The 72,089-nt window shown below is 39.9% G+C and overlaps 1 protein-coding gene and 1 non-coding gene across 2 annotated transcripts; one reads left to right on the top strand and one right to left on the bottom strand.

Annotated features, from left to right (window-relative positions):
* Positions 1-13,523: 13,523 nt before the first annotated feature.
* LOC130934020 (uncharacterized) lies at positions 13,524-14,975 on the bottom strand. The gene is made up of 2 exons (XM_057863608.1): positions 14,239-14,975; positions 13,524-14,187 (listed from the first exon to the last, which is right to left on the bottom strand). Exons 1-2 carry the CDS (start codon positions 14,973-14,975, stop codon positions 13,524-13,526), a joined length of 1,401 nt encoding a protein of 466 aa, XP_057719591.1.
* A 31,735-nt stretch (positions 14,976-46,710) lies between these two features.
* LOC130937172 (small nucleolar RNA R71) lies at positions 46,711-46,818 on the top strand. Its single transcript, XR_009068402.1, has one exon. It is a non-coding gene; the product is annotated as a small nucleolar RNA R71 (small nucleolar RNA).
* The last annotated feature ends 25,271 nt before the right edge of the window (positions 46,819-72,089 follow it).

Here is a 72,089-nt window from a genome sequence, read left to right as displayed (position 1 = left end):
CTACTTTTAGTATGTTTTTATTAGTTTTTATGCAAAATTCACATTTCTGGACTTTACTATGAGTTTTTGTGTTTTTCTATGATTTCAGGTGTTTTCTGACTGAAATTGAGGGACCTGAGCAAAAATCTGATAGGAGGCTGAAAAAGGACTACAGATGCTGTTGGATTCTGACCTCCTTGCACTCGAAATGGATTTTCTGGAGCTACAGAAATCCGAATGGCGCGTTCTTAATTGCGTTAGAAAGTAGACATCTAGGGCTTTCCAGCAATATATAATAGTTCATACTTCTTTCAAGTTTAGATGACACAAACTGGCGTTCAACACCAGCTCCATGCTGCATTTTGGAGTAAAACGCCAGAAACACGTCACAAACTAGAGTTAAACGCCAAAAACACGTTACAACTTGGCGTTTAACCCCAAGAGAAGCCTCTACACGTGTAAAGTTCAAGCTCAGCCCAAGCACACACCAAAGTAGGCCCCGGAATTGAATTTCTGCAATTAGACTTATTTTTGTAAACCCTAGTAACTAGTTGAGTAAAAATAGAATTTTTTACTATTGTACTGGGGTCTTTTTCCCTATTTTTCGAATTCATATGTCATTTGGGGAGGCTGGCCATTTGGCCATGCCTAGACCTTGTTCTTATGTATTTTCAACCGTGGAGTTTCTACACACCATAGATTAAGGGTGTGGAGCTCTGCTGTTCCTCGAGTATTAATGCAATTACTACTGGTTTCTATTTAATTCATGCTTATTCTTATTCTAAGATATTCTTTTGCACTTCAACCTGATGAATGTGATGATCCGTGACACTCATCACTATTCTTACTTATGAATGTGTGCCTGACAGATACTTCCGTTCTACCTGCGAAAGCTAGGGTGTGTATCTCTTAGATTCCTTAATCAGAATCTTCGTGGTATAAGCTAGAATCCATTGGCAACATTCTTGAGAATCCGGAAAGTCTAAACCTTGTCTGTGGTATTCCGAGTAGGATTCAGGGATTGAATGACTGTGACGAGCTTCAAACTCGTGACTGTAGGGCGTGGTGACATACGCAAAAGGATCAATGGGTCCTATTCCTGCATGATCGAGAACCGACAGATGATTAGCCGTGCGGTGACAGCGCACCTGGACCATTTTCACTGAGAGGACGGACGGTAGCCATTAACAACGGTGATCCCCCAACATACAACTTGCCATGGAAAGGAGTAAGAATGATTGGATGAAAGCAATAGGAAAGCAGAGATTCAGATGGAACACAGTATCTTTATGCGATTATCTGAAATTCCCACCAATGAATTAGATAAGTATTTCTATCTTTATTTTATGCTTTATTTATCTTTATATTCGAAAACCATTATAACCATTAGAATCCGCCTGACTGAGATTTACAAGATGACCATAGCTTGCTTCATACCAACAATCTCCGTGGGAAGGTTTATTACTTGGACGACCTAGTGCACTTGCTGGTTAGTTGTGCGAAGTTGTGAAGATAGTGCTGAGATTATAAACGCGTATACCAAGTTGAGCGCCATTGTCAGAGATCACAATTTCGTGCACCAGTTATCATTGGTTGTGGCCACACCAAACTTAATCTCTGGGCTTACTCTTCAAAATCAAACTTGTTAATTGTTTGTAAGCCTAGATTAAGTGGGTGAGAGGCCACACCAAACTTAGCACTTTAGCTAGTTCTCGGCGCATTCACTTATCATTAGTTATGCATTCATCAAGTTGTAAATCCCAAATAAAATGAAATAAAAGAGTGTAAAAAAGATCTAACTATCAAAGCTAACATCAAACTTCCTAATCTACAATTGTAAACTAATCCTAATTACTGAAAATTAAGCTATCTAATTCACAGAATTTAAACTACATCTAAGAAAAGCAATTAAATCAAAAAGGATAAAGTGTTGGGGTGCCTCCCAACTAGCGCTTCTTTATTGTCATTAGCTTGACATTCCTTCATCTTTAGCTGAGCTTGTAGCTCACTATCTGCTCCTCCAAGGAGCCTCCCAAGTAGTGTTTGAGTCTATGGCCATTGACAAAAAAAGTTTTATGAGTCTTGTCTTCCATGAGCTCCACATGACCATAGGAAAATACTTTGAGTATGGTGAAAGGTCCTGACCATCGAGACTTAAGGTTTCCAGGGAAGAACTTGAGTCTCGAGTTGTAGAGTAACACCTTCTGCCCTTCAGTGAACTCTCTCCTTGCTATCTTTTGGTCATGCCACCGTTTTGTATTTTCTTTGTAGATTTTTGCATTCTCATATGCTTGATTTCTAAACTCTTCTAGTTCATTGAGTTGCATTAATCTCTTTTCTCCAGCAGCTTGCTCATCAAAATTCAGTAGTTTTAGGGCCCAGAAGGCTCTGTGCTCCAGTTCAACTGGTAAGTGGCAAGCCTTGCTAAATACTAGTTGGTATGGTGACATCCCAATGGGAGTCTTGAAGGCTGTCCTATAGGCCCATAGAGCATCGTCTAGCTTCCTAGATCAGTCCTTTGCTGAACTTCCAAAAGATTTTTCAAGTATTCATTTCAGCTCTCTGTTAGAGATCTTGGCTTGCCCATTGATCTGTGGGTGGTATGAAGTTGCCATTTTGTGTTTGACTCCATATCTGAGAAGGAGTGCTTCCAATTGTTTGTTGCAGAAGTGTGACCCTCCATCACTAATGAGAGCTCTAGGAACTCCAAATCTGCTGAAGATATTCCTTCTCAAGAAGCTTATCACAACCTTGTTGTCATTTGTTGTAGTAGCTATGGCCTCTACCCATCTTGAAACATAATCAACAGCTACTAATATGTATCTATTTGAGTAGGAGGTTGGGAAGGGTCCCGTGAAATCTATTCCCATACATCAAATAGTTCCAGCTCTAGTATGTATTGTTGTGGCATCTCATTCCTCTTAGTTAGATTACCAGCCCTTTGACATTCATCACACCTTGACACCATTTCCTTGGCATCCTTAAAAACTGTTGGCCAGTAAAATCCGGATTGGAGCACTTTTGTTGCTGTCCTTTCTCCACTGAAGTGACCTCCATATGCTGATGCATGGCACTGCCATAATACTTCCTGCCCTTCTTCATGGGATATACAACTTCTTAGGACACCATCATTACACTTTTTGAACAAATAGGGGTCATCCCAGATGTAGTGTTTGGCATCCTTGATTAGCTTCCTCCTTATGTGCTTATTGATGTTAGTTGATAGCTCCCCAATAGCCTTGAAGTTAGCTATGTCTGCGAACCAAGGGGCTAGTCAAATCATCATCAATTGTTCATCAGGGAAGCTTTCATTTACTGCTACCTGCTGCATTTCTTCTTGTTGTGGAATCCTTGAGAGGTGGTCAACTACTTTATTCTCTGCTCCGCTCCTATCTTTAATCTCAATATCAAATTCTTGGAGCAGCAAGATCCACCTTATTAGTCTAGGCTTAGATTCTTGTTTGGTAAGCAAGTACTTGAGTGCTGCATGATCAGTGAGCACAATTACTTTTGAGCCAATGAGATATGATCTAAACTTATCAAAAGCAAAAACTATGGCTAAAAGTTCTTTCTCTGTGGTGGTATAGTTCCTTTGATTCTCATTAAGGACCTTGCTAGCATAGTAGATTACATGTACTAGCTTGTCTTTCCTCTGTCCTAGGACAGCACAACAGCAAAATTAGATGCATCACACATTAGTTCAAAGGGGAGATCCCAACTTGGTGGTGCTATAATAGGTGCAGAGGACAATCTCTTTTTGAGTTCACTAAAGGCTACCATGCATTCTCTATCAAAAACAAAAGGAGTATTTGAGACAAGTAGGTTGCTAAGGGGTTTTGCAATCTTTGAAAAATTTTTAATAAAACTCCTACAGAACCCAGCATGTCCTAAAAAGCTTCTGATTGCTTTGACATTGCAAGGTGGAGGTAGTTTTTCAATTACTTCCACTTTTGCTCTGTCTACTTCTATGCCATCTTTTGAAATCTTGTGACCAAGAACCACCCCTTCAGTCACCATAAAATGGCACTTCTCCCAGTTTAAAACCAGGTTGGTTTATTGACACCTTTTTAGCACAATAGAAAGATGGTATAGGTAATCAGAATATGAGACCCCAAACACAGAGAAGTCATCCATAAATACTTCTATGAACTTCTCAATCATATCCAAAAAAATAGAGAGCATGCACGTTTGGAATGTTCCAGGTGCATTGCACAATCCAAAGGGCATTCTCCTATAAGCAAATACACCATATGGACAAGTAAATGAAGTTTTTTCCTGATCCTTGGGATCTACAACAATTTGGTTGTAGCCCGAGTATCCATCTAGGAAACAATAATACTCATGTCCTGCCAGTCTTTCAAGCATTTGGTCCATGAATGGTGGAGTTTGTGTGTTTTTCTGTGATTTCAGGTATTTTCCGGCTGAAATTGAGGGACTTGAGCAAAAATCTGATTCAGAGGCTGACAAAAGACTGCAGATGCTGTTGGATTCTGACCTCCCTGCACTCGAAGTGGATTTTCTGGAGCTACAGAACTTTAAATGGTGCGCTCTCAAGTTTAGCTCGAGTTTTGACGACGTGAACTGGCGTTCAAATGCCCCTTCTCTGCCCTATTCTGAAGTCAAAACACTAGAACTGGCATAAAAGTTGGAGTTAAATGCCCAAACTGGCACCAAAGCTGGCATTTAACTCCAAGAGAGGTCTCTACATGTGTAAAGCTCAATGCTCAGCCCAAGCACACACCAAGTGGGCCCGGAAGTGGATTTCTGCATTATTTACCTATTTCTGTAAACCCTAGTAGCTAGTTTCATTATAAATAGGTCCTTTTACTATTGTATTTTCATCTTTTGATCATCTTTTGATGTCTTGATCACATTTTGGGGTCTGGCCCAATGGCCATGCCTGAACCTTGTTCTTATGTATTTTCAAAGGTGGAGTTTCTACACACCATAGATTAAGGTGTGGAGCTCTGCTGTTCCTCGAGTATTAATGCAATTACTATTGTTCTTCTATTCAATTCAGCTTATTCTTGTTCTAAGATATTCACTCGCACTTCATCTTGATGAATGTGATGATCCGTGACACTCATCATCATTTTCACCTATGAACGCGTGCCTGACAACCACTTCCGTTCTACTTAAGATTGAACGTATATCTCTTGGATTCCTGGTCCACGACGCATGGTTGCCTGGCCTGACAACCGAGCCTTCCATTCCGTTAGATCAGAGTCTTCGTGGTATAAGCTAGAATTATTGGCAGCCATTCCTAAGATCCGGAAAGTCTAAACCTTGTCTGTGGTATTCTGAGTAGGATCTGAGATGGGATGACTCTGACGTGCTTCAAACTCGCGACTATAGGGCATAGTGACAGACGCAAAAGGATAGTAAATCCTATTCCTACATGATCGAGAACCAACAGCTGATTAGCCATGCGGGAAACCGTAGAGGAACTTTTTCACCAAGAGGATGGGAGGTAGCCATTGATGCCGGTGAAACCCAACATACAGCTTGCCATGGAAAGGAGTATGAAGGATTGTATGAAGGCAGTAGGAAAGCAAAGATTCAAGAGGGATGAAGCATCTCCATACGCTTATCTGAAATTCCCACCAATGAATTGCATAAGTATCTCTATCTTTATCTTTATGTTTTATTTATCTTTTAATTATGAAAACTCCATAACCCATTTAAATCCGCCTGACTGAGATTTACAGGGTGACCATAGCTTGCTTCAAGCCGACAATCTCCTTGGGATCGACCCTTACTCACGTAAGGTATTACTTGGACGACCCAGTGCACTTGCTGGTTAGTTGTGCGAAGTCGTGACAAAGTGTGATTCACGTTTGAGAGCTCCAAGTCTATTGGCGCCATTGTTGATGATCACAATTTCGTGCACCAAGTTTTTAGTGCCGTTGCCGAGGATTGTTCGAGTTTGGACAACTGACGGTTCATCTTGTTGCTCAAATTAGGTAATTTTTATTTTCTTTTCAAAAAAAAAAGTTTTCAAAATTTTTTCTTCTTTTTCGTTTTTCAAAAACAATTTTTGAAAAACCAAAAAAAATTCCTAAAATCATAAAAACCCAAAAATATTTCATGATTCTTGTATGAATCTAGTGCCAAATTTTACGTTTGGTGTTAATTGCATGATTTTAATTGTCTTGCAATTTTTGAAACACATGCATTGTGTTTTTGATGATCTTCAATTAGTTCTTGATGAATTGCCTTGTTTGATCTTCATGATTTATTGATTTGCACTGCATGATGTTCTACATATGCATTCGTGTATTCATATGGCCTAAACATGATAAAGTTCTAAGTTTGGTGTCCTTCATGTTTTCTTTCATTAAGAAAACCGAGTTCTTGATGTTCATCTTGATCTTCGAGATTTTTCCTGGTGTTCATCTTGACATTCATTATGTTTTTGAATATATCTTGTGTTTTGATCCAATAATTATATGTTTTGACTTATTTTGTTGTTTTTCAAAATTGAAAATATATCTTCTTAAATAAAGGATTTAGCAAAATAAAGATCCAAGAACATAAAGCAGAGGAATTACAGAGAAAAAAATTGGGCATTCAAAATGCCCAGTGAAGAAGGAAAACTGGCGTTTAAACGCCAACCAGGGTACCTGGCTCAGCGTTTAGACGCTCAAACCATGCAGCAATTGGGCGTTAAACGCCCAAAACATGCAGCTCATGGGCGTTTAACGCCAGGATGACACAAGGGGAGGAATTTTGTTTTCAAATCAAATCTTTTTCAAATCTTCATAATTTTAAAAATAAAATCTTTTTTAAATCAAATATTTTCAATCATATCCTTTTTAAAATCATATCTTATCAAACATATCTTTTTCAAACAAAAATCAAATCTTTTTAATTTCCTTTTCAAATCTTTTTCAAAATAAATTTCAATCATATCTTTTCAAACATATCTTTTTCAAAATTAATTTCAAAATCGTTTCTAACTTCTTATCTTTTCAAAATTGATTTTCGAATCTTTTTCAACTAACTAATTGACTTTTTGTTTGTTTTACTATTTCTTCTTTTTCAAAACCACAACCAATTTTTCAAAAAATTATTTTAAATTTTATTCTTTTTATTTTCGAAAATTCTTCCCCCTCTCTTATCTTTTTCTATTTTAACACTAACATTCCTCCTCTATTGTCAATTCGAACTCCATCTCTCTTGTGTGTTCGAATTCTTAGCTCCATCTCTCTATACTGTGACATAGAGGATTCTATATTTTCTTTGTTTTCTTCTCTTTCATATGAGCAGGAACAAAGAAAAAAGGCATACTTGTTGAAACTGATCCTAAACCTGAAAGGACTCTGACGAGGAAGTTAAGAGCAGCTAAAGCACAAAACTCTGAAGAGGACCTCACTGAAATTTTTGAAAAGGAGGTAGCAAAAGAAACAATTATGGCCGAACCAAACAACAATGCAAGGAAGATGCTTGGTGATTTTACTACACCAACTTCCAGCTTTTATGGAAGAAGCATCTCAATCCCTGCCATAGGAGCAAACAATTTTGAGCTAAAGCCTCAATTAGTTTTTCTACTGCAACAAAACTGCAAGTTTCATGGACTTCCATCAGAAGACCCCTATCAGTTTTTAACTGAGTTCTTACAGATCTATGATACTGTTAAGACCAATGGAGTTGATCCTGAAGTCTACAAGCTTATGCTTTTCCCTTTTGCTGTAAGAGACAGAGCTAGAACATGGTTAGTCTCACAACACAGAGATAGCCTGGACTCTTGGGATAAGCTGGTCACGGCTTTCTTAGCCAAGTTCGTTCCTCCTCAAAAGCTGAGAAAGCTTAGAGTGGATGTTCAAACCTTCAGACAAAAAGAAGGTGAATCCCTATATGAAGCTTGCGAAAGATCCAAGCAACTGACCAAAAAGTGTCCTTCTGACATGCTTTCTGAATGGACCACATTAGATATATTCTATGATGGTCTGTCTGAATTTTCAAAGATGTCACTGGACTACTCTGCAGGTGGATCCATTCACCTAAAGAAAACAGCTGCAGAAGCTCCGGAACTTATTGAAATGGTTATAAATAACTAGTTTATGTATACCTCTGAGAGGAATCCTGTGAGGAATGGGACGCCTCAAAAGAGAGGAGTTATTGAAATTGATGCTCTGAATGCCATATTGGCTCAGAACAAAATATTGAACCAACAAGTCAATATGATCTCTCAGAGTCTGAATAGATTGAAAAATGCATCCAACAGAGCTAAAAAAGCATCTTCTGAAGAAAGAGCTTATGATCCTGAGAATCTTGTAATGGCAGAGTTGAATTACATTGGTGAAGTCTTTATCAACACCTATAATCCTTCATGGAAAAATCATCCAAAATTTTCATGGAAGGATCAACAGAAGCAAGGCTTCAATAATAACAATGGTGGAAGAAACAGGTTTAGCAATAGGAAACCTTTCCCATCATCATCTCAACAACAGACAGAGCATTCTGAGCAGAATCGTTCTAGCTTAGCAAACATAGTCTCTAATCTATCTAAGGCCACTCTTAGTTTCATGACTGAAACAAGATCCTCCATTAGAAACTTGGAGGCACAAGTGGGAAGCTGAGTAAAAGGGTTCCTGAAACTCCTCCTAGCACTCTCCCAAGTAATACAGAAGAGAATTCCAAAGGAGAATGCAAGGCCATTGATGTAATCAAAATGGCCAAACCTGAGAAGGAGGAGAAGGACGTGAATCCCATTGAGGAAGACCTCAGGGAACATCCAATGGTCAGTAAGGAATACCCTAATGAGGAACCAAAGGAATCTGAGGCTCGTACAGAAACCATAGAGATTCCCTTGGATCTCCTTTTACCATTCATGAGCTCTGATGATTATTCATCTTCTGAAGAAGATGAAGACATTGTTGAAGTACAAGTTACCCAATATTTAGGAGCAATCATGAAGCTGAATGCCAAGCTATTTGGTAATGAGACTTGGGAGGAAAAGCCTCCCTTGCTCACCAATGAACTGAATACATTAGTTCAGCAAAATTTACCTCAAAAGAAATAGGATCCTGGTAAATTCTTAATACCCTGTACCATAGGCACCATGACCTTTGAGAAAGCTCTGTGCGACTTGGGGTCAGGGATAAACATGATGCCACTCTCTGTAATGGAGAAACTGGGAATCTTTGAGGGACAAGCTGCTAAATTCTCAATAGAAATGGCAGATAAGTGTATGAAAATGGCTTATGGACTAGTAGAGGACATGCTAGTGAAGGTTGAAGGCCTTTACTTCCCTGCTGATTTCATAATCCTATACACTAGGAGGGATGAGGATGAATCCATCATTCTTGGAAGACCCTTCCTAGCCACAACAAGAGCTGTGATTGATGTTGACAGAGGAGAGTTGATCCTTTATGTGAATGAAGAATACCTTGTAGTAAAGACTCAAGGTTCTCCATCTTTAACCATGGAGAGTAAGCATGAAGAGCTTCTCCCAATACAGAGTCAAACAGAGCCCCCACATTCAAACTCTAAGTTTGGTGTTAGGAGGCCACAACCAAACTCTAAGTTTGGTGTTGAGAGATCTCAACCATACTCTGATCATCCGTGAGGCTCCATGAGAGCTCACTGTTAAGCTATTGACATTAAAGAAGCGCTTATTGGGAGGCAACCCAGTTTTATTTTAATTTTATCTATATTATTTTGTTTTCTTTTAGGTTGATGATCATATGAAATCACGAAGACAATTACAAAAATAAAGAAAAAAATCAAAAACAGCATTGAAAATAGCACACCCTGGAGGAAGGACTTACTAGTGTTTAAACGCCAGTAAGCGTAGCAAAATGGCTGGCACCTTTCTGGGCATTTAAACACAAGAATAGGGCACCAGACTGGCGTTTACATGCCAAATCAGGGCAGCAAACTGGCATTTAGACGTCAGAACAGGAAGGAAAGCTGGCGTTTAAATGCCAAAATAGGGCAGCAGACTGGTGTTCAAATGCCAGAATTGCACTCCAAGGCATTGTGAACGCCCGATTGGAGCAGGGATGAAGAATTCCTTAACCCTTCAGGATCTGTGGACCCAACAGGATCCCCACCAACCTCAACTCACTTTCTTTCCTCTTTACACCTTTCTACAACAATCTTCCCCAAATACCCTTCACCAATCACCTCCATATCTCTCCCTATAAAAACCGAACCCCATACACCCTCCATCTCCTCCATTTACTTCTTTTTCTACAACTTTCCTTCTTCTTTTGCTCGAGGACGAGCAAACATTTTAAGTTTGGTGTGGTAAAAGCACTGCTTTTTGTTTTTCCATAACCATTTATGGCACCTAAGGCCGGAGAAACCTCTAGAAAGAGGAAATAGAAGACAAAAGCTTCTCCCTCCGAGTCATGGGAGATGGAGAGATTCATCTCAAGGGTCCATAGCTCAGTAGTAGAGCATTTGAATGCACAACAAGAGAGCCCATTCATGGCACTCAACAAGAGCATGAGGAAGTCCCTCATCAAGAAATCCCTGAGATACCTCAAGGGATACATTTTCCTCCACACAACTATTGGGAGCAACTAAAGATAGGAGCACCAAAATCACTAGCGATGGAGCAACAAAGGCAAGGAAGAGACATAGAGGAGCTCAAGAGCACCATTGGATCTTCAAGAGGAAGACGCCACCCACACTAAGGTGGACTCATTCCTTAATCTCCTTGTCTATTTATTTTCTATTTTCGGTTTTTGATGCTTTATGTGCTATCCATGTTTTGTGTCTTCACTACATAATCATTAGTGTCTAGTGTCTATGTCTTAAAGCTATGAATAACTCCATGAATCCTTCACACCTCTTACATGAAAAATGTGGTTAAATACAAAAGAACAAGAAGTACTTGGATTTCAAATGTTATCTTGAAACTAGTTTAATTATTTTGATGTGGTGGCAATACTTGTTGTTCTCTGAATGAATGCTTGAACAGTGCATATTTTTGATCTTGTTGTTTATGAATGTTAAAATTGTTGGCTCTTGAAAGAATGATGAACAAGGAGAAATGTTATTGATAATCTGAAAAATCATGAAAGTTGTTCTTGATGCAAGAAAAAGCAGTGAAAAAAATAGTGAAAAAAAAGAGAGAAAGAAAGAAAAAGAAACAGCAAGCAGAATAAGCCAATAGCCCTTAAAACCAAAAGGCAAGGGTAAAAAGGATCCAAGGCTTTGAGCATCATGGGATAGGAGGGCCTAAAGGAATAAAATCCAGGCCTAAGCGGCTAAATCAAGCTGTCCCTAACCATGTGCTTGTGGCATGCAGGTCCAAGTGAAAAGCTTGAGACTGAGTGGTTAAGGTCATGATCTAAAGCAAAAAGAGTGTGCTTAAGAACTCTAAGCACCTCTAACTGGGGACTTTAGCAAAGCTGAGTCACAATCTGAAAAGGTTCACCCAGTTATGTGTCTGTGGCATTTATGTATCCGGTGGTAATACTGAAAAATAAAGTGCTTAGGGCCACGGCCAAGACTCATAAAGTAACTGTGTTCAAGAATCAACGTATTGAACTAGGAGAATCAATAACACTATCTAAAATTCTAAGTTCCTATAGATGCCAATCATTCTGAATTTCAAAGGAAAAAGTGAGATGCCAAAACTGTTTAGAAGCAAAAAGCTATAAGCCCCGCTCAACTAATTAGGACTAAGTTTCATTGATACTGTGGGATTCATTGTATATTCTCTTCTTTTTATCCTATTTTGTTTTCTGTTGCTTGGGGACAAGTAACAATTTAAGTTTGGTGTTGTGATGAGCGGATAATTTATACACTTTTTGGCATTGTTTTTAGGTAGTTTTTAGTAAGATCTAGCTACTTTTTGGGATTTTTTATTAGTTTTTATGCAAAATTCATATTTCTAGACTTTACTATGAGTTTGTGTGTTTTTCTGTGATTTCAGGTATTTTCTGGCTGAAATTGAGGGACCTAAGCAAAAATCTGATTCAGAGGCTAATAAAGGACTGCAGATACTATTGGATTCTGACCTCCCTGCACTCGAAGTAGATTTCCTAGAGCTACAGAACTCCAAATGGCGCGATCTCAATTGCGTTGGAAAGTAGACATCTAGAGCTTTCCAGAAATATATAATAGTCCATACTTTGCTCGAGTTTTGATGACATAAACTGGCATTCCAATGCCCCTTTTCTGCCCTATTTTGAAGTCAAAACGCAGAACTGGCATAAAAGTTGGAGTTAAACGCCCAAACTGGCACCAAAGCAGGCGTTTAACTCCAAGAGAGGTCTCTACACGTGTAAAGCTCAATGCTCAGCCCAAGAACACACCAAGTGGGCCCAGAAGTGGATTTCTGCATCATTTACCTATTTCTGTAAACCCTAGTAGCTAGTTTCATTATTAATAGGACCTTTTACTATTGTATTTTCATCTTTTGATCATCTTTTGATCACTTGATCACATTTTGGGTGCTGGCCCCATGGCCATGCCTGAACCTTGTTTTTATGTATTTCCAACGGTGGAGTTTCTACACACCATAGATTAAGGTGTGGAGCTCTGCTGTTCCTCGAGTATTAATGCAATTACTATTGTTCTTCTATTCAATTCAGCTTATTCTTGTTCTAAGATATTCACTCGCACTTCAACCTGATGACTGTGATGATCCGTGACACTCATCATCATTCTCACCTATGAATGCGTGCCTGACAACCACTTCCGTTCTACTTAAGATTGAGCTTATATCTCTTGGATTCCTGGTCCACGACGCATGGTTGCCTCGCCAGACAACCGAGCCTTCCATTCCATGAGATCAGAGTCTTCGTGGTATAAGCTAGAATTATTGGCGGCCATTCTTAAGATCCGAAAAGTCTAAACCTTGTCTGTGGTATTCCGAGTAGGATCTAAGATGGGATGAATGTGATGAGCTTCAAACTCACGACTGTAGGGCGTAGTGACAGACGCAAAAGGATAGTAAATCCTATTCCTACATGATCAAGAACCAACAGCTGATTAGCCATGCGGGAAATCGTAGAGGACCTTTTTCACTGAGAGGACGGGAGGTAGCTATTGACGCCGGTGAAACCCAACATACAGCTTGCCATGGAAAGAAGAATGAAGGATTGGATGAAGGCAGTAAGAAAGCAAAGATTCAAGAGGGATGAAGCATCTCCATACGCTTATCTGAAATTCCAACCAATGAATTGCATAAGTATCTTTATCTTTATCTTTATGTTTTATTTATCTTTTAATTATGAAAACTCCATAACCTATTTGAATCCGCCTGACTAAGATTTACAGGGTGACCATAGCTTGCTTCAAGCCGACAATCTCCGTGGGATCGACCCTTACTCACATAAGGTATTACTTGGACGACCCAGTGCACTTGCTGGTTAGTTGTGCGAAATCGTGACAAAGTGTGATTCACGTTTGAGAGCTCCAAGTCTATTGGCGCCATTGTTGATGATCACAATTTTGTGCACCACTTGCCACAACTTCAACACTTCTTTCTGAACCACTTCATTCATAGTTGGGTTCAGCCTCTTTTGTTGCTGGCTTGAGGGTTTGGCATCCTCTTCAAGTAAGATTTTATGCATGCACATTTAAGGACTGATCCCCTTTAAATATGAAAGTGTCCAGCGTATGGCATCCTTGTGTTGTCTCAGCACTTGGATAAGTTCCTCTTCTTGTTCTTTACTCGGACTTGAATTTATTATTACTGGGTAAGTGTTGTTAGCACCCAGATATGCATAATTCAAGTTGGGTGGTAAGGCTTTCAGATCTAGTTTTGGTGACTCTGCATCTTTGTTGTCTGTGGTAGTTGGCATGATTGAGTTCCTCATGGTTGCTTGTGGTAGTTTTCCATCTGATGCTTGCTCCAGCTCAATATTTTCTTCGCATTGGTCTTCTTCCATAACTTCTTGAACTATCTGTTCCATGGTGTCTACCAGCATGCATTCTCCTATGGGTTCCTTGGGGTAACTCATTGCTTTGGAGACGTTGAAGACCATTTTCTCTTTATGCAATCTCAAGACTAATTCCCCTTTATGCACATCAATGATGGCTCCAACAGTAGCTAGAAATGGTCTTCCTAGGATAATTGATGTGTTGGCTTCTTCTTCCATGTCCAGCACAACAAAATCAGCAGGGAAAATGAACTCTCCCACTTTCACTAGCAAGTCTTCCACCACCCCATGTGGAAACTTAAATGTTCTATCAGCCAAATGGAGTGTCATTCTTGTTGGCTTGGCTTCCTCAATCTTCATCCTTCTCGTCATGGTTAGGGACATAAGATTTATGCTAGCTCCCAAATCACACAAAGCTTTCTCAATAGTGATGTCCCCTATGATGCAGGGGATTTGAAAACTCCCTGTGTCTTTCAGTTTTTGAGGCAACTTCTTCTGTATGATGGTGCTGCACTCCTCAATCAATACTATGGTTTCTTTTGCCTCCCAGTTCCTCTTTTTGGTTATAAGCTCCTTCAAGAACTTGGCATAGAGTGGCATTTGTTCTAATGCTTCAGCAAATGATATGTTGATTTGGAGCCTCTTGAAGAACTCTAGGAACTTAGAAAACTGACCATCCTTCCCATCTTTTCTCAATCTTTGTGGGTATGGTGCCTTTGGCACATAAGGCTTCAAAACTGGTTTTGGTGGAGGTGAAATTGGGGTCTCTCCTTCATCCTCGTTTCCATGTTTTGGTGCAACCTCTTCATGATTATCTTTGCTTGGGGCTTCTTCCTCTACAACCTTCCAACTTCTCAGAGTTATGGCTTTGCATTGTCCTATTGGGTTAGCCATGGTATTACTGGGAAATTTGTGTGTGGAAAGTGGAATTTGCTTCGACAAAATTTCCACTTGTGCTTCCAACTTTGGGATTGCTGCACCTTGATTTTTCAGATTTGACCTGTATTCCTCTTGATTAGCATCTATCCTTCTGCCAGTTTGTGTTTGTCTGTCCATGAGGGAGGAGACTACCCCTGAAATCTGGGATGATAGTTGTGCTATTGTAGCCTCCATCCTCTCAAAGTTGCTCTTGATTTCAAATGGTTGCATAGTTGAGGATGGTGCATCTTGATTGAGGTTGTTGTGTATGGGTTGGTTATTACGGTAGGCTGTGTTTTGTGAGTTATGGTAGGGTCTATGGTTCCCTGTTTGATGGTTGGGGTTGTAGTTTTGTTGATTTGATGGATAAGGCTTGTTGTGGTCCTTGTTGTGGTTTTGTTGATTTCCCCACCCAAAGTTTGGGTGTTTCTTCCAACCTGGGTTGTATGTCTTAGAGTGTGGGTCATATGGTATTCTAGATGAATTGTGCACATAATTGACTTGTTCCCAGTCACCTTTAGATTCTGATGCATTTCCTTCTTATTGAGGAGTTTGATCTTGAATAACTGAGGCTTGGTTGGCCTCCATCCTCTTGGTTAAGGCTGCTATTTGTGCTGTAATTGCCTTGTTCTGAGCCAACAAAGCATCTACAGAGTTGAGTTCTAGCACTCCCTTCGTCTGGGTCCTTTCTGAGGCATAGAAATACTCATTTTCAGCTACAGTTTCAATGACGTCTATGGCCTCTTCAATGGTTTTCTTTTTATTGAGTGAGCCTCCTGAAGAGTGATCCACTGCCTTCTTTGCATCATAGGATAGTCCCTCATAAAAGATTTATAGCTGTACCCACTCATTGAACATTTTCGGTGGGCATCTTCTTGTTAGATATTTGAATCTCTCCCAGGCCTCATATAGTGTTTCTCCATCTTGTTGTCTGAAAATTTGCACCTCAGCTCTCAGCCTATTGATTCTTTGTGGAGGGTAAAATCTTGCAAGGAATCTATTCATGACCTCCTCCTATGTAGTTAGGCTATCCTTGGGGAATGATTCCAACCACTTTGCTGCCTTATCTCTGAGTGAGAAAGGGAACAAGAATAGTTTGTAGATATCACGGTGTACCCCGTTGGACTTTATAGTATCACATATCCTCAAGAATGTGCTGAGATATTGATTAGGATCTTCTTGGGCACTTCCTCCATATGAGCAATTATTCTGAACAAGTGTGATGAGCTGAGGCTTCAGCACAAAATTGTTGGCATGAATTGTTGGCTTTAGGATGTTGCTGCCACAATTTCCAGGGTTTGGGTTGATGTAGGAGCCTAAGACTCTCCTTTCTTGCCCATCATGATTGACTGGGCCTCCCCTGGCATGGTTATGAACTTCTTCCTCATGATGATTTTCCATATTCTCGTCCATGTTTGTTTCAAAATACTATTCCTCTTCCTTAGCACCAACGACTCTCTTCCCTCTTGCTTCCTTCCTTAATCTAAAGAAGGTTCTCTCAGGTTCAGAATCAAAGGAAGTTGAAGCTCCACTTCTCCTACCTATCATACAACCAATCAAGACAAAAATCAAGAAAGAAAGTGGGTGAATGAATTACTTTGTTAGAGTGATTGTTAATGTGAGTGGTGCAATTGATCAAACAGTTATAATGGTGGAAATGTGGATAATCAAAGAAGAAACAAAATAGAGATCAAAATAAAATTAAAAAATGCTAAATAAAAGAAATTAAAATAACAAGGAAATTAATTTGCTTAATCTAGCTCCCCAATCAATTTAATTACTGTCAAATTTAAGCCAATCCCCGACAATGACGCCATAAAGCTTGATGAGTTTCTAATTCACACCCCATTCAAAAATTTAGTGAATCAGTTCTTTTGGCAAGCGCACCAAAATTATCTCCATGTAATAACCCACAGTAGAGTAGGATCGTATCCACAGAGATTGGCAAATCTAAGCAGTTTTAATTGATTGATGAATTAGTCAAGTGGATCAATAAGATTGTGAAGTGCAGAATTGTAAATGGCATAAATGTAAATGACTAGAATATAAAGAAAAGCAATAAAGTGCAGAATTAGAAATTGTAGAATGTAAAGTGCTGAATCATAAATGACTTGAATGTAAATGGGAATGGGGAATTGCTGAATGTAAAATTAAGCTATAAAGAAATGGATAGATATGAATGGGGGAATTCATTGAGATTAGGAGATGTTGTCTATTTGGATCAAATCTAGCTTATATCTTCTTCAATCATGCAACTCATTGACCTCTTGGCAATCTTGATTGATTGAGCCCCAATCCCTTGGTGACTCAATCTCTCATATCTTGATCAATAGCCAATTCCTTGGTCTAATTGCTCATGAAGAGAGATATGCTTGGTCCCTAATTATACCACACACCCTTGTAGGTCCAGGTAGAGGGGAGATTATATGTCACATATCCCATCACCAAATCCCAGAATCTACTCAAGTGTGAGAAGGGATTTCAAGCATGGTTTCATGTTTCCTTTCCCAAGGTTCCCATGAAACCTAGTTGCATTCAATCTATTTCCCAAGATAATTGAACACTAAGCATAAAGAACGAAATTCTTTCTAGCAAATCAAAAGAAGATGAAGAGAAGAAGAATTTCACTATTATCAATCCATCAGATACAACAGAGCTCCCTCTCTCAATGAGAGGGAAGTTAGCTACTCATAGCTTGAAAAGTACTCAAAAGTGGAGTGTAAAAGTGGATCTAGAACTAACTGCATGACCCCTCTTCAATACTCTTTGGGGGTATTTATACTACTCCTAGTGAAAATAAAGAAATTACAAAAGTGAAAAAGGGAAAATTATATTTTGGAGGGAAAGAAAACACTCAATAAACGTGACTCCTTAGCTGGCGTGTGGCTAGCGCTTCATTGGTGTGTCGCGTGCCCTTCAAAATGGCTTGGCATGCCACGCTCAATCCTTCAAGTGGCACGCTCGTCCCTTGTCAACCTTGGCGTGCCATGCCTTCAAACTCAAGTGGCACGCCATAGTGACATTCTTGTGTTGGCGTGCCACGCCTTCGAGCTCAAGTGGCACGCCCTTTGATTTTTCCACTTCGTTTGCATCTGGAAACTTGAACTAGCGTGGCACGCACAGGGTCTGGCATGCCACGACCTTGTTATGTGCTTGGCTAAGCTTCTCTGGAAAGTTACACTAGCGTGGCAGGCCCAGGGTTTGGCGTGCCACACCCCTTTGTGAGTGAGTGGGTCCTCTGTTTGGCATGCCACGCCACGAACACAAGTGGCACGCCCCAATGATGCTTTGGCCTTTGAATGACGCTGGCGTGCCACACCTGGTTGCTCAAGTGGCACGCCTAAGTGAAGAATAGTGATTGGCGTGCCATGCCTTTGTTACCAAGTGGCACGCCCCACATAATTGGCCTCTTCCACCCTCTCTGGAAACTTATACCAGCGTGCCACGCCCATGATCTTCTCTCGCTCCAGTAAGTGGCGTGCCACGCCTTGGCCTTCAAGTGGCACGCCAAAGTTACTTTTTAGAACTGGCGTGCCACGCCTTTGACACCAAGTGGCACGCCCAGTCTTCAATTGCCTTCAGCCCCTTCTCTGGATCATTGTACCAGCGTGCTACGCCATGCTGCTCAAGTGGCATGCCCATGTATTTGTGCACTCTTCAAGCTTGGCGTGACACGCCTGGGTCTTCAAGTGGCACGCTAATGTGACTTTTTGGAGCTGGCGTGCCATGCCTTCGACACCAAGTGGCACGCCGTAGTGGAGGTTCTTCTTGAGGTAGTGAGTTGGCGTGCCATGCCTTCGACTTCAAGTGGCACGCCCACAGTAATTGATGGGTCAGGCGTGCCATGCCCAACCTGTCGTGCCACTCCCTTTTTGTTTCCTCTATTTTGCTCTCTGAAATTTTGTTCTAGCGTGCCACGCCTAGTCCCTGGCGTGCCACGCCCACATGCATGCTTGGATCTCCCTTCTGAAATTTAGTACTGGCGTGCCACGCTTAGCTCCTGGCGTGCCACGCCAGTGTATTTTTGTGGCATTTGCCCCCAAGTGACACGCCAGTCTCACACGCCCAGCTTCTTGTTTGTTTTCTTCCCATTTTTGATACCTTTTTCACCTGTAATTCAGCACAACTCATCTCAAAGTAGTGTACCATAATATTCATCAATTAATGCATGAATTATATTGATCAAATGAGATTTGTGCTCTTTTATGGTCTTCTTTATGCAAGAAAGAAGGGTAGATGATGCAAGTCATCATTTACCTAACTACTTTAACTTTCTAACTCAAGGCTTGGTAAATGTTTTTCCTAATTAACATGAATTCCACTTATCATGTGTTTTGGATTATAATTTTTATTTTCAGACTTTTTCACTCGAATACAATCCAAAATGCACATATATTTAACTCATTTCATTCTTCTCTTGCTCTTTTGCCACTCTGTGCTTATACTGCTATTATTCTATTTGCCTACTTATTTTCCTATTTTTGTTCCTCAATTATATCCTAGAATTTCTGCTTTTCAAGATGTCTAACCCTCGAAGCAAAGGAAACGGCAAAGCAACCACTAGCAAAAGGAAAAGAGGCAAATCCTCTATGACCATCCTTGACATTTTGCATGATGATTCCTGGCGGGAGAAGAAGTTTACCCCGCAGGAAAAGGCTGATCAGTTGGTACCTGTAGCTGACCCGGTAAAATTTGCAAACAAATACTGTGAGCTGAAGTACCCAGTTTTTGCCACATCCAGGAACCTATACCTAGAAAGGACACTCAAAATTCCAGAAAAACTCAAGCAGTACATGTCAGACCAAATTAAACAAAGAGGCTGGTTCTTCCTGGAGAGAAACTTGACTGAAATCAACTCATCCTGGGTCAGAGAATTCTACTGTAACTACTTTAAAACATCCCTGGATGCAGTACAGCTAAGAGGCAAACAAATTCTAGTTACTGAGGAATCCATAGAAGACATCCTCCAGCTCCCACCTAAATCCGATGAGCCAGACTGTTACCAAAGGGCTGAAGAGGATATGAGATTCATGAGATTTGACTGGGATGCAGTAAAACGGACTATAACTCTTGATCCTACTGTCTCATGGGTCATGGAAAAGAGCACAGTGGTACGTAAGGGAATCATGCTGATGTATCTAAATGATGAGGCTCAACTTTGGCAGCAAATTCTGAGTAACTACGTAATGCCGAGCACTCATGAGACAGAGGTGCCAGCTGCTATGGTTACCCTCATCTGGTGTGTGATGGAGGGTAAGGACCTATATTTGCCCCGCTTCATCCGGTATTACATGGCCAGGGTCCATGTCAGAGGCACCCTCCCGTTTCCATTCCTGATTACTCAGTTGGGTCACCAAGCTGAGGTGCCCTGGGAAATTGTTGATGAAAAGCCATCTGCAGCGGACTGCAGAAAGATCATCCCTCATAGTGGGAAGTTTCAGGCTCTAGGCTATTGACCTCATTTTCTCACTGATTCTGCTGAGGCAGCTACATTGTCAGTTGCCCCCTCAGCATCCACTGCCTTTGCTCCATCCACTGCACCTCCACCTGCTCATGAGCCCGTTTATCTTCTGGTGCACCGACTCTTTGACCGCCTGGATCAGATGGAGCGCCACCAGCAGCAGCAACATGAGAAGTCTGAGCATCGCAATAGGCAATGTTATGAGAGGTCTGAACGTTGCCACAAGCGACGCTATGAACACCTCAAGTTGATGATCCAATCCGGTGGCGACATCCCCTCCGAGCCCCGAAGAAACCAACCGCCAATACAGCGTGCCAAGAGCCGACGGCCAAGCCCCTCTGCAAGAAGAGTAAGGGCCCCTCCAACATTGATGTTTTAGAGAAGGACAACCCTCTAAAGGATTCAAACAAGTTCCCTAACCGCTACTGTGAAATTGTTTACCCAGGGATGACTGAGCGAAACTATCACTCGGAGCCCCTTCTAGTCCTACCAGCTCACATCGCTCCGATGGTGATGCCCCGCATTGAGCGGAGGCAATGGGGGTTCCTCATGAGGCAACCAAACGAGGCCAACTTATTATGGGTGGTAGAGTTTTACTCCAACTACCACTCACCCCTTCTCACATCGATTTTTGTGCACCAAAAACAAGTACCGGTCACGGTGGAAGCCATCAAAGGTGTACTTAAGATCGGGTCATTACCAGATGGGCATGACTCCTATCAAGAAGTTTTGTCGGCATGCTGCGAACGTGGTTTCGATTGGAACGCGGTTCTCCGAGTAATAGCTTTACCCGAAGCCTCTTGGATTTGAGGGACTATAAAGCGACGGCCAAAGGGTTTAGATGCACGTTTCCTCACTCAAGAATCCATGGCATGGGCCCAAATCCTAGCTCACTACGTGTTCCCAAGCACCCATGGGTCATCCATTACCACCGAGCTTGCCTTATTGGTTTGGTGCATCCTAACCGAGAAACCGGTCGACATCCCGCATGCCATCCGACAATCCATGGGGTGTATTCATGTTAAGAGAAACTTGCCCTTCCCCGCCATGGTAACCGAATTAGTCGCGGCGACCAGTGTTCCCCGCAAGACCAAGGACCGGAGGACCTTAATTCCGGTCGAAGGTGATTTTGTTCCGACCAAAAGGTGCCTCAAACCCCCGGAAGTTACCAAGAACCTTGGCATGGCCATTCCCACTTGCAACCCTACCACCTCATCTGCACCACCAAAATCATCCGCCCAACGTCTTGAAGACCTTCACAAGAAGTTAGACCGTTATGAGCGACGCATCCAACGCCGATATGCTCACGTGAAGAAGCTTCTAAGCTTTGTCACCCCACCTATGGAGGAACCGGATATCTCTACATCCACCGCAACATCGAGTGGACATAGCGCTGACAAGGGAGATGAAGGACATTCCGGACCCGGCTACCCATTGCGCATCACTTATAGCACGGAGGACCGTGCTAAGTTTTAAGTGTGGGGAGGTCGGCCGACCGATCTCCGTAGGTAACACCTGAATAAACTTTTGAATCCCTTTGTAGTTAGGATAGTTTGCATGATTAGGTTTTCTTTGATACCATTTGCATGATAAGTCTACTTGGTTGGAGTAATGAATTCTCTCCTAGGAAACTAAGATTTTAGGGCAACCTTACCAATTGTGATGCTAAGCTTGCTTGGAGATTGTACTTGGGAACATGGATTTTGAGTTAAGAACACAAGCAAGGGAGCTTTGAACCTTATTTCGTGGCTACATCTTATAGTCACTTACCTTCCTTCTTGTGTGCATTGTTCTCTCTCTATGATTGTGATCCTTACTTTGTTTGAATCTATATGTCCATTGTTGTATGTGTGAATGCATGTATATGACTGAGGCCATCAATTCACTTAGCCACTACCCAAATAGCCTTACCATACGAACAACCCTTGCAACCAACTTTGAGCCTATGCTTAACCCACTCATTCTTCATTCTAGCACATTACAAGCCAAGAAGCGAAAAACCATGAATGTCCCTATGTGGATCTTTGATTGGCTTAGGCTAGTGTGTGTGTGTCATTCAAGTATGGGGAAACAGGGTGGGACATTGGTTGAGGTAAAAGGATGTTTTTGCTTTATATTTTTATATTTGAGAATTGGGTACATACTCATGTGTTAATTAAATATAAAACCTTATGCATTGATATTCTTGAAAGAAAAAAAAGAGGAAAACAAAGAAAAAGAGAAAGAAAAATAAAACAAATGTGAAAAAAAAGGGTACAAAATGCCCCAAAGTAAAGTTCAATAAAAGTCAATGCATATGTGTTGTAAAGCAAAAGAAAATGCATGAGTATGTGGAAAAAGTGAGTAATGGGTAGTTAGACTAGTATATAATTATATAGGATGTTATATAGGTTGGGTGGGAAGTTTAGGGTAATCAAAAAATCCAATTTTTAGCCCACTTAGCCAAATATATAACCCCACCTTGACCCTAGCCCCATTACAACCTAGGAAAGACCTCATGATACATGTGCGCATGCATGTAACAATTGTCGATTGTTAGAGGAAGAACAAATTTTAGAAAAGCATGAAATAGTGGAGAACTGAGTGATCATCCCGATACACCGAGCGGATAGAGTGCAAACACTTCCGGTGAGGGTTCGAAGATCCAACCCTTGTTCCCGGCTCTCACGAGCGTTCTTCATGCAAGTTGCACATATATCACTTTGATGATTAAAATTGGAAAGTTTCATGCATTGCTTACCATCTTGCCCTATGTGCTTAAATGTATCTTAGGAAGATCGATTTGCTCTTAACCAAGTGGATAGTAGCACCAGTCTTAGTTGCATTCATATAAGTAGACTACACCTCATGAATCTCATACCTTTGTGATCCTTTGGTCTTTTGCTTTTCTCTAAGCACGAGGACATGCTATAATCTAAGTGTGGGGAGGTTAATAAGTCCCATTTTTAGGGTTTGTCTTGTACTGATTTCGAGGGTTTTATCAATGATTCTACACACTTTTCGTATGAAAATACATGACTTTGTGTTCCTTTCCTAATTTTTCCTCATGGATGAAAACATGCTTATTTTGCACTAAATTAGATATATTTCTAATCTTCCCTTGGTGCCATTCGATGCCATGACCTGTGTGTTAAGTGGTTTCAGAATATAGGGCATGGATGACCCGGAGGAGAGAAGGGAAGTATGTACAAAGGAAGGAGCATGAGAAAATAAGCTTTGGAAACTTCAGCGTTGACGCGTACGCGCACATGGCGCACCCGCGTGGAGTTGCACCATCAAGAGTCAACGCTATGAGCCAAGTTATGAGCCGGCGCATGTAGCGGCTAAGTCATGATCCTCATGGATGCGTCTGCGTAGGTTACGCCTGCGTGCAAATTGCAATTGCCCCAAGGACGCGTGTGCGTGCTGTGCGCGTACGCGCCGATGGTCTCATATGATTTTTTAAGAGAGCACGTGACCAGAGCGTGGAGACAGTTAGAGATCCTATTTTGGGGAAGTGCTTTGGCGGGAAAAAAAGCTTAAGAAGACCAAGGATTGAAGGGTTAAGGGACTTTTGGCTCATTTTACATTTCCTTAGATATTTTCTTAGAGTTAGTTACACTTTGGGTAAAGAGAGAATCTCTCTAGGATTTCATTCTCCTCAATCTCCATTACAATTCTCCTTAGATTTTCGTTGGTGAGATCTATTGTAATACACTTTTACCTTGATGCAATTAGTAGATCTACTCTTCTCATATTCTTAATTAGTTTTCTTGGATCCTTTCACTTTGGATCTAGCTTTGCTTTTGTTACTTGGATTTGGAACTAGTGAATTGAGGTAACTTCATATCCATTACTTGTGATTGTTCCATTGCAAACAATTGTGTGATTTAGATCTCTTCATTTCAATTCTCCATTCTAATTTCTTAATGGCTCTTATGAATGCTCATCAATTGTTTGATAAAATGCCAACACTAGTTATGGAGTAAAAGTTTCTCACTTGGCTTATGGTTTGGACCATTAGGAGAAGTTGAATAGTGGATGTCCATTGTTGATTGAGAATTAAGGATTGCTAATTGGTTTGGGATGCACTAAAATTAGATTCCCTTAGGTGAAGCTAAGACTTGTGATTTAAGCTAATTACTTTCACTTGACTTTCCTCTATACTTAGAGGTCAACTAAGTGGAGTAAGGCTTAATTGTTATCATCATTGAAGGAAACTATAGTGATAGAATTTCTAATACCATCCCTAGCCCAAGTCCTTTAATATTGATTGTTTGTCATCTACTCTTGCTATTAATACACCGACCTTCAAAAGATTCATAACAAAGGCTTCCTAATCAATAACATGCATTCTCTAGCAATTCCAAGGGAGGACGACTCGGGAGACTAGTACTCTCGATTATAGATTGTAGAATTGTTTGATGCGAGGTTTGAATGTCAATTGGACTATACTCACGATTATATTCACTATTGAATTCTATATCGACATGTTAAATTTCGTTTATCACTTGACACACCATCAGAGACATCTGAGGAGGAGGCGAGCAATCATGATGAAGTGGCACATACCCAGGCTGCGCAGGCAGCACCTGAGCAGGCTGCACCACGCCATGGGGAGCCCCATCCGATACAGCCACCTGACCCTGAGATCCCTCTACAGACTGAGCCTCCCCTTCAGCAGACAGACCCTCTTCCACTCACAGAGACACCGGCAGCCCATCCTTTCGGAGATGACACTTCTTCACACCCAGTTTGAGTGAGCATCGAGGACGATGCTATTATTTAAGTGTGGGGAGGTTGCCATCTCTAGCATATTTTTTTCTGGTGAACCACTATAGATTCTGCTATCTTATTTTGTTCATTTTATGTATTTTATTTTATCTTTTTTGTACTTGCACACTTTTTTTTTGCTTTAGCTATATTTTTATTTTATTTTTGCATTTTGCGCTTTGGGCTGTATATATCTTTGATATTTAGCTTAATCTGTACTTTTAGCTTACTAGTTATATATTAAGTGGATTAATTAGTATAGTTTACCCTTTTAGCATATGATAAATTGGTTTAATTGAAAATAAAATAGTAAACTAGAAACTTTAGTGTAACAGAATAAAAACAATCCACACACCTTGTATATATATACCAACAAATGTGAGTTAGTTAACAATATTTCATCAAGGAAGAACACTAAAATTTTAAGGGCCACCTTAAGATTTACATTGAGTTGAATGAAAACTCTTGATTTCTACTTGCATGACATATATAACTGATGTATGATTTCTGAGCTAGAGAACACACAACCTGAGTTTTGAGCTTAATTGTATGGTTACATCAAACCATAAATTTCATTCCTATGTGTTTTGCACTTCTTTCCTATGCTTGTAATCTTTATTTTGTTTTAATCTATATATCCAATATAGAATATAGATACATACCAAGAGATGATTGAGGCCATTAATTGTTTTTACTCACTTATCCCAAATAGCCTACCCTTTCAATCACCCTTGTTAACCCCCTTGAGCTTTTTGACCCCATCTTCTGTTTTACAACCACATTACTAGCCTTAAGCAGAAAAAAAAAACAAAAATCCCAAGTTGAATCCTTGGTTATCTTAAGATAGATATTATGTATAATTTAAGTGTGGGGAATTTTATGGGAACATGGGATGATAGGAAAAAGTGGAGAATTAAATTGAATAAGTTAATTCAAAATTTGGGAAGCATGCTCATGTGAAATCAAAACAATTAAATTACCATGTGCATTAAAAAAAAATTAGTATTTAAATAAGGGGATACAAAAATTACCCCAATGCAATTATAAAGAATCAATGCACATGGGACAAAAGTCAAAAATAAATTTGGTGCATGAGCATGTAACACAAAAAGTGGAAAAATTTGGGTAACTAGGTGAAGAACTTTGAAATTATATAGAGTATGTATGTTAGGTGAGATCTTAGATTAATCAAGGATTCACTTTATTAGCTCACTTAGCCATATCTATACACCATTACCCTTATCTCAGCCCTATTACAACCTGGGAAAAGACCTCATGATTTTTGTATGTCTATATTCAATATTTGTTGATTGGTTAGATGAAAAACAAAGTTTTAGAAAGCATGACTAGAAAAGAAGAGAGTGATTAACCCCAACACTGAGTGATTAGAGAGTAAAACACAAAATCCAGTGAGGGTTCAATAGCTCATTCTCATATATCTATGTTTAGTTTATTAATTGTCTTGCAAGTTTGTGACCTAACTTAACCCAACTCAATTGTAATTGTGCTTTAATATAATTTGGCCTTAATTGTACATATATGATTCCTTGAAGATATGAAGCAAATTAACCACATTTAAGCTCTATATATATTGGTGAATAATAACTAGAATTGCACGATTCATGTAGGTAGCTTGCATTTAGAATAGATTGTATTGCATAAGATTCCACCATTTTACCTTTACTCTTTTCTCTTGGATTTAGAATGAGGACATGCTAATGTTTAAGTGTGGGGAGGTTGATAAACCACTATTTTATGATTTATCTTGTGCTCAATTGAATGACTTTATCAATTCTTCACCCACTTATTCATATGAATTTGCATGGTTTTACAATTCCTTCCTTATGATATGACATATGTGAAAACATATTTCCTATGCTTTAGAAATATTAAATTTAATTATCCTTTATTACCGTTCGATGCCGTGATCTGTGTGTTGAGTACTTTCAGGATTTATAGGGCAGGAATGGCTTAAAGGATGGAAAGAAAACATACAAAAATGGAAGGAAAGCACAAAATGGAGTTTTTGAAGAAACTAGCAGTGACGCGAACGCGTGGACGACGCGAACATGTGCTTTGTGTAAACTGGAATCTATGCGAACGCGTGCATGACGCGAACGCGTGACTCGTGCGAAACACAACTGATGCAGACGCGTGACTGATGCGGCCAGGTGTAAAAGCAAACTCCAGATGACGCGACCCCGTGACCCACACAGACGCGTGACGTGCGTGATCTGCAGAATTTACAAAAGTCGCCCCAGCAATTTCTGGACCTCTTTTGGCCCAGACCCAAGTCCAGAAGCACAAATTAGAGGCTATAAATTGGGGAATTCATCCATTCATCAAGGAGACTTGATACAACTTCTCATATACACAATTTTAGTTTTTAGATATAGTTTTTAGAGAGAGAGGTTCTCTCCTCTCTCTTAGGATTAGGATTTTTATTAGAATTAGGATTTCATCTTCTTCAATCATAGGTTCAATATTTCCTTTATTTATTCTCTCAATTTTGTTTATGAACTCTTTATGTTTAGATTGATTTTCTTAATTAATACACCTTGAGGTATTTCAGACTTATGATTACTTTCTTTAATTTATGTTATTTTCATTCGAGTAGATTTTCTTCCCTTTTGGCTTTGGTTAATTAATTGGTAACACTTGAGCTATCAAACTCAGCAGTGGTTGAAATTGGCAATTGCTAATTGATTTAGATCGCTCTAAAAGTTGATTAGGACTTGAGGATCAATTTAATTAGTCCACTTGACTTTCCTTTATTTAATAAGGGATAACTAAGTGGAATTAAAACCCAATTCTCATCACACCTGATAAGGATAACTAGGATAGGAATTCTAGTTCTGATATCTTGCCAAGAGATATTTATTAATTATTAATTTATTTTCTTGTCAATTAAATTACTTGTTCAACCCTTTTGAAAACCCCAAATTATGCCTTTGCATAACTAATAATAAGAACACCTTTCTGTAATTCCATGAGAAGACAACCCGAGGTTTGAATACTTTGGTTATTTATTTTTATTGGGTTTGCTTAAGTGACAAACAAAACTTTTGTACGAAAGGATTTTCTGTTGGTTTAGAAACTATACTTACAACGCGATTATATATTTAAATTTCATTACCGATAGAAAATCCGATCGTCACACCTATAATCTGTCATGGAGGAATCATCTAAATTTCACATGGAAGGATTAACAAAAGCCTCAACAAGGCTTTAACAATAATAATGGTGGAAGAAACAGGTGTAGCAATGGTAAGCCTTTTCCATCATCCTCTCAGCAACAGACAGAGAATTCTGAGCAGAACCCATCTAGCTTAGCAAATATAGTCTCTAATCTATCTAAGGTCACTCTCAGTTTCATGAATGAAACAAGGTCCTCCATCAGAAACTTGGAGGCACAAGTGGGTCAGCTGAGTAAAAGAGTTACTGAAACTCCTCCTAGCACTCTCCCAATCAATATAGAAGAGAATCCCAAAAGAGAGTGCAAGGCCATAATTGGTGGACGAAATTGTGATCTATTGTCTTTGTACTTGTATGAAATTTAATAATTGGCTCTATTTGAATTCACAACTCCGTTCAACAAACCAGCAAGTGTACTGGGTCGTCCAAGTAATAAAACTTACGCGAGTAAGGGTCGATCCCACAGAGATTGTTGGTATGAAGCAAGCTATGGTCACCTTGTAAATCTCAGTTAGGCAGATTAAATAGTTTTGGTTTTCGAAAATTAATAGTAAAAAGAAAATAAAAGGGATAGAAATACTTATGTAAATCAATAGTGGGAATTTCAGATAAGCGTATGGAGATGCTGTGCTCCTCTTGAAACTCTGCTTCACTATTCGCTCTTCCAATCCTTCTTACTCCTTTCCATGGCAAGCTGTATGTAGGGCATCACTATCATCAATGGCTACTTTTAATCCTCTCGGGATAATGGTCCTATGCGCTGTCACTGCACGGCTAATCGTCTGGAGGCATCACCCTTGGTTGATAGCTACATCCCATCCTCTCAGTGAAAATGGTCCAAATGCTCTGTCACAGCACGGCTAATCATCTGTCAGTTCTCAATCAGGTTGGAATAGAATCTATTGATTCTTTTGCGTCTGTCACTAACGCCCAGCCTTCAGGAGTTTGAAGCTCGTCACAGTCATTCAATACCGGAATCCTACTCGGAATACCACAGACAAGGTTAGACTTTCCGGATTCCCAGGATCCTACTCGGAATACCACAGACAAGGTTAGACTTTTCGGATCCCCATGAATTCCGCCATCTATCTAGCTTATACCACGAAGATTCTGTTGGGGAATCTAAGAGATATGCGCCCGGCCTAAGGTAGAACGGAAGTGGTTGTCAATCACGCGCGTTCATAAATGAGAATGATGATGAGTGTCACGGATCATCACATTCATCAAAGTGTTGTGCAACGTATATCTTGGAATAAGAATAAAAGAGAATTGAATAGAAAGTAATAGTAATTGTATTGAAACTTGAGGTACAGCAGAGCTCCACACCCTTAATCTATGGTGTGCAGAAACTCCACTGTTGAAAATACATAAGTAAAAGGTTCAGGCATGGCCGAATGGCCATCCCCCCAAAACGTGATCAATAGTCTCCTAAGATGAAGAATAAAACAAAACTGAGACCAAAGATGTCTAATACAATAGTAAGAGGTCCTATATATACTAGACTAGCTACTAGGGTTTACATGAGTAAGTAATTGATGCATAAATCCACTTTCGGGGCCCACTTGGTGTATGTTTGGGCTGAGCTTGATCTATCCACGAGCTGAGGCTTCTCTTGGAGTTGAACTCCAATTTATGACGTGTTTTGGGCGTTCAACTCCGGATCATGACGTTTTTCTGGCGTTTAACTCCAGATAGCAGCATGTACTTGGCGTTCAACGCCAAGTTACGTCATTAATTTCCGAATAAAGTATGGACTATTATATATTGCTGGAAAGCTCTATATGTCTACTTTCTAACTCCGTTGAGAGCGCGCCAATTGGAGTTCTGTAGCTCCAGAAAATCCATTTTGAGTGCAGGGAGGTCAGATTCCAACAGCATCAGCAGTCCTTTTGTCAGCCTTTTTCAGAGTTTTGCTCAAGTCCCTCAATTTCAGCCAGAAATTACCTGAAATCACAGAAAAACACACAAATTCATAGTAAAGTCCAGAAATGTGAATTTAACATAAAAACTAATGGAAACATCCCTAAAAGTAGCTTGAACTTACTAAAAACTACCTAAAAACAATGCCAAAAAGCGTATAAATTATCCGCTCATCACAACACCAAACTTAAATTGTTGCTTGTCCCCAAGCAACTGAAAATCAATTAGGATAAAAAGAAGAGAATATACTATAAATTCCGGAATATCAATGAATATTAATTATAATTAGATGAGCGGGACTTGTAGCTTTTTGCTTCTGAACAGTTTTGGCATCTCATTTTTTCCTTTGAAGTTCTGAATGATTGGCTTCTCTAGGAACTTAGAATTTTGGATAGTGTTATTGATTCTCCTAGTTAAGTATGTTGATTCTTGAACACAGCTACTTTTGAGTCTTGGCCGTGGCCCTAAGCACTTTGTTTTCCAGTATTACCACCGGATACATAAATGCCACAGACACATAACTGGGTGAACCTTTTCAGATTGTGACTCAGCTTTGCTAGAGTCCCCAGTTAGTGGTGTCCAGAGCTCTTAAGCACACTCTTTTTGCTTTGGATCACGACTTTAACCACTCAGTCTCAAGCTTTTCACTTGGACCTTCATGACACAAGCACATGGTTAGGGACAGCTTGATTTAGCCGCTTAGGCTTGGATTTTGTTTCCTTGGGCCCTCCTATCCATTGATGCTCAAAGCCTTGGATCCTTTTTACCCTTGCCTTTTGGTTTTAAGGGCTATTGGCTTTTTCTGCTTGCTTTTTCTTTTTCTTTCTATTTTTTTTTCGCCATATTTTTTTTCTTTCGCAAGCTTTTGCTATTCACTGCTTTTTCTTGCTTCAAGAATCGATTTCATGATTTTTCAGATTGTCAATAACATTTCTCCTTGTTCATCATTCTTTCAAGAGCCAACAATTTTAACATTCATAAACAACAAGATCAAAAGACATATGCACTGTTCAAGCATTCATTCAGAAAACAAAAAGTATTGTCACCACATCAATATAATTAAATTAAATTCAAGGATAAATTCGAAATTCATGTACTTCTTGTTCTTTTGAATTAAAACATTTTTCATTTAAGAGAGGTGAAGGACTAATGGAATTTATTCATAACTTTAAGGCATAGTTACTACATACTAATGATCATGAAGTAAAGACACAAAACATAGATAAACACAACATTAAAAACTGAAAAGCAGAAAGAAATAAGAACAAGGAATGAATCCACCTGAGTGAGAGTGGCGCCTTCTTGAAGGTCCAATGGTGCTCTTTGAGCTCCTCTATGTCTCTTCCTTGCTTCTGTTGAATGATTCCTAGTAATTTTGGTGTTCCTACCCTTAGTTGCTTCCAATATTTGTGTGGAGGACAATTTATCCCCTGAGGTATCTCAGGGATCTCTTGATTTGCAGCCACATGTTCTACCACTGAGCTATAAACCCTTTACATGAGTCTTTCCATCTCTCATGACTCAAAGGTGGAAGCTTTTGTCTTTCCTTTTTTTTTGATGTCTCTGGCCTTAGGTGCCATTAATGGTTATGGAAAAGCAAAAAGCTATGCTTTTACCACACCAAACTTAGAAAATTGCTCGCCCTCGAGCAAGAGAAGAAAGAAGAGATGAAGAAGAAGAAGAAGATATGGAGGAGATGGAGGCACGTGTGTAGTCGGCTATATGGGTGGGAAAGAGTTTTGAATTTTGAGGGTGGGTGGGGTTTATGGGGAAGAGTGGATAGAGGTGAGTGGTGAATGAAAAACAGAAGGGATGACCATGAATGGAGAGAGAGAGGGCGAGGTAGGTGGATCCTGTGAGGTCCACAGATCCTGAGGTGTCAAGAAATTCCATCCCTACACCAAATAGGCATGTAAAATGCCTTTACACACCATTCTAGCGTTTAAACACCCATTGGTGCACATTCTGGGCGTTCAACGCCCATGTAAAGCATGTTTCTGGCGTTGAACGCCAGTTTTATGCTTGTTACTGGCGTTCAGCGCCAGCTTTTCTTCTCCAGGCACATTCCTGGCATTCAGCGCCAGAATGTTGCTTGTTTCTGGTGTTCAGCGCCAGAATGGTGCTCTGTTCTGGCATTGAACGCCGGCCAGATGCATCTTACTGGCGTTGAACGCCAGCCTGTGCGTCCTCCAGGGTGTGATTTTTTTCTTCTGCTATTTTTGATTCTGTTTTTAATTTTTATGATTTTTTCGTGACTCCTCATGATCATGTACCTAATAAAACCCAGCCTCCCAACAAGCGCTTCTTTAATGTCAATAGCTTGACAATGGCTCTCATGGAGCCACAAGGTGATCAGGTCAATGTTGTATAGTCCCAACACCAAACTTAGAGTTTGGATATGGGATCTTAACACCAAACTTAGAGTTTGGTTGTGGCCTCACAACACCAAACTTAGAGTTTCACTATGGGGGCTCTTCTTGACTCTGAACTGAGAGAAGCTCTTCATGCTTACTCTCTTTTGTCACAGAGGGATTGCCATGTGCCTTAAACACAAGGTAGTCCCCATTCAATTGAATGACTAATTCACCTCTGTTGACATCTATCACAGCTTCTGCTGTGGCTAGGAAAGGTCTTCCAAGGATGATGCATTCATCTTCTTCCCTCCTAGTATCTAAGATTATGAAATCAGCAGGGATGTAAAGGCCTTCAACCTTTACTAACACGTCCTCTGCTATTCCATAAGCTTGTCTCAATGACTTGTCTGCCAATTGTAATGAGAACAAGGCAGGCTGTACCTCAATGATCCCCAGCTTCTCTATTACAGAGAGTGGCATAAGATTTATCCCTGACCCCAGATCACATAGAGCTTTTTCAAAGGTCATGGTGCCTATGGTACAAGGTATTAGGAACTTGCCAGGATCTTGTTTCTTTTGAGGTAGAGTTTTCTGAATCCAGGTATCCAGTTCACTAATGAGCAAGGGATGTTCACTTTCCCAAGTCTCATTACCAAACAACTTGGCATTCAGCTTCATGATAGCTCCTAAATATTGAGCAACTTGCTCTCCAGTCACATCTTCATCCTCTTCAGAGGAAGAATAGTCTTCAGAGCTCATGAATGGCAGAAGGAGATTTAATGGAATCTCTATGGTCTCTATATGAGCCTCAGATTCCTTTGGATCCTTAATAGGAAACTCCTTCTTGCTTGAGGGACGTCCCAGGAGGTCTTCCTCACTAGGCTTTTCGTCCTCTTCCTTCCTTGTGCATTCGGCCACATTGATCACATCAATGGCCTTGCACTCTCCTTTTGGATTCTCTTCTGTATTACTTGGGAGAATACTGGGAGGAGTTTCAATGACTTTCTTACTCAGCTGGCCCACTTGTGCCTCCATATTTCTAATGGAGGATCTTGTTTCATTCATGAAACTGAAAGTGGCCTTTGACAGATCAGATACTATATTGGCTAAATTAGAAGTGTTTTGTTCAGAATTCTCTGTCTGTTGTTGAGAAGATGATGGATATGGCTTGCTATTGCCCAGCCTATTGCGTCCACCATTGTTAAAGCCTTGTTGAGGTTTTTGTTGATCCTTCCATGAGAAATTTGGATGATTTCTCCATGATGAGTTATAGGTGTTTCCATAAGGTTCACCCATGTAATTAACCTCTGCCATGGCAGGGTTCTCAGGATCATAAGCTTCTTCAGAAGCTGCCTCTCTAGTACTGTTGGATGCATGTTGCCATCCATTCAGATTTTGAGAGATCATGTTGACCTGTTGAGTCAACACTTTGTTCTGAGCCAATATGGCATTCAGAGCATCAATTTCAAGAACTCCTTTCTTCTGAGGTATCCCATTATTCACGGAATTCCTCTCAGAAGTGTACATGAATTGGTTGTTTGCAACCATGTCAATGAGTTCTTGAGCCTCTTCAGGCGTTTTCTTTAGGTGAATAGATCCACCTGCAGAATGGTCCAATGACATTTTCGAAAATTCAGATAGACCATAATAGAATATATCTAATATGGTCCATTCTGAAAACATGTCAGATGGACATCTTTTGGTCAGCTGCTTGTATCTTTCCCAAGCTTCATAGAGGGATTCACCATCTTTTTATTTGAAGGTTTGAACATCCACTCTCAGCTTGCTCAGCTTTTGAGGAGGAAAGAATTTATCCAAGAAGGCTGTGACCAGCTTATCCCAGGAGTCCAGGCTATCCTTAGGTTGTGAATCCAACCATATTCTAGCTCTGTCTCTTACAGCAAAAGGGAAAAGCATGAGTCTGTAGACTTCAAGATCAACTCCATTCGTCTTTACAGTCTCACAGATCTGCAAGAACTCAGTTAAAAACTGATAAGGATCTTCAGATGAAAGTCCATAAAACTTGCAGTTTTGTTGCATTAAGGCAACTAGCTGAGGCTTAAGCTCAAAGTTGTTGGCTCCAATGGCAGGAATGGAGATGCTTCTTCCATCAAACTTGGACGTTGGCTTTGTGAAGTCACCAAGCATTCTCCTTGCATTTTTATTATTTTCGGCTGCCATCTCCTTTTCTTGTTCGAAAATTTCTGAAAGGTTGTTTCTGGATTGTTGTAATTTAGTTTCTCTTAATTTTCTCTTCAGAGTCCTTTCAGGTTCTGGATCAATTTCAACAAGAGTGCCTTTTTCCCTGTTCCTGCTCATATGAAAGAGAAGAAAACAAGAAAAGAAAGAGGAATCCTCTATGTCACAGTATAGAGATTCCTTTATGTTAGTAGTAGAAGAAAGGGGGGAAGGAGTGAAGAAGAATGGTTCGGATTTTTAGATGAAGAGAGGTGAAGAGAAGTGTTAGTAAATAAATAATAAAATAGAAGAAGAAAAGAGAAAGAGAATTTCGAAAATAATTTTAAAAAGGGGTTAGTGATTTTCGAAAATTAGAGATAAATTGTAATTAAAATTAAAACATGAAACATTTAGTTAATTAAAAAGAATTTTTGAAAAAGAGAGAGATATTTTCGAAAATTGAAGAGGGAAAAGTAGTTAGGTGGTTTTGAAAAAGATAAGAAACAAACAAAAAGTTAGTTAGTTGATTGAAAAAGATTTGAAATCAAATTTTAAAAAGACAAGAAGATAAGAAGTTAGATAAGATATTTTGAAATCAAATTTTGAAAAAGATAAAATTTTGAGAAGAAGATAAAATAAGAGATAAAAAGATTTAATTCAAAAATTTTGAAATTATTTACTTTACTAACAAGAAACTACAAGATAAGATTCTAGAACTTAAAGATTGAACCTTTTTTAACAAGAAAGTAACAAACTTCAAATTTTTGAACCAATCACATTAATTGTTAGCATATTTTCGAAAATTTGATATAAAGATAAGAAAAAGATTTTGAAAATATTTTGAAAAAGATTTTTGAAATTTTCGAAAAATAGAAAAAATGAAAAAGATATGATTTTTGAAAAAGATTTTGAAAAGATAAGATTTTTAAAATTTGAAATTTTGACTTGACTTGTAAGAAACAACTAATTTTTTTTTAAAAATTTTTGACCAAGTCAACCCAAAATTTCGAAAATTTGGAGGGAAATAAGGAAAAGATATTTTTTTTATTTTTGAATTTTTAATTATGAGAGAGAAAAACAACAAAAATACTCAATGCATGAAATTTTTAGATCAAAACAATGAATGCATGTAAGAATGCTATGAATGTCAAGATGAACACCAAGAACACTTTGAAGATCATGATGAACATCAAGAACATAATTTTGAAAAATTTTTTATGCAAAGAAAACATGCAAGACACCAAACTTAGAAATCTTTAATGCATGGACTCTAACAAACAAAACATGCATATGAAAAACAACTAAAGACACAAAACAAGAAATCATCAAGATCAAACAAGAGGACTTATCAAGAACAACTTGAAGATCATGAAGAACACTATGAATGCATGGATTTTTCGAAAAATGCAAGAAAAGATTTTTAAAGCATGCAATTGACACCAAACATAAAAATTGACTCAAGACTCAAACAAGAAACACAAAATATTTTTTGGTTTTTATGATTTTCTAATTTTTTTTTTGGATTTTTATTAATTTTTTTTTTCGAAAATATTTTTGGAAAAACGAAAAATAAAAGAAAAATTTTGAAAAAGATTTTTGAAAAGAAAATTACCTAATCTGAGCAACAAGATGAAACGTCAGTTGTCCAAACTCAACAATCCCCGGCAACGGCGCCAAAAACTTGGTGGATGAAATTGTGATCTATTGTCTTTGTACTTGTATGAAATTTAATAATTGGCTCTATTTGAATTCACAACTCCGTTCAACTAACCAGCAAGTGTACTGGGTCGTCCAAGTAATAAACCTTACGCGAGTAAGGGTCGATCCCACAGAGGTTGCTGGTATGAAGCAAGCTATGGTCACCTTGTAAATCTCAGTTAGGCAGATTAAATAGTTTTGGTTTTCGAAAATTAATAGTAACAAGAAAATAAAAGGAATAGAAATACTTATGTAAATCAATAGTGGGAATTTCAGATAAGCGTATGGAGATGCTGTGCTCCTCTTGAAACTCTGCTTCACTATTCGCTCTTCCAATCCTTCTTACTCCTTTCCATGGCAAGCTGTATGTAGGGCATCACTATCATCAATGGCTACTTTTAATCCTCTCGGGAAAATGGTCCTACGCGCTGTCACTGCACGGCTAATCGTCTGGAGGCATCACCCTTGGTTGATAGCTACATCCCATCCTCTCAGTGAAAATAGTCCAAATGCTCTGTCACAGCACGGCTAATCATCTGTCGGTTCTCAATCAGGTTGGAGTAGAATCTATTGATTCTTTTGCGTCTGTCACTAACGCCCAGCCTTCAGGAGTTTGAAGCTCGTCACAGTCATTCAATACCGGAATCCTACTCGGAATACCACAGACAAGGTTAGACTTTCTGGATTCCCAGGATCCTACTCGGAATACCACAGACAAGGTTAGACTTTCCGGATCCCCATGAATGCCGCCATCTATCTAGCTTATACCACGAAGATTCTGTTGGGGAATCTAAGAGATATGCGCCCGGCCTAAGGTAGAACGGAAGTGGTTGTCAATCACGCGCGTTCATAAGTGAGAATGATGATGAGTGTCACGGATCATCACATTCATCAAAGTGTTGTGCAACATATATCTTGGAATAAGAATAAAAGAGAATTAAATAGAAAGTAATAGTAATTGTATTGAAACTTGAGGTACAGCAGAGCTCCATACCCTTAATCTATGGTGTGCAGAAACTCCACTGTTGAAAATACATAAGTAAAAGGTTCAGGCATGGCCGAATGGCCAGCCCCCCAAAACGTGATCAATAGTCTCCTAAGATGAAGAATAAAACAAAACTGAGACCAAAGATGTCTAATACAATAGTAAGAGGTCCTATATATACTAGACTAGCTACTAGGGTTTACATGAGTAAGTAATTGATGCATAAATCCACTTCCGGGGCCCACTTGGTGTATGTTTGGGCTGAGCTTGATCTATCCACGAGCTGAGGCTTCTCTTGGAGTTGAACTCCAATTTATGACGTGTTTTGGGCGTTCAACTCCGGATCATGACGTTTTTCTGGTGTTTAACTCCAGACAGCAGCATGTACTTGGCGTTCAACGCCAAGTTACGTCGTTAATTTCCGAATAAAGTATAGACTATTATATATTGCTGGAAAGCTCTGGATGTCTAATTTCCAACGCCGTTGAGAGCGCGCCAATTAGAGTTCTGTAGCTCCAGAAAATTCATTTTTAGTGCAGGGAGGTCAGATTCCAACAGCATCAGCAGTCCTTTTGTCAGCCTTTTTCAGAGTTTTGCTCAAGTCCCTCAATTTCAGCCAGAAATTACCTGAAATCACAGAAAAACACACAAACTCATAGTAAAGTCCAGAAATGTAAATTTAACATAAAAACTAATGGAAACATCCCTAAAAGTAGCTTGAACTTACTAAAAACTACCTAAAAAAATTTCCAAAAAGCGTATAAATTATCCGCTCATCAATAACCATGACGAACATAGCCGAACCTGGAGAGAGTGAAAAGGCAGTGATTCCCAATGAGGAAGACCTCAGGGAATGTCCACTGGCCATTAAGGAGTACCCCAATGAGGAACCAAGGGAATATGAGGCTCATACAGAGACCATAGAGATTCCATTGAACTTTCTTTTACCATTTGTTCATGCCCTGGGTCGAGCTGTACGACCCGAGCGGATCAACGACAAATCGACCGACCTGTTCAGATCGGGACTACCCGACCTCTTTATGAAATGAGTTCGTCCAAATCACTACAGAGGCCTAAGAAGGCCTAAGAAAGAGGAACACGACCCAAAACCAAAGGCAGCCAGAAGCTTAGAGAGATAAAGGCGGGTCCCTTAAAGATAAGATAACCTCACTCAAAGATAAGATAAGATAAATATCTTAACTCCAAAAAGGTCACTCCACGCTATTATAAATACGCTGGAGCACCCAGGTATAACTCATATTCTGATTCTACTAAAAACCTGCTTAATACCCTTGCTAACTTAAGCATCGGATTCCCTTGTAGGTACCACCACCCTCTGGTGACGAAGGATCAGCATTACCACCAAGTCCAACAAGTCAGACACGGCGGCTCCGGCCACATCATCAAGTCGGACACGACAGTGCCGACCAATACAGAAGATATCGTCCGAGATCGACCTACAGTTTCAGGTAACCCTCGGAACATTGGCGCCATTTCCGGGGAACCTGGAAGTCATCCCATCATCATGGCAGACAACCTTAACAACAACCACGACTCTGATCTAGAGGACAGGATGTCGCATAAGAACGCGGATGTCACATCAAAGGATACTCCTCAATAAAACAAAGATAAGAGCCCACCAATTGCAGAAATCCTAGAGGCACTTCAGGCTCAAGAAGAACGTCTCAAATAACTTGAAAAAGAGGCCAAGTATCAATGAGAAGATGAGAAAGAACTTAGAAGGGAATATAGGCGACGCAAAGAGCTCAAGACAAACTATTACAGCTTGATGCAGATCTAAAAAAGACTACTTGATCCAATCGCAAGGATAATCCCCACAAGGATCAAGACCCATTCACCAAAGAAATTATGAAAGCCAAAAGACTTCAAAGCCCCAGACATGACCCCGTACGACGGCACATCAGATCCAAGCCATCATCTCAGTAATTTCAGAAGCAGAATGTATCTCACCAATGCCTCAGACGCAATCCGATGCAAAGCCTTCCCAACTACCTTAATTAAAATAGCAAACAAGGGGTTCGACAGCCTACCCCCGAAGTCCTTCTGAAGCTTTGACGACTTAGCGGGGAAGTTCTTTGCTAGATTCTCTATCCAGAAAGACAAAGCCAAGCACGCCCCAAGCTTATTAAGGATCAAGCAAGGAGATCAGGAAAATCTTCACAACTATATGGAAAGATTCAACAAAGCATGTCTAGACAACAAAGTCTGCCAACCGAAGCAGCCATCATGGGTCTCATCAATGGCCTACGAGAGGGACCTTTCATTCATTCCATATCAAAGAAACATCCTACATCCCTGAACGAAGTACGAGAACGAGCAGAAAAATACATCAACATGGAGGAAAACTCTCGACTAGGAGAGACTTCAAAATCTGGATCCTCTTACTCCTCCCGAGATAAAGATAAAGAGTCCAAGAAAAAAGAAGATCAGCATGGAGAGAAGATCAAGAAATACCACAGCTACACCCCTCTCCGGGTGTCTCTCGTATCAGTATACCGAGAAGTATGCCACACTGAAAAAATCCCACCACCTCGCCCACTTAAAAGCAAAAAGGGAGGAGGAAATCGGACGGAATATTGCGAATACCATCGAATCTATAGACATCCCACCAACGAATGCTTCGACTTGAAGAATGTCATAGAGAAATTGGTAAGAGAAGGGAGACTGGATCGGTACCTAGCCAGTAAGACAGATGAGCCCAGAAAAAGAAGAAGTGGGGAATAGGGCGGGCGAACAGATCGACCACCTCATACCCTAGAGAGACATGTTCACATGATACATGGAGGATTTGCGGGAGGAGGAATCTCCAAATCATCTCGCAAAAGACACCTCAAAGAAGTATGTCACGTCGAGGGAGGAGAAGGAGCACCCGACCTCCCTACTATTACTTTCACTAAAGAAGACGCAGCTGGCGTCAGTGGTGCACGAAATTGTGATCTCTTTCAATGGCGCTCAACTTGGTATGCGCATTTCTAACTCAGCACTTTCTTCACAACTTCGCATCACTAACCAGCAAGTGTACTGGGTCGTCCAAGTAATAAATCTTACGTGAGTAAGGGTCGATCCCACAGAGATTGTTGGTATGAAGCAACTATGGTCATCTTGTAAATCTCAATTAGGCAGATTCAATTGGTTATAATGGTTTTTCGAAAATAATAATAAATAACGCATAAAATAGATGAAAGAGATACTTATGTAAATCCTTGGTGTAAATTTCAGATAAATGTATGGAGATCCTTTGTCCCTTCTGAATCTCTGCTTTCTTACTGCCTTCATCCAATCCTTCATACTCCTTTCCATGGCAAGCTGCATGTAAGGCATCACCGTTGTCAATGGCTACATTCCATCCTCTCAGTGAAAATGGTCCAAATGCTCTGTCACAGCACGGCTAATCATCTGTCAATTCTAGATGATGTCGGAATAGAATCCATTGATTCTTTTGCGTCTGTCACTACGCCCAACAATCGCGAGTTTGAAGCTTGTCATAGTCATTCAATCCCTGAATCCTACTAAGAATACCACAGACAAGGTTTAGACTTTTCGGATTCTCAAGAATGGCCGCGAAAGGGTTCTAGCTTATACCACGAAGATCCTGATTAAGGAATCCAAGAGATACACGCTCGTTCTAAGGTAGAACGGAAGTGGTTGTCAATCACCTGTTCATAGGTGAGAATGATGATGAGTGTCACGGATCATCACATTCATCATGTTGAAGTGCAACGAATATCCTAGAATAAGAATAAGCTGAAGTGAATAGAAGACAGTAATATTTTGCATTAAAACTCGAGGTACAGCAGAGCTCCACACCTTAATCTATGGTGTGTAGAAACTCCACCGTTGAAAATACATAAGTGATGGTCCAGGCATGGCCGAATGGCCAGCTCCCCTGAATGATCAAAAGACCGAATGGTCAAAAGACTAGACACTAGTGCAATAGTAAAAAGTTTTATTTATACTAAACTAGCTACTAGGGTTTACAGAAATAAGTCTAAGTGCAGAAATCCACTTTCGGGGCCCACTTTGGTGTGTGCTTGGGCTGAGCTTGGGCTTTACATGTGGAGAGGCTTCTCTTGGAGTTAAAGGTCAAGCTGTAACATTTGTTTGGCGTTTAACTCTGGTTCGTGACGTGTTTCTAGCGTTTTACTCCAGAATACAGCATGGAACTAGCGTTAAACACCAGTTTGCGTCATCTTAACTCGAATAAAGTGTGGACTATTATATATTGCTGGAAAGCCCTGGATGTCTACTTTTTAACGTCGTTGAGAGAGCGCCATTTGGAGTTTTGTAGCTCCAGAATATCTATTTCGAGTGCATGGAGGTCAGAATCCAACAACATCAGCAGTCCTTTTTCAGCATGAATTACATTTTTGCTCAGGTCCCTTAATTTCAGCCAGAAAATACCTAAACACAGAAAAACACACAAACTCATATTAAAGTCCAGAAATGTGAATTTTGCATAGAAACTAATAAAAACATCCCTAAAAGTAGCTAGATCCTACTAAAAACTACCGAAAAACAATGCCAAAAAGCGTATAAATTATCCGCTCATCACAACACCAAACTTAAATTGTTGCTTGTCCCCAACCAACTGAAAATCAAATAGGATAAAAAGAAGAGAATATATATAAATCCCAAAATATCAATGAATCTTAGTTCTAATTAGATGAGCGGGACTAGTAGCCTTTTTGCTTCTGAACAGTTTTGGCATCTCACTTTATCCTTTGAAGTTTAGAATGATTGGCATATCTAGGAACTCATATTTCAGATAGTGTTATTGATTCTCCTAGTTAAGTATGTTGATTCTTGAACACATCTACTTTATGAGTCTTGGCCGTGGCCCTAAGCACTTTGTTTTCAAGTATTACCACCGGATACATAAATGCCACAGACACATTACTGGGTGAACCTTTTCAGATTGTGACTCAGCTTTGCTAAAGTCCCCAGTTAGAGGTGTCCAGAGCTCTTAAGCACACTCTTTTTGCTTTGGATCACGACTTTAACCACTCAGTCTCAAGCTTTTCACTTGGACCTACATGCCATAAGCACATTGTTAGGGACAGCTTGATTTAGCCGCTTAGGCCTGGATTTATTTCCTTGGGCCCTCCTATCCATTGATGCTCAAAGCCTTCGATCCTTTTTACCCTTGCCTTTTGGTTTTAAGGGCTATTGGCTTTTTCTGCATGCTTTTTCTTTTTCTTTTATTATTTAATTTTTTTTGCAAGCTTTTTATTCACTGCTTTTTCTTGCTTCAAGAATTAATTTTATGATTTTTCAGATTATCAATAACATTTCTCTTGTTCATTATTCTTTCAAGAGCCAACAATTTTAACATTCATAAACAAAATAAAAAATATGCACTGTTCAAGCATTCATTCAGAAAATAAAAAGTATTGTCATCATATCAATATAATTAAACTAATTTCAAGGATGAATTCGAAACTCATGTAATTCTTATTCTTTTGTATTAAAAACATATTTCATTTAAGAAAGGCGAAGGATTCACAGAATTATTCATAGCTTTAAGACATAGTTACTAGACACTAATGATCATGTAATAAAGACACAAAACATAGATAAACATGAAGCATAAAAATTGAAAAATAGAGAAATAAGAACAAGGAAGTTAAGGAATGAGTCCACCTTAGTGATGGTGGCACCTTCTCCTTGAAGGACCAATGGTGTTCTTGAGCTCCTCTATGTCTCTTCCTTGCCTTTGTTGCTCCTTCCTCATAGCTCTTTGATCTGCTCTAATCTCATTTAGAATGATGGAGTGCTCTTGGTGTTCCACCCTCAATTGGTTCATGTCATGACTCAATCCTTCTAGAGAAGTGTTGAGTTGTTCCCAATAGTTGTTTAGAGATCCATGAATGTGCTCTCTTGTTTGTTCTATCCTCTTCTTAGTGATGGGCTTGTCTTCTTCAATGAGGATATCTCTTTCTATGACAACTCCAGCTAAGTAGCATAGATGGTAAATGAGATGAGAAAAGGCTAGCCTTGCTAAGGTGGAGGGCTTTTCGGCTACTTTGTAGAGTTCTAGAGAAATGACTTCATGAACTTCTACTTCCTCTCCAATCATGATGTTATGGATCATGATGGCCCGATCCACAGTAACTTCAGATCGGGTGCTAGTGGGGATGATGGAGCGTTGGATAAACTCCAACCATCCTCTAGCCACAGACTTAAGGTCCAGTCTTCTCAATTGAACCGGCTTGCCTTTTGAGTCTCTTTTCCATTGAGCTCCTTCCACACATATGTCCATGAGGACTTGGTCCAACCTTTGATCAAAGTTGACCCTTCTAATGTAGGGGCGTGCGTCTTCTTGCATCATAGGCAAGTTGAACGCCAACCTCACATTTTCCGAACTAAAATCTAAGCATTTCCCCCGAACCATTGTAAGCCAATTATTTGGGTTTGGTTCATGCTTTGATCATGGTTCCTAGTGATCCATGCATTGGCATAGAGCTCTTGAACCATTAAGATTCTGACTTGTTGAATGGGGTTGGTAAGAACTTCCCAACCTCTTCTTTGGATCTCATGTCGAATCTCCGGATACTTATTTTTCTTGAGCATGAAAGGGACCTCAGGGATCACCTTCTTCTTGGCCACAACTTCATAGAAGTGGTCTTGATGGGCTTTAGAGATGAATTTTTCCATCTCCCACGACTCGGAGGTGGAAGCTTTTGTCTTCCCTTTTCTCTTTCTAGAGGTTTCTCCGGCCTTATGTGCCATCAATGGTTATGGAAAAACAAAAAATCTATGCTTTTACCACACCAAACTTAGAATGTTGCTCGCCCTCGAGCAAAGAAAAGAAAATAATAGAAGAAGAAGAAGAAAAAATAGAGGAGAGGGAGAAGGGTGTGTGTTTCGGCCAAGGGGGAGAAGAGAGGGTTGTGTTGTGTGAAAATGAAGAAGGATGAAGGGGTCTATATAGTGGAGGGAGGGGGTAGTAGGTTCGGTCATTTAGGGTGGGTTTGGATGGGAAAGGGATTTTGAATTTGAAGGTAGGTGGGGTTTATGGGGAAGAGTAGATGGATGTGAGTGGTGAAGGGGTAATTGGGAAAAGAGATTTAGGTGATTGGTGAATGATGTTTGGGGAAGAGTGTTGTTGGATTGTGTAAAGAAGAAAGAAGGTGAGTTGAGGTAGGTGGGGATCCTGTGGGGTCCACAGATTCTGAGGTGATCATGTAGGGTCCACAGATACTGAGATGTCAATGATTTATCATCCCTGCACCAATTAGGCGTGTAAAATGCCCTCTGCATACATTCCTGGCATTTAACGCCAGACTGAAGCTTGTTTCTGGCGTTAAACACCCAAATGTAGCATGTTTCTGGCGTTTAACGCTAGACTGAAGCTTGTTTCTGGTGTTAAATGCCAGCTTTCCTCAGGGTGCAATCCTGGCATTTAAACGCTAGAGTACTGCATGTTTCTGGCATTCAACGCCAGATTCATGCTCTATTCTGGCGCTGAACGCCAGCCAGATGCTCCTTACTGGCGTTTAAACGCCAGTACGCTCTTCCTCCAGGGTGTGCTGTTTCTTCTGCTATTTTTTATTATGTTTTTAATTTTTGCAATTGTTTTGTGACTCCACATGATCATAAACCTAATAAAACAAAAAAGAACGATAAAAATATATATAAATAAAAATTGGGTTGCCTCCTAATAAGCACTTCTTTAATGTCAATAGCTTGACAGTGAGCTCTCATGGAGCCTCATATGTATTCATAGCATTGTTGGGACCTCCCATCACCAAACTTAGAATTTGAATGCGGGGGTTCAACACCAAACTTAGAGTTTGGTTGTAGCCTTCCAACACCAAACTTAGGGTTTGACTGTGGGGGCTCTGTTTGACTCTGCATTGAGAGAAGCTATTCATGCTTCCTCTCCATGGTTACAGAGGAAGATCCTTGAGCTTTAAACATAAGGTAGTCCCCATTTAATTGAAGGACTAGCTCTCCTCTGTCAACATCAATTACAGCTCTTGCTGTGGCTAGGAAGGGTCTTCCAAGGATGATGCATTCATCCTCCTCCTTCCCAGTGTCTAAGATTATAAAATCAGCAAGGAGGTAAAGGCCTTTAACCTTTACTAACACGTCCTCTACCAATCCATAAGCTTGTTTTATTGACTTGTGTGCCATCTCTAATGAGATTCTTGCAGCTTGTACCTCAAAGATCCCAAGCTTTTCCATCACAGACAGTGACATAAGATTTATACCTGACCCCAAGTCACACAGGGCCTTCTCAAAGGTCATGGTGCCTATGGTACAGGGTATTAAGAATTTACCAGGATCTTGTTTCTTTTGAGGTAGAGTTTGCTGAACCCATGTATCTAGTTCACTAATGAGCAAGGGAGGTTCACCTTTCCAAGCCTCATTACCAAACAACTTGGCATTCAGCTTCATGATGGCTCCTAGATATTGAGCAACTTGCTCTTCAGTTACATCTTCATCCTCTTCAGAGGATGAATAGTTCTCAGAGCTCATGAATGGCAGAAGGAGGTTTAATGGAATCTCTATGGTCTCTATATGAGGCTCAGATTCCTTTAGGTCCTCTATAGGAAACTCCTTCTTGTCTGGGAGATGTCCCATGAGGTCTTCCTCATTGGGATTCACGTCCTCCCCTTCTTCTTTGGATTCGGCCATTTGGATTATATCAATGGCCTTGCACTCTCTCTTTGGATTCTCTTCTGCATTGCTTGGGAGAATACTAGGAGGAGTTTCAGTGATTTTCTTACTCAGCTGGCCTACTTGTGCCTCCAAATTTCTAATGGAGGACCTTGTTTCACTCATGAAACTTAGAGTGGCCTTAGATAGATCAGAGACTATGTTTGCTAAGCTAGAGGAGCTCTGCTCAGAATTTTATGTCTGTTGCTGAGAAGATGATGGAAAAGGCTTGCTATTGCTAAGTCTGTTTCTTCCACCATTATTAAAGCCTTGTTGGAGCTTTTGTTGATCCTTCCATGAGAAATTTGGATGATTTTTTCATGAGGGATTATAGGTGTTTCCATAGGGTTCACCCATATAATTCACCTCTGCCATTGCAGGGTTCTCAAGAGCATAAGCTTCTTCTTCAGAAGATGCCCCTTTAGTATTGTTGGATGCATTTTGCCATCCATTCAGACCCAGAGAAATCATGTTGACTTGCTGAGTCAACATTTTGTTCTGAGCCAATATGGCATTCAGAGCATCAATTTCAAGAACTCCCTTCCTCTGAGGCGTCCCATTACTCACAGGATTTCTCTCAGAAGTGTACATGAATTGGTTGTTTGCAACCATTTCAATAAGTTCTTGAGCTTCTGCAGGCATTTTCTTTAGGTGAATAGATCTACCTGCAAAATGGTCCAGTGACATCTTAGAGAACTCAGATAGACCATAATAGAATATATCCAAAATGGTCCACTCTGAAAGCATGTCAGAAGGACACTTTTTGGTCATCTGCTTGTATCTTTCCCAAGCTTCATAGAGGGATTCACCATCTTTTTGTTTAAAGGTCTGAACATCCACTCTAAGCTTGCTCAGCATTTGAGGAGGAAAAAACTTGGCCAAGAAGGCCGTGACCAGCTTATCCCAAGAGTCCAGGCTATCTTTAGGTTGTGAGTCCAACCATGTTCTAGGTCTGTCTCTTACAGCAAAAGGGAAACGCATGAGCCTGTAGACTTCCGGATCTACTCCATTAGTCTTAATAGTCTCACGATCTGCAAGAACTCAGTTAAAAACTGGTAGGGATCTTCTGATGGAAGTCCATGAAACTTGCAGTTCTGTTGCATTAAAGCAACTATCTAAGGCTTCAGCTCAAAATTGTTTGCTTTAATGGCAGGAATTGAGATGCTTCTTCCATGAAAATTGGAAGTAGGTGTAGTATAATCACCAAGCATCCTCCTTGCGCCTTCACCATTGTTATTGGGTTCGGCCATGTCTTCTTTTTTGAGATCCTCTGTAAGTTTTTCTCGGATTATTGAGCTTTAGCTTCTTTTAGCTTCTTCTTCAGAGTCCTTTCAGGTTTAGGATCTGCTTTAACAAGTATGTCCTTGTCCTTGCTCCTACTCATATGAAAAAGAAGAGAACAGAAAAGACGAGGAATCCTCTATATCACAGTATAGAGATTCCTTTATGTGAGTAGAAGAAGAAAAGAATAGAAGAAGGATGAGAAAAATTCGAACAAAGAGGATAAGAGAGAGTTCGGATTTTTAGATGAAGAGAAGAGTGTTAGTAATTAAATAAATAAATAGAAGAAGATGAGAGAGAGAGGAATTAGAAAATTATTTTTGAAAAATAGTTAGTGATTTTCGAAAATTGAGAGGAGAAGTACAATTAAAATTAAAATTTGAAACAATTAGTTAATTAAAAGAATTTTGAAAAAGAGTGAGAAATTTTCGAAAATTAGAGAGAGAAAAATAGTTGGGTGGTTTTGAAAAAGATAAGAAACAAATAAAAAGTCAATTAGTTGGTTTGAAAAAGATTCGAGAATCAATTTTGAAAAGATAAGAAGTTAGAAAAAATTTTTTAAATTGATTTTGAAAAAGATATGATTTGTAAAAGATGTTTGAAAAGATATGCTTGAAAAAGATATTTTGGAAATGATTTGATTTTTAAAAATAAAATTGATTACTTGACTAACAAGAAACTAAAAGATATGATTCTAAAATTTAAAGATTGAACCTTTCTCAACAAGAAAGTAACAAACTTCAAATTTTTGAATCAATCACATTAATTGTTAGTAAAGTTTTCAAAGATTTGAAAAAAAGATAAGAAAAAGATTTTGAAAATAAATTTTAAAAATTTTTGAAAATAATAAAAAAAAATGAAGAATAATTGATTTTTAAAAAAAGGTTTTGAAAAGATAGGATTTTTAAAATTGAAAATTTGACTTGACTTATAAGAAATAGCTAAGTTTTAAAAATTTTTGACTAAGTCAACTCAAATTTTCGAAAATTATGAGCAAAATAAGAAAAAGATATTTTTTTATTTTTGAATTTTTTAATGAGGAGAGAGAAAAACACAAATATGACCCAAAACACTTAATGCATGCAAGAACACTATGAATGTCAAGATGAACACCAAGAACACATTGAAGATCAAGATGGACATCAAGACTTATTTTTGAAAAATTTTCAAGAAAAAAATAACATGCAAGACACCAAACTTAGAAATTTTCAATGCTTAGACACTATAAATGCAAGAATGCATATGAAAAATCAGAAAAGACACAAAACAAGAAAATTTAAAGATCAAACAAGAAGTCTTGTCAAGAACAACTTGAAGATCATGAAGAACACATGCATGAATTTTCGAAAAATGCATAAATTTTTAAAACATGCAATTGACACCAAACTTAAAAATTTACACTAGACTCAGACAAGAAACACAAAATAATTTTGATTTTATGATTTTTTCGATATATATATATATATATATATATATATATTAGATTTTTTGAAAATAATTTTTAGAAAGAACGAAAAAGAAAAAAATTTTTTGAAAAACTTTTTGAAAACAAATTAAGAAGAAAATTACCTAATCTGAGCAACAAGATGAACCGTCAGTTGTCCAAACTCAACAATCCTCGGCAACGGCGCCAAAAACTTGGTGCACGAAATTATGATCTCTTTCAATGGCGCTCAACTTGGTATGCACATTTCTAACTCAGCACTTTCTTCACAACTTCGCATCACTAACCAGCAAGTGTACTGGGTCATCCAAGTAATAAACCTTACATGAGTAAGGGTCGATCCCACAGAGATTGTTGGTATGAAGCAACTATGGTCATCTTGTAAATCTCAGTTAGGCGGATTCAATTGGTTATAATGGTTTTTTGAAAATAATAATAAATAACGCATAAAATAGATGAAAGAGATACTTATGTAAATCCTTAGTGTAAATTTCAAATAAGTGTATGGAGATCCTTTGTCCCTTCTGAATCTCTGCTTTCCTGTTGCCTTCATACTCCTTTCCATGGCAAGCTGTATGTAGGGCATCACCGTTGTCAATGGCTACATCCCATTCTCTCAGTGAAAATGGTCCAAATGCTCTGTCACAACACGGCTAATCATCTGTCGGTTCTAGATCATGTTGGAATAGAATCAATTGATTTTTTTGCATCTGTCACTACGCCCAACAATCGCGAGTTTGAAGCTCGTCACAGTCATTCAATCCCTGAATCCTACTCGGAATACCATAGACAAGGTTTAGACTTTCCGGATTCTCAAGAATGGCCACCAAAGGGTTCTAGCTTATACCACGAAGATCCTGATTAAGGAATCAAATAGATACACGCTCGTTCTAAGGTAGAACGAAAGTGGTTGTCAGCGACGCGTTCATAGGTGAGAATGATGATGAGTGTCACGGATCATCACATTCATCATGTTGAAGTGCAACGAATATCTTAGAATAAGAATAAGCTGAAGTGAATAGAAGACAGTAATACTTTGCATTAAAACTCGAGGTACAGTAGAGCTCCACACCTTAATCTATGGTGTGTAGAAACTCCACCATTGAAAATACATAAGTGATGGTCCAGGCATGGCCGAATGGCCAGCCCCCCTAAATGATCAAAAGACCAAATGGTCAAAAGACTAGACACTAGTGCAATAGTAAAAAGTTCTATTTATACTAAACTAGCTACTAGGGTTTACAGAAATAAGTCTAAGTGCAGAAATCCACTTCCGGGGCCCACTTTGGTGTGTGCTTGGGCTAAGCTTGACCTTTACACGTGCAGAGGCTTCTCTTGGAGTTAAACGTCAAGCTGTAACGTCTGTTTGGCGTTTAACTCTGGTTTGTGACGTGTTTCTGGCGTTTTACTCCATAATGCAGCATGGAACTGGCGTTGAACACCAGTTTGCGTCATCTTAACTCGAATAAAGTGTGAACTATTATGTATTTATGGAAAGCCCTGGATGTCTACTTTCTAACGCTGTTGAGAGCGCGCCATTTGAAGTTCTGTAGCTCCAGAAAATCCATTTCGAATGTAGGGAGGTCAGAATCCAACAGCATCAGCAGTCCTTTTTTAGCCTGAATCAGATTTTTGCTCAGGTCCCTCAATTTCAGCCAGAAAATACCTGAAATCACAGAAAAACACACAAACTCATAGTAAAGTCCAGAAATGTGAATTTTTCATAAAAACTAATAAAAACATCCCTAAAAGTAGCTAGATCCTACTAAAAACTACCTAAAAATAATGCCAAAAAGCGTATAAATTATCCGCTCATCAGTCATCTCGGGACATGATGATCCCATGGTCATCACCATTATATTGGCCAATGCTAACCTCCACCGCACACTGGTGGGCCAAGGAAGCACATCTAACATCTTATTCAAAACCGCCTTCGACAAACTCGGCCTGGAAGAAAAAGAGCTCTGAGCATATCCAAACAGCTTATTCAGATTAGGAGACACTTCAATCCAACCACTTGGATACATCTCGCTACACACAACCTTTGGAAAGGGAAACCAGTCAAAGACACTCAATATAGACTACATTGTGGTCGACGTAAGCTCAGCTTACAATGCCTTAATAGGTCGGACAACGCTAAATAAGCTCGAGGCGATAGTCTCAACTCCACATCTGTGCATGAAATTCCTTACTACAGAAGGGATCGCTACGATAAAAGAGACCAAAAAATAGCACGTCGCTGTTACAATGAAAGCCTAAACCTTCGAGGCAAAGGAGAAGAAATCAATACCATCAAACTCGGGGGAATACGAGGTCCGGAAGAACTCCGTCCACAGCCTGAAGGCGAGACAGAAAAAGTCCAGATCGGAGACATCCCAGATAAAATGACCAATAATGGCACAATTCTAAAGGGAGAAGTAAAAAGTCCCTCATACAGTTCTTAAAGGATAATAATGACCTCTTTGCATGGAAGGCCGCGGACATGCCGGGCATAGACCCCAAGCTAATGTGCCACAAGCTGGCAGTATATCCAGCATCTTGGCCAGTACAGCAGAGGCGTAGAAAGCTCGGACTAGAAAGATCCCAAGCTGTGGAAGAGCAGGTACAAGCTCTACTGGAGGCAGGATTCATTAGGGAAGTCAAGTACCCACTATGGTTAGCCAATCTTGTCTTGGTGAGAAAATCAAATGGGAAGTGGCGGATGTACACTGACTACACTGACCTCAACAAAGCCTACCCAAAAGATCCTTACCCACTCCCAAACATCGACACTCTAGTGGATGCCTCCTCCGGATATAAGTAGCTCTCATTTATGGACGCCTATTCAGGGTAAAATCAAATCCCGATATACCCACCTGATCAAGAAAAAACCTCATTCTTAACACCCAAAGGAAACTATTGCTACGCCATCATGCCATTTGGACCCAAAAACGCAGGAGCTACCTACCAAAGGTTAATGAACAAAGTCTTCGCAAATCACGTTGGAAAACTAATAGAGGTATATGTGGATGACATGTTAGTAAAGACACAACGCGAGGAATCATTATTGTCCGACCTCGCCCAAGTATTCAATACCATAAGAAAGCATGGCATGTGACTTAACCTTGCGAAATGCACCTTCACAGTAGAAGCTGGCAAATTCCTAGGATTCATGCTCACACAAAGAGGAATCGAAGCAAACCCGGACAAATGCCAGGCCATACTCAACATAAAAAGCCCGACCTGTGTTAAAGAAGTGCAACAACTCAACAGGCGACTGGCAGCCTTGTCTAGGTCTCTAGCTAGATCAGCCATAAGATCTCTCCCCTTCTACGCTACGCTAAGGAAGGGAAAGAAGTTCGAATGGACATCAGAGTGAGAGTTAGCTTTCCAGGATTTTAAAAGATTCCTTGGACAACCACCCGTTCTTACTCAACCTCGGGAAGGAGCAGCACTCATATTATACCTAGCAGTAGGAAGCCGGGCAGTAGCCTCGACACTAGTCCAAGAAGACGAAAGTGGATATCAACCTATATACTTCATCAGCAAAGCGCTACAAGGGTCCAAACTGAACTATCAAAAGATAGAAAAGTTCGCTTACACTCTCATATTAACCTCTCGATGACTTCGTCCATACTTCCAGGCTCACACCATCAAGGTTCGGACCAACCAGCCTATAAAAGGCATTCTGCAGAAAACAGATTTAGCAGGGAGAATCTTACAGTGGGCAGTCAAGTTGTCTGAATTCAACCTCCAATATGAAGCTCAGACAGCGATCAAATTACAGTATCTGGCTGACTTCATTGCAGAGTACACTGACACCCTAGAAATCCTTACAAAGTGGAATCTTTACGTGGATGATTCTTCCAATAAAATGGGGAGCGGAGTAGGCGCGATAATAGAAAGTAATCAGGGAACCCAAATCAAACTCTCACTAAAATTTAAATTCCCTGCTTCCAATAATCAGGCTGAGTGTGAGGCACTATTGGCTGGTTTAAAGCTGGCTAAAGAAGTCGGAGCCCAGAAACTTGTCATCTTTAGCGACTCACAGGTTATCACCTCGCAAATAGCAGGGACCTACCAAGCCAAGGATCCGGCTATGAAATAATACCTGGACAAAACCAGGGAACAACTTGGGCAATTCCAAGAATATGAGATCCAACATATACCTCGGGAGCAGAATGCTCGAGCTGACGCACTCTCAAAATTAGCCAGCACCAAACCAGGGGGCAATAATAGGAACCTCATGCAGGAAGTACTGCAGAACCCGTCAATCTCAAAGGAAGAAAAAATCTTAGCCATATCAGGCCAAGATCAAAGATGGATGACTCCCATAATAGAAGCGAAGGTAAAGCGCCAACAGTTAGAGAAGGAAAAGCAAAGAGAGAAAAACTGAAGCTTTGCAAAATTCAAAAGATACGAAGAGGGAAGCGGAAGAAATGGCCAAAGAGGAATTAAATGAGTCTTTAAAAACCCTCGCACGTTTCCAAGAAATGGCACGGAGAACAAAACGCACAAACCGTTAAAAGAGGAGAGAGAAAAAGGTTCCGCATTCAAACTACCAATATAAAAGCTCTACGACGAGTTCAACAAAATGCTCGAGCTCGACTTTTCCAAATAAAAAGATCGAAGTCTAGCAAAACGTACGACCTCAAGGGAAAGACTGAGCTCGGAGCAGGGGCACTGTTCACGCCCTGGGTCGAGCTGTACGACCCGGGCGGATCAACGACAAATCGACCGACTTATTCAGATTAGGACTACCCGAAAAGAGGTCGGCCAAATCACTACAGAGGCCCAAGAAGGCCCAAAAAAGAGGAACAAGACCCAAAACTAAAGGCAGCCCGAAGCCTAGAGAGATAAAGGTGGTTCCCTTAAAGATAAGATAGCCTCACTTAAAGATAAGATAAGATAACTATCTTATCTCCAAAACGGTCACTGCACGCTATTATAAATACACTGGAGCACCTAGGTATAACTCATACTCTGATTTTACTAAAAACTTGCTTAATACCCTTGCTAACTTAAGCATCGGAGTCCCTTGCAGGTACCACCACCCTCCGGTGATGAAGGATCAGCACCACCACCATGTCCAACAAGTCGAACACGGCGGCTCCGGCCACATCATCAAGTCAGACACGACAGCACCGACCAGCACAGAAGATCTCGTCTGAGATCAACCTACAGTTTCAGGTAACCCTCGGAACACCATTCATGAGCTCTGATGACTATTCATCTTCTGAAGAAGATGAAGACATTGTTGAAGGGCAAGTTGCCCAGTTTTTAGGAGCAATTATGAAGCTGAATGCCAAGCTATTTGGTAATGAGACTTGGGAGGATGAACCTCCATTGCTCATTAATGAACTGAATACCTGGGTTCAGCAAACTTTACCTCAAAAGAAACAGGATCCTGGTAAATTCTGAATACCATGTACCATAGGCACCATGACCTTTGAGAAGGCTCTGTGTGACCTAGGGTCAAGTATTAACCTCATACCACTCTCTGTAATAGAGAGGCTAGGAATCTTTGAGGTACAAGCTGCAAGAATCTCACTATAGATGGAAGACAAATCCATGAAATAAGCTTATGGACTAGTAGAGGACGTGCTAGTGAAGGTTGAAGGCCTTTACATCCCTGCTAATTTCATAATCCTAGACACTGGGAAAGATGAGGATGAATCCATCATCTTTGGCAAACCATTCCTAGCCACAGCAAAAGCTGTGGTTGATGTTGACAGAGGAGAGTTAGTCTTTCAATTGAATGAGGACTACCTTGTATTCAAGACTCAAGGTTCTCCTTCTGTACACATAGAGAAGAAGCATGAAAAGCTTTTCTCAATACAGAGTCAAACAATGCCCCCACATTCAAACTCTAAGTTTGGTGTTGGGAGGCCACAACCAAACTCTAAGTTTGGTATTGAGAGGCCACAACCAAACTCTAAGTTTGGAGTTGAGAGGCCATAACCATGCTCTGATTATCTGTGAGGCTCCATGAAAGCCCACTGTCAAGCTATTGACATTAAAGAAGCACTTATTGGGAGGCAACCCAATTTTTATTTATCTATGTTAAATTTCTATTTTCCCTTATTATTTTATGTTTTCCTTAGGTTGATGATCATGTGGAGTCACGAAAACAACTGCAAAAATCAAAGCAAAATAAAAAATAGCATTAAAAATAGCACACCCTGGAGGATGAACTTACTGACGTTTAAACGCCAGTAAGAGCAGCAGATCTGGCACCATTCTAGGCATTTAACGCCATAAATGGGCACCAGATTGGCGTTTAACGCCAGAACAGGGTACCAGGTTGGCGTTAAACGCCAATAAGGAAAGAAAAGCTGGCGTTAAATGCCAGAAACAGGTAACAACATGGCGTTTAATGCCAGAATTGCACTGTAAGGGCATTTTTGCATGCCTAAATGGAGCAGGGATGAGAAGTCCTTGACCCCTCAGGATTTGTAGACACCACAGGATCCCCACCAACCTCAACTCATTCTCTCTCTCTCTCACCTTTTCATAACACTCTTCCCCAAATACCCTTCACCAATCACCTCCATATCTCTTCCCCAAATACCCTTCACCTATCACCTCCATAACTCTTCCCCAAAAACCCCACCTACCTCCAAAATTCAAAATCCTCTCCCTCCTAAACCCAACCCAAAATACATGCACCAAACCCTCCGCCCACTCCTATATAAACCCCTTACCGCTCCTTCATTTTCACACAGCACAATCACCTTATACCCCTTTGGCTGAATTCACTCTCTCCCTCCATCTCCTCTATTTTCTTCTTCTTCCCCTTATTTCTTTCTTCTTTTGCTCGAGGATGAGCAAACCTTTTAAGTTTGGTGTGGTGAAAGCATTACTTTTTGTTTTCCCATAACCATTTATGGCACCTAAGGCCGGAGAAACCTCTAGAAAGAGGAAAGGGAAGGCAAAAGCTTTCACCTCCGAGTCATGGGAGATGGAGAGATTCATCTCAAAGGTCCATCAAGACCACTTCTATGAAGTTGTGGCCAAGAAGAAGGTGATCCTTGAGGTCCCTTTCATGCTCAATAGGAATGAGTATCCAGAGATCCAACATGAGATTCGAAGAAGAGGTTGGGAAGTTCTCAAAACCCCATTCAACAAGTTAGAATCTTAATGGTTCAAGAGTTCTATGCAAATGCATGGATCACTAAGAACCATGATCAAAGTATGAACCCAAATCCAAAGAATTGACTTACAATGGTTCGAGGGAAATACTTAGATTTCAGTCCGAAAAATGTATGGTTGGCGTTCAACCTGCCAATGATGCAAGAAAACGCACGCCCCTAAACTAGAAGAGTCAACTTTGATCAAAGGTTGGACCAAGTCCTCATGGACATATGTGTGGAAGGAGCTTAATGGAAAAGAGACTCAAGATGCAAGCCGGTTCAATTGAGAAGTCCGTACCTTAAGCTTGTGGCTAGAGGATGGTTGGAGGTCATCCAACGCTGCATCATTCCTACTAGCAACCGATTCGAAGTAACTGTGTATCGGGCCATCATGATCCATGGTATCATGATTGGGGAGGAAGTGGAAGTTCATGAGATCATACCTCTAGAACTCTACAAAGTGGCTGATAAGTCCTCCACTTTGGTAAGGTTAGCCTTTCCTCATCTCATTTGTCACCTATGCAGTTTAGCTAGAATTGTCATATAGGAAGACATCCTCATTTTAGAGGATAAGCCCATCACTAAAAAAAGGATGGAGCGAATAATAGAGCCCACTTATGGACTTCAATAAGAGCATGAGGAAGTTCCTCATCAAGAAATCCCTGAGATGCCTCAAGGGATGCATTTTCCTCTACACAACTATTGGGAGCAACTCAACACCTCTTTGGAAGGCTTGAGTTACAACATGGACCAACTACAGGTGGAGCACCAAGAGCACTCCATCATTCTCCATGATATTAGAGAATATCAAATAGCCATGAGGGAAGAGCAACAAAGGCAAGGAAGAGACATAGTGGAGCTCAGGCATTCCATTGGATCTTCAAGAGGAAGAACTAGCTGCCATCACTAAGGTGGACCCGTTCCTTGATTTCCTTGTTCTTATTTTTTTGTTTTTCGATTTTATGCTTGATGTGTTATCTATGTTTGTGTCTTCATTACATGATCATTAGTATCTAGTGTCTATGTCTTAAGGCTATGAATAATTCCATAAATCCTTCACCTATCTTAAATGAAAAATGTGCCTAATTACAATAGAACAAGAAGTACTTGAATTTCAAATTTTATCTTGAAATTAGTTTAATTATTTTGATGTGGTAGCAATACTTTTTGTTTTCTGATTGAATGCTTGAACAGTGCATATTTTTGATAGTGATGTTTATGAATGTTAAAATTGTTGGCTCTTGAAAGAATGATGAACAAAGAGAAATGTTATTGATAATCTGAAAAATCATGAAATTGATTCTTGAAGCAAGAAAAAACACTGAATAACAAAGCTTGCGAAAAAAAAAGAAAAGAGAAAAAAATGGCGAAAAAAAAGAAAGAAAAAGAAAAAGTAAGCAGAAAAAGCCAATAGCCCTTTAAACCAAAAGGTAAGGGTAAAAAGGATCCAAGGCTTTGAGCATTAATGGATAGGAGGGCCTAAGGAAATAAAATCCAGGCCTAAGCGGGTAAATCAAGCTGTCCCTAACCATGTGCTTGTGGCATGAAGGTCCAAGTGAAAAGCTTGTGACTGAGTCGTTAAAGTCATGATCCAAAGCAAAGCTAAGTCACAATCTCAAAAGGTTCACCCAGTTATGTGTCTGTGGCATTTATGTATCCGGTGGTAATATTGGAAAACAAAGTGCTTAGGGTCACGACCAAGACTCATAAAGTAGCTGTGTTCAAGAATCAACATACTGAAGTAGGAGAATCAATAACACTATCTAAATTCTGAGTTCCTATAGATGCCAATCATTCTGAATTTCAAAGGATAAAGTGGGATGCCAAAACTGTTCAGAGGCAAAAAGCTACTAGCCCCGCTCATCTAATTGGGACTAAGTTTCTCTGATATTATGAGATTCATTGTATATTCTCTTCTTTTTATTCTATTTTGTTTTCAGTTGCTTGGGGACAAGCAACAATTTAAGTTTGGTGTTGTGATGAGCGGATAATTTATACGCTTTTTGGCATTATTTTTAGGTAATTTTTAGTATGATTTAGTTACTTTTTAGTATATTTTTATTAGTTTTTAAGCAAAATTCACATTTCTGGACTTTACTATGAGTTTGTGTGTTTTTCTGTAATTTCAGGTATTTTCTGGCTAAAATTGAGGGACCTGAGCAAAAATCTGATTCAGAGGCTGAAAAAGGATTGCAAATGCTATTGGATTCTGACCTCCCTGCAATCGAAATGGCTATTCTGGAGCTACAGAAGCTCAATTGGCGCGCTCTCAATTGAGTTGGAAAGTAGACATCCAGGGCTTTCTAGCAATATATAATAGATCATAATTTGCCCGAGTTTTGATGATGGAAACTGGCGTTCAAACGCCAACTTCCTGCCCTATTCTGGCGTTAAACGCCAGAAACAGGATACAAGCTGGAGTTAAATGCCCAAACTGGCATAAAAGCTGGCGTTTAACTCCAATAAAAGTCTCTACATGTGAAAGCTTCAATGCTCAGCCCAAGAACACACCTAGTGGGCCCGAAAGTGGATTTCTGCATCATTTACTTTATTTTGTAACCCTAGTAACTAGTTTAGTATAAATAGGACTTTTTACTATTGTACTCATATCTTTGGACGTTTAGTCCTTAGACCTTAGGTGGAGTTTCTAGGGCTGAAGCCAATGAACTTCATTATCACTTATGTATTTTCAACGGTGGAGTTTCTACACCTCATAGATTAAGGTGTGGAGCTCTGCTGTTTGATGGTGTTTTTGTGGAAAAATGAATTTCCAACACATAAATCCAACCGGCAAGTATACCGGGTCGCATCAAGTAGTAATAACTCACTTAGAGTGAGGTCGATCCCACAGGGATTGATGGATCAAGCAACTTTAGTGGGTGATTAGTTTAGTCAAGCTAACATTGGTGAGTGAGAATTGTTGCAGCAGAATGTAAATAGCAATGAACTTAAATTGCAGAATGTAAATGGCAGGAAACTTAAAGAACAAGCAATGTAAATTGCAGAAACTTAAATGACAAGAAATGTAAATTGCTTGAATCTTAAATGGGTCAGGGATGTGGGATTGCAGAAATTAATCAAGGAAAAATAAATTGCAACAAGTAAAAGAGTAGCGGATTGATTCAATGGAACTAGATCTTAACAGAAAAGTAAAAATGCCTTGAAAAGTAAATAGAGAAATACTGGTGCTTAATTTGCAGCGAAACAAGTGCTTAAGTTGCAGCAATTAAAAATTGGGTTCAAGATCTCAGGAGTAGAAGAGACTAGATAACAAGTCTAGATCTCATATCCTTCCTTGATTCAACAAGAACAGTTTGCAATATAAAGAAGAAAAATGAATTGCAGAATTAAAGAGAAGATGAAGCAGTATGTGAATTTCAATTATGCAGAAAAAGTAAACAAGAGATCTCAAAGTGAGATTGAAACAGAATTTCTTCAATTCTCTACCCAAGATTTAAAGCAGAAAAGAAAACTTAAAGGAGAGAGCTATCTATTCCTAATGCTCGCTATTGGAGCCAACCTCTTCTCTCTAATCGAGCTCTCATTGATGCCTTTATATAGGATTTACAAAGTGAAAATGAAAATGAAATTTAAACAAATTACATTTAAAATAAAAATCCTAATCTAATTGATCCATGTGCCTTTGAGTCATGATGTGGGCTTTGCTTGCTTTGGATTTGAGGAGAAATGGGTTTGGTTGGCTTTGATTCAATTTGGTGAGGAATTGAATTAAATTGAATTTTGGCCCATATGTTGCTCCCAGGAGGCTGCCCTGCCCTTGTGGAGGGCAGGGCAGAAAATGTTCGTGCGCCCTTGGTGCGTGTTGGTTGGTGTGAGTTGGTGCTGCAGGATGCTGCCCTGCCCTTGTGGAGGGCAGGGCAGAAATTTTTGGTGCACCAGATTCTGCCCGTGCGTGCGCTATGTTGCTGCCGAAGCTCCCTTGGTGCGCCAATCTGGTGCGCTGGCCGGGCACCACAAAATGCTGCCCTGCCCTTCCGTAGGGCAGGGCAATGTTTCCAAAAATGAAGCTCCGTGTTCGAGACTTGGTGGATGCACACGCTACTTCTTTTCCGTGGTTTATTTTTGCTTATATTTGGCCCTTAAAGATGCCTTTCGTTCCTGCCTCAATTTTACGCCAAATATGGATTGCTATATATCGTTGGAAAGCTCTGAATGTCAGCTTTCCAACGCAACTGGAAGCACATCAATCGGACGTCTGTAGCTCATGTTATAGCCCTTTGAAGGAGGCATGGTCATGCTGTGAGCGCCCAGATTTTACCTTAGCGAAAATTCTTGCTTCCAACCTCACTTTGCATCACGATTCTGCCCTGCCCTTGGCAAGAGCAGGGCAGTGTGCGTGCTGGCTGCTTCCTTCTTTGATTTGGTCATGGGTCACGCTTTTAAAAGCGTGGCCTAAGGCTCCAAAGTGTACCCCAACTTCAAAGTGTACCCCAAAGCTCTTTTTTTCTCCTTTTTTTGTGCTTCTTTGCTTCTTTTTCTTCTTATTTTCTACAAGATTCATAAAATTAAAATATCAAGAAAATATATCATTTAAGTACAAAAGCATTCAATATTTAAGCACAATTTATCAAATTCTTGTATGAAAAAGCATAGAAAAATAGGTATATGATGACTTGTCATCACTGTTCCTCATGAATTAATGCAATTACTACTATTTTCTATTCAATCCAAGCTTATTCCTATTCTAAGATGTTCACTCGCACTTCAACCTGATGAATGTGATGATCCGTGACACTCATCACCATTCTTAATTTATGAACGCGTGCCTGACAACCACTTCCGTTCTACCTGTGAAAGCTAGAGTGTGTATCTCTTGGGTTTCTAATCAACGATTCACATTGTCTCCCCTCTGACAATGGGGCATCTGAATCTGAGATTAGAACCTTTGTGGTATAGGCTAGAAACATTTGGTAGCATTTCTGAGATCCAGAAAGTATAAACCTTGTCTGTGGTATTCCGAGTAGGATCTGGGAAGGGATGACTGTGACGAGCTTCAAACTCGTGACTGTGGAGCGCAGTGACAGTGTGCAAAAGGATCATTGGATCTTATTCAGACACGATCGAGAACTGACAGCTGATTAGCCATGCGGTAGCTGTGCCTGGTATTTTTCATCCGAGACGAGAAATATAACAGTTGATTAGCCGTACCGAAACCGTAGGGGACCATTTTCACTGAGAGGATGGGAGGTAGCCGGTGCACGAAATTATGATCTCTAATAATGGCATTCAACTTGGTATGCGTGTTTATAACTCAGCACTTTCTTTACAACCTCGGACAACTAACCAGCAAGTGCACTGGGTCCCACGGAGATTGTAGGTATGAAGCAAGCTATGGTCATCTTGAAATTCTCAGTTAGGCGGATAATAATTGGTTATGGACTTTTTGAATAATAATAATAAATAACTAGAAAATAAAGATAGAAATACTTATGTAAATCATCGATGGGAATTTCAGATAGGCGTATGAAGATGCTGGGTTCCTGTTGAATCTCTGCTTTCCTACTACATTCATCCAATCCTTCTTACTCCTTTCCATGGCAAGCTGTATGTAGGGCATCACCGTTGTCAATGGCTACATCCCATCCTCTCAGTGAAAATGGTCCAAATGCTCTGTCACAACACGGCTAATGGTGCACGAAATTGTGATCACTACAACTTCGCACAACTAACCAGCAAGTGCACTGGGTCGTCCAAGTAATAAACCTTACGCGAGTAAGGGTCGATCCCACGGAGATTGTTGGTATGAAGCAAGCTATGGTCACCTTGTAAATCTTAGTCAGGCAGACTCAAATGGGTATAGATGATGAATATAACATAAAGATAAAGATAGAGATACTTATGTAATTCATTGGTGGGAACTTCAGATAAGCGTATGAAGATGCCTTCCCTTCCGTCTCTCTGCTTTCCTACTGTCTTCTTCCAATCCTTCTTACTCCTTTCCATGGCAAGCTTAAGCAAGGGTTTCACCGTTGTCAGTGGCTACCTCTCATCCTCTCAGTGGAAATGTTCAACGCACCCTGTCACGGCACGGCTATCCATCTGCCGGTTCTCGGTCAGGCCGGAATAGAATCCAGTGATTCTTTTGCGTCTGTCACTAACGCCCCGCCTGCTAGGAGTTTGAAGCACGTCACAGTCATTCAATCATTGAATCCTACTCAGAATACCACAGACAAGGTTAGACCTTCCGGATTCTCTTGAATGCCGCCATCAGTTCTTGCCTATACCACGAAGATTCCGGTTAAAGAACCCAAGAGATAAACATTAGAGCCTTGTTTGCTTGTAGAACAGAGTGGTTGTCAGTCACTTGTTCATAAGTGAGAATGATGATGAGTGTCACATAATCATCACATTCATCATGTTCTTGAGTGCAAATGAATATCTTAGAACAAGAACAAGCGGGATTGAATAGAAGAACAATAGTAATTGCATTAATACTCGAGGTACAGCAGAGCTCCACACCTTAATCTATGGTGTGTAGAAACTCCACCGTTGAAAATACATAAGAACAAGGTCTAGGCATGGCCGTGAGGCCAGCCTCCCCATGATCTAAGAACTAGGTGTCCAAAGATGAAAATACAATAGTAAAAGGTCCTACTTATAGAGAACTAGTAGCCTAAGGTTTACAGAGATGAGTAAATGACATAAAAATCCACTTCCGGGCCCACTTGGTGTGTGCTTGGGCTGAGCAATGAAGCATTTTCGTGTAGAGACTCCTCTTGGAGTTAAACGCCAGCTTTAGTGCCAGTTTGGGCGTTTAACTCCCATTTTGGTGCCAGTTCCGGCGTTTAACGCTGGAATTCCTGAGGGTGACTTTGTACGCCGGTTTGGGCCATCAAATCTTGGGCAAAGTATGGACTATCATATATTGCTGGAAAGCCCAGGATGTCTAATTTCCAACGCCGTTGAGAGCGCGCCAATTGGGCTTCTGTAGCTCCAGAAAATCCACTTCGAGTGCAGGGAGGTCAGAATCCAACAGCATCTGCAGTCCTTTTCAGTCTCTGAATCAGATTTTTGCTCAGGTCCCTCAATTTCAGCCAGAAAATACCTGAAATCATAGAAAAACACACAAACTCATAGTAAAGTCCAGAAAAGTGAATTTTAACTAAAAACTAATAAAAATATACTAAAAACTAAACCAAATATACTAAAAACATACTAAAAACAATGCCAAAAAGCGTACAAATTATCCGCTCATCACAACACCAAACTTAAATTGTTGCTTGTCCCCAAGCAACTAAAAATCAAATAAGATAAAAAGAAGAGAATATGCAATGAATTCCAAAAACATCTATGAAGATCAGTATTAATTAGATGAGCGGGGCTTTTAGCTTTTTGCCTCTGAACAGTTTTGGCATCTCACTCTATCCTTTGCAACTCAGAATGATTGGCTTCTTTAGGAACTCAGAATCCAGATAGTGTTATTGATTCTCCTAGTTAAGTATGATGATTCTTGAACACAGCTACTTATTGAGTCTTGGCCGTGGCCCAAAGCACTCTGTCTTCCAGTATTACCACCGGATACATGCATGCCACAGACACATAATTGGGTGAACCTTTTCAGATTGTGACTCAGCTTTGCTAGAGTCCCCAATTAGAGGTGTCCAGGGTTCTTAAGCACACTCTTTTTGCCTTGGATCACAACTTTATTTCTTTCTTTTTCTTTTTCTTTTTGGTTTTTTTTTTCGCCTCTTTTTTTTTTTTGTATTCACTGCTTTTTCTTGCTTCAAGAATCATTTTTAATGATTTTTCAGATCCTCAGTAACATGTCTCCTTTTTCATCATTCTTTCAAGAGCCAACATTCATGAACCACAAATTCAAAAGACATATGCACTGTTTAAGCATACATTCAGAAGACAAAAGTAATGCCACCACATCAAAATAATTAAACTGTTATAAAATTCAAAATTCATGCAATTCTTTTTCTTTTCAATTAAGCACTTTTTTTTTCATTCAAGAAAGGTGATGGATTCATAGGACATTCATAACTTTAAGGCATAGACACTAAGACACTAATGATCACAAGACACAAACATGGACAAACATAAGCACTAAAATTCGAAAAACAGAAAATAAAGAACAAGGAGATTAAAGAACGGGTCCACCTTAGTGATGGCGGCTCTTTCTTCCTCTTGAAGATCCTATGGAGTGCTTGAGCTCCTCAATGTGTCTTCCTTGTCTTTGTTGTTCCTCTCTCATGAATCTTTGATCTTCTCTAATTTCATGGAGGATGATGGAGTGTTCTTGATGCTCCACCCTTAGTTGTCCCATGTTGGAACTCAATTCTCCTAGGGAGGTGTTGATTTGCTCCCAGTAGTTTTGTGGAGGAAAGTGCATCCCTTGAGGTATCTCAGGGATTTCATGATGAGGAATTTCCTCATGTTCATGAGTGGGATCTCTTGTTGGCTTCCCTCTTGAATCTCTCTTCCATTGAGCGCCCTTTTCACAAATGTCTATGAGGACTTGGTCCAACCTTTGATCAAAGTTGACCCTTTTTGAGTTTGAAAGGGACCTCATGGATCACCTTCTTCATGGCCACAACTTCATAGAAGTGGTCTTGATGCACCCTTGAGATAAATCTCTCCATCTCCCATGACTCGGAGGTGAAAGCTTTTGCCTTCCCTTTCCTCTTTCTAGAGGTTTCTCCGGCCTTGGGTGCCATAAATGGTTATGGAAAAACAAAAAGCAATGCTTTTACCACACCAAACTTAAAAGGTTTGCTCGTCCTCGAGCAAAAGAAGAAAGAAGAGAGTAGAAGAAGAAGAAATAGAGGAGAGGTGTTGAGGTGATTGGTGAAGAAGAGAGAGAGTGGTGGGGTATGTGGGGATCCTGTGGGGTCCACAGATCCTAAGGTGTCAAGGAAAAGTCATCCCTGCACCAAATGGCATGTAAAATTGCGTTTTTAGCCAATTCTGGCATTAAACGCCGGGCTGGTGCCCATTTCTGGCGTTTAACGCCAGGTTCTTGCCCTTTCCTGGCGTTTAACGCCAGTCTGGTGCCCCTTTCTGGCGTTAAACGCCCAGAATGGTGCCAGACTGGGCATTAAACGCCCATCTGCTAGCCTTACTGGCGTTTAAACGCCAGTAAGTTCTTCCTCCAGGGTGTGCTGTTTTTCTTCCTGTTTTTCATTCTGTTTTTGCTTTTTCAATTGATTTTGTGACTTCTCATGATCATCAACCTACAAAAAACATAAAATAACAAAAGAAAATAGATAAAATGTAACATTGGGTTGCCTCCCAACAAGCGCTTCTTTAATGTCAGTAGCTTGACATATGGCTCTCATGGAACCTCACAAATGATCAGAGCAATGTGGGAACCTCCCAACACCAAACTTAGAGTTTGAATGTGGGGGTTCAACACCAAACTTAGAGTTTGGTTGTGGCCTCCCAACACCAAACTTAGAGTTTGACTGTGGGGGCTTTGTTTGACTCTGATTTGAGAGAAGCTCTTCATGCTTCCTCTCCATGGTGACAGAGGGATATCCTTGAGCCTTAAACACAAAGGATTCCTCATTCACTTGAATGATCAGTTCACCTCCATCAACATCAATCACAGCCTTTGCTGTGGCTAGGAAGGGTCTGCCAAGGATGATGGATTCATCCATGCACTTCCCAGTCTCTAGGACTATGAAATCAGCAGGGATGTAATGGTTCTCAATCTTCACCAAAACATCCTCTACAAGTCCATGAGCTTGTTTTCTTGAGTTGTCTGCCATCTCTAATGAGATTCTTGCAGCTTGCACCTCAAAGATCCCTAGCTTCTCCATTACAGAGAGAGGCATGAGGTTTACACTTGACCCTAAGTCACACAGAGCCTTCTTGAAGGTCATGGTGCCTATGGTACAAGGTATTGAAAATTTCCCAGGATCTTGTCTCTTTTGAGGTAATTTCTACCTAGACAAGTCATCCAGTTCTTTGGTGAGCAAAGGAGGTTCATTCTCCCAAGTCTCATTTCCAAATAACTTGTCATTTAGCTTCATGATTGCTCCAAGGTATTTAGCAACTTGCTCTTCAGTGACATACTCATCCTCTTCAGAGGAAGAATACTCATCAGAGCTCATGAAAGGCAGAAGTAAGTCCAATGGAATCTCTATGGTCTCATTTTGAGCCTCAGATTTCAATGGTTCCTCATTAGGGAACTCATTGGAGGTCAGTGCACGCCCATTGAGGTCTTCCTCAGTGGCGTTCACTTCCTCTCCTTCCTCTCCAAATTCGGCCATGTTGATGGCCTTGCACTCTCCTTTTGGATTTCCTTCTGTATTGCTTGGAAGAGTACTAGGAGGGAGTTCAGTAATTTTCTTGCTCAGCTGTCCCACTTGTGCCTCCAAATTCCTAATGGAGGACCTTGTTTCAGTCATGAAACTTTGAGTGGTTTTGATTAGATCAGAGACCATGGTTGCTAAGTCAGAGGGGTTCTGCTTAGAATTCTCTGTCTGTTGCTGAGAAGATGATGGAAAAGGCTTGCCATTGCTAAACCTGTTTCTTCCACCATTATTGTTGTTGAAACCTTGTTGAGGTCTCTGTTGATCCTTCCATGAGAAATTTGGGTGATTTCTCCATGAAGAATTATAGGTGTTTCCATAGGGTTCTCCTAGGTAATTCACCTCTTCCATTGAAGGGTTCTTAGGATCATAGGCTTCTTCTTCAAATGAAGCATCCTTAGTACTGCTTGGTGCATTTTGCATTCCAGACAGACTTTGAGAAATCAAATTGACTTGTTGAGTCAATATCTTGTTCTGAGCCAGAATGGCATTCAGAGTATCAATGTCAAGAACTCCTTTCTTCTGATTTGCCCCATTGTTCACAGGATTCCTTTCAGAAGTGTACATGAATTGGTTATTTGCAACCATTTCAATTAGTTCTTGAGCTTCTGTAGGCGTCTTCTTCAGATGAAGAGATCCTCCAGCAGAGCTATCCAAAGACATCTTGGATAGTTTAGAGAGACCATCATAGAAAATACCTATGATGCTCCATTCAGAAAGCATGTCAGAGGGACGTTTTCTGATCAATTGTTTGTATCTTTCCCAAGCTTCATAGAGGGATTCTCCATCCTTCTGTCTGAAGGTTTGGACTTCCACTCTAAGCTTACTCAATTTTTGAGGTGGAAAGAACTTTGCCAAGAAGGCATTGACTAGATTTTCCCATGAGTCCAGGCTTTCTTTAGGTTGAGAGTCCAACCATGTCCTAGCTCTGTCTCTTACAGCAAAAGGGAATAGCATAAGTCTGTAGACCTCAGGGTCAACCCCATTAGTCTTGACAGTGTCACAGATTTGCAAGAACTCAGCCAAAAACTGATGAGGATCTTCCAATGGAAGTCCATGAAACTTGCAATTCTGTTGCATTAGAGAAACTAATTGAGGCTTAAGCTCAAAGTTGTTTGCTCCAATGGCAGGGATAGAGATGCTTCTCCCATAAAAGTCGGGAGTAGGTGCTGTAAAGTTACCCAGCACCTTCCTTGCATTGTTGGCATTGTTGTTGTTTTCGGCTGCCATGTGTTCTTCTTCTTTGAAGATTTCTGTTAGGTCCTCTACAGAGAGTTGTGCTTTGGCTTCTCTTAGCTTTCTCTTCAAGGTCCTTTCAGGTTCAGGATCAGCCTCAACAAGAATACTTTTGTTTTTGCTCCTGCTCATATGAAAGAGAAAAGAACAAGAAAATGTGGAATCCTCTATGTCACAGTATAGAGATTCCTTTAGGTGTCAGAGGAAAAGAAAAGTAGAAGACAGAAGTAGAAAATTCGAACTTATCAAAGAAGATGAAGTTCGAATTTTGCATTAAGGAATAGTGTTAGTTCATAAATAGAAGGATGTGAGAAGAAGGGAAGTAATTTTCGAAAATTAAGTAAAAGATTTTGAAAACATTTTGAAAAACACTAATTAATTTTCGAAAATAAGAGTGGGAAAGAAATCAAGTGATTTTTGAAAAGATTTTGAAATTAGAAGTCAAAAAGATTTGATTGAAAACTATTTTGAAAAAGATGAGGTTAAGAAGATATGATTGGTTTTAAAAAATATGTGATTGAGAAGATATGATTTGAAAACTATTTTAAAAAGATTTGATTTTAAAAATTAATAACTTGGCTATCAAGAAAAGATATGATTCAAACATTAAACCATTCTCAACAGAAAAGGCAACATACTTGAAATGTTCAATCAAATCATTAATTGTTAGCAAGTATCTTTGAAAAAGGAAAGAAATTGATTTTGAAAACATTTGATTGAAAAGATATGATTTGAAAAAGATTTGATTTTGAAAAACTTTAAAAACTTGAAAAAAAAATTGCATTAAAAACAAAATCTTCCCTCTTGTGCCATCCTGGCGTTAAACGCCCAGAATGGTGCACATTCTGGCGTTTAACGCCCAAAACTATACCCTTTTGGGCGTTAAACGCCCAACCAGGTACCCTGGCTGGCGTTTAAACGCCAGTCTGTCCTTCTTCACTGGGCGTTTTGAACGCCCAGCTTTTTTTGTGCAATTCCTCTACTGTATGTTCTGAATCTTCAATTCTCTGTATTTATTGACTTGAGAAGACACAAATTAAAAATATTTTTGGATTTTTAATAATCAGTATGCAACTAAAATCAAATAACAATGCATGCAAGACACCAAACTTAGCAGTTTGTATACTACTGACACTAATGAGAATGCATATGAGACACACAAAACACTCAAGTCAAGAGAATTTAAAGATTAGAGTAAGAAATCATCAATAACATCTTGAAGATCCTTAAGACACATGAATGAATGCATGCAATTGACACCAAACTTAAAATGAGACACTAGACTCAAACAAGAAATTTTTGGATTTTATGATTTTGTAATTTTTTTTGTGTTTTTTTTTTTCGAAAATTAAGTGGAAAAGAAAATAAAGGTATCAAAATTCTTAATGAGAATTCCAGGAATCATGCAATGTTAGTCTAAAGCTTCAGTCTAAAGGAATTAGACATGGCCAGCCAAGCTTCAGCAGGACATTGCATTCAAGAGCTAAATTGATGAAAATCAATCAGCTTTGGTGATGATAAGAACATCACCTTGAAACACTAGAATTCATTCTTAAGAACTCTGAAGAAAAATACCTAATCTAAGCAACAAGATGAACCGTCAGTTGTCCATACTCGAACAATCCCCGGCAACGGCGCCAAAAACTTGGTGTGCGAAATTGTGATCACTACAACTTCGCACAACTAACCAGCAAGTGCACTGGGTCGTCCAAGTAATAAACCTTACGCGAGTAAGGGTCGATCCCACGGAGATTGTTGGTATGAAGCAAGCTATGGTCACCTTGTAAATCTTAGTCAGGCAGACTCAAATGGGTATAGATGATGAATAAAACATAAAGATAAAGATAGAGATACTTATGTAATTCATTGGTGGGAACTTCAGATAAGCGTATGAAGATGCCTTCCCTTCTGTCTCTCTGCTTTCCTACTGTCTTCTTCCAATCCTTCTTACTCCTTTCCATGGCAAGCTTAAGCAAGGGTTTCACCGTTGTCAGTGGCTACCTCCCATCCTCTCAGTGGAAATGTTCAACGCACCCTGTCACGGCACGGCTATCCATCTGTCGGTTCTCGGTCAGGCCGGAATAGAATCCAGTGATTCTTTTGCGTCTGTCACTAACGCCCCGCCTGCTAGGAGTTTGAAGCACGTCACAGTCATTCAATCATTGAATCCTACTCAGAATACCACAGACAAGGTTAGACCTTCCGGATTCTCTTGAATGCCGCCATCAGTTCTTGCCTATACCACGAAGATTCCGGTTAAAGAACCCAAGAGATAAACATTAGAGCCTTGTTTGCTTATAGAACAGAGTGGTTGTCAGTCACTTGTTCATAAGTGAGAATGATGATGAGTGTCACATAATCATCACATTCATCATGTTCTTGAGTGCAAATGAATATCTTAGAACAAGAACAAGCGGGATTGAATAGAAGAACAATAGTAATTGCATTAATACTCGAGGTACAGCAGAGCTCCACACCTTAATCTATGGTGTGTAGAAACTCCACCATTGAAAATACATAAGAACAAGGTCTAGGCATGGCCGTGAGGCCAGCCTCCCCATGATCTAAGAACTAGGTGTCCAAAGATGAAAATACAATAGTAAAAGGTCCTACTTATAGAGAACTAGTAGCCTAAGGTTTACAGAGATGAGTAAATGACATAAAAATCCACTTCCGGGCCCACTTGGTGTGTGCTTGGGCTGAGCAATGAAGCATTTTCGTGTAGAGACTCCTCTTGGAGTTAAACGCCAGCTTTAGTGCCAGTTTGGGCGTTTAACTCCCATTTTGGTGCCAGTTCCGGCGTTTAACGCTGGAATTCCTGAGGGTGACTTTGTACGCCGGTTTGGGCCATCAAATCTTGGGCAAAGTATGGACTATCATATATTGCTGGAAAGCCCAGGATGTCTACTTTCCAACGCCGTTGAGAGCGCGCCAATTGGGCTTCTGTAGCTCCAGAAAATCCACTTCGAGTGCAGGGAGGTCAGAATCCAACAGCATCTGCAGTCCTTTTCAGTCTCTGAATCAGATTTTTGCTCAGGTCCCTCAATTTCAGCCAGAAAATACCTGAAATCACAGAAAAACACACAAACTCATAGTAAAGTCCAGAAAAGTGAATTTTAACTAAAAACTAATAAAAATATACTAAAAACTAAACCAAATATACTAAAAACATACTAAAAATAATGCCAAAAAGCGTACAAATTATCCGCTCATCAGCTAATCATCTGTCGGTTCTCGATCATGTTGGAATAGAATCCATTGATTCTTTTGCGTTCGTCATCACACCCAACAATCGCGAGTTTGAAGCTCGTCACAGTCAGTCAATCCCTGAATCCTACTCGGAATACCACAGACAAGGTTTAGACTTTCCGGATTATCATGAATGCCGCCATCAATTCTAGCTTATACCACGAAGATTCTGATTAAGGAATCCAAAAGATATGTTCTCGGTCTAAGGTAGAACGGAAGTGGTTGTCAGTCACGCGTTCATAGGTGAGAATGATGATTAGTGTCACGGATCATCACATTCGTCATGGTGAAGTGCAATGAATATCTTAGAACAGGAATAAACTGAATTGAATAGAAAATAGTAGTAATTGCATTAAAACTTGAGGTACAACAGAGCTCCACACCCTTAATCTATGGTGTGTAGAAACTCTGCCGTTGAAAATACATAAGTGATAAAGGTCCAGGCATGGCTGAATGGCCAGCTCCCAAAATGTGATATGAATTCGAAAAATAGGGAGAAGGACCCTGGTCAAAAGACTGAATGCTCAAAAAGTCACCTAGTACAATAGTAAAATGTTCTATTTATACTAGACTAGCTACTAGGGTTTATAGAAGTAAGTAATTGATGCAGAAATCCACTTCTGGGGCCCACTTGGTGTGTCCTTGGGCTGAGCTTGAGCTTTACACGTGCAGAGGCTTCTTTTGGAGTTGAACGCCAAGTTGTAACATGTTTTTGGCGTTCAACTCTGGTTTGTGACGTGTTTCTGGTGTTTGACTCTAGAATGCAGCATGGAACTGGCATTGAGCGCCAGTTTGCGTCGTCTAATTTCGAATAAAGTATAGACTATTATATATTGCTGGAAAGCTCTGGATGTCTAATTTTCAACGCCATTAAGAGTGCGCCATTTGGAGTTCTGTAAATCCAAAAAATCCATTTTGAGTGCAAGAAAGTCAGAATCCAACAGCATCAGCAGTCCTTTGTCAGCCTTCTATCAGAGTTTTGCTCAGGTCCCTCAATTTCAGCCAGAAATTACCTGAAATCATAGAAAAACACACAAACTCATAGTAAAGTCCAGAAATATGAATTTAGCATAAAACTAATGAGAACATCCCTAAAAGTAACTATATCATACTAAAAACTACCTAAAAACAATGCCAAAAAGCGTATAAATTATCCGCCCATCACAACACTAAACTTAAATTGTTGCTTGTCCCCAAGCAACTAAAATTCAATTAGGATAAAAAGAAGAGAATATACTATAAATCTCAGAATATCAATGAATATTAATTCTAATTAGATGAGCAGGACTTGTAGCTTTTTGCTTCTGAACAGTTTTGGCATCTCACTTTATCCTTTGAAGTTTAGAATGATTGGCATCTCTAGGAACTTAGAATTTCAGATAGTGTTATTGATTCTCCTAGTTAAGTATGTTGATTCTTGAACACAGCTACTTTTATGAGTCTTGGCCGTGGCCCTAAGCACTTTGTTTTCTAGTATTACCACCGGATACATAAATGCCACAGACACATGACTGGGTG

This window comes from Arachis stenosperma, chromosome 6 (assembly GCF_014773155.1).
Source record: "Arachis stenosperma cultivar V10309 chromosome 6, arast.V10309.gnm1.PFL2, whole genome shotgun sequence".
NCBI lineage: Eukaryota > Viridiplantae > Streptophyta > Magnoliopsida > Fabales > Fabaceae > Arachis > Arachis stenosperma.
This window is presented reverse-complemented; position numbering and strand designations above follow the sequence as displayed.

Coding starts and splice junctions, on each gene's coding strand:
- LOC130934020 (XM_057863608.1), bottom strand. CDS start 14,975: ATGCAACCATTTGAAATCAAGAGCAACTTTGAGAGGATGGAGGCTACA. Junction 14,188..14,238: donor ATCACTATTGAGAAAGCTTT/GTGTGATTTGGG, acceptor CATGACGAGAAG/GATGAAGATTGAGGAAGCCA.